Genomic DNA, 72,089 nt, shown 5'->3' on the forward strand with positions numbered 1-72,089 from the left:
ATGCCTCGCAATCAGTAGATTGATGTCCAAGTGATTATGGAAGCTTTGAAATTGTTTGGAAGGGTGGCTGGTCTTAAAGTCAAAATTCATAATTCAAAGCTTCTGCCACTTTGTCCTTGCGATTGGCATAGTCTATTGTGGCCAGGTGAGATTGTTCCTCCGATTGTGATCACAAGCATTTGGCGTGTCCAATTGGATGGAATGTCACTCACACTCAAAAAGTGGATTGGACTATGCAACACATGAATGTCAAATTGCATTACTGGAAGCTAACCGCTTGGCCATTGCATGTTTGCCTGTGAATTGTTCAGAGTATCTTGATGCAATATATTCAAAAAAATTTGCCAGTGATGCATTGGCCTCGCCATTGTCTCGATTCTCTTATGTCAAGCGTTTTGTTTTATTTGTGGCGAACTCATGCTCACAAAAAAGGCTTGTGTTTGATGTCGATGGAGAAGCTTTAAACTCTTGAAGGTTTTGGTGGTCTCAAAAGCTTGGACTTGCGTAGGCATGTTCTTGCTAGGAAAGCTATGCTATTGCCTACACTCGCACAGCAAATTCAGTCTTGGACTCTTACGTTTGCATACAGGAGTAAGCATCTTGTTACGTCCTCATTTGGCCACTGGCAATCATCTATTTGGGAGGTTGTATTTGGTAAGATGGAAGGGCATATTCCTGGATGTCCTCTTGCTTCCACTTGCTCTTTGCTTGGAAAGAGGTTACAATTCATCTATCATGGAATGCTCGGTGGGAACGAAATTTGCTTCCTTTGGAGAGTCTCAAGTGGAGCCGGACGTTCTCTCATACTTTAGTTGACCGCTCGCCTCACCAGGCATACTTCCTCTCTTGCCGTGGCATTTGTGTGGTTGAGGATGTGGTGGATGCAGCCAGATACACCTTTGAGTTTCATCTATCATGGAATGCTCCGTGGGAAGAAAATTTGCTTCCTTTGGAGAGTCTTGAGTGGAGCCAGGCATTCTCTCATACTTTGGTTGACCGCTCGCCTCACCAAGCATACTTCCTCTCTTGTCGTGTCATTCGTGTGGTTGAGGATGTGGTAGATGCGGCCAGTTACACCTTTGAGTTTCCCTTTGCCGCTCGTCGTTTTGGATTGGGCATGCATTACCAGCAATTCTAGAGAGAACTTCAGCTCACGCTAGTTGATTTTTTGTCGATTTCACCTTTGCTCGATGGTGATCACATGTCTAATGGGAGTCTTTTGGAAACACGTTTTCGGAATATTTTCGCCAGTAGAGTTTATGCTCTTCTTTTACCGCAACTTTGGCTTGCTGATCATTGTAATGCTCTTTGGCACATGCACAAATATGATATCTTGTGGAGGAAGCTTCTCTCCACCCTATGGAAAAGTCATTTGCCTTTGAAGGAACGGTTGTTTCTTTGGCGCTGTTTGCTTGGAGGGCTCCCGATGGGAACTATTCTTAGGGCACGTCAGTATCCGCCCTTCGTCTTGTGTCCGTTGCTCAACTGTGGAAGAAAATGTTTGCCACTTGTTGTGGGATTGTTGCATTACTAGAGATTACCTTCATTACGTATTGACATGTATGTGCCTCCGTTTTCCAGCAACGATTTTTCATAAATGGTTTTTGGGCGTTTTGCATTTTCTCACTGACATCACAACGATTCGCAGTCCTCTCCATGTGGGTCAAATATTGGGCTTACGATACCCTATGGCGTCAGCGTGATGGCTATATGTTCCATCGCATTCATGCACATCCCCTCTTCTTCAAGCTCTCTTAGGAAATCTTTTGCATTGGAAGTTGGTGATATCACCGTAGAGATACATCAACTCTCCTATGAATGCTTTTAGCCAAATTGTACAAGCGGAAAAATCTGTCTTCTCTGCCTTGTATATGATCTTTTTGGTGGATTGTCCTCGCCTTGAGGTTTCCCACTAGTAAATTTATCAAATTGATTTACAAAAAGTGTGTGTGTGTGTATGTGTGTGTGAGAGAGAGAGAGAGAGAGAGAGAGAGAGAGACTTGTCCACTAGCCGTGTTTATGCCTTCTTACAAGCAGATGCTTGGATAGTGCAGCATGGCAACCAATTATGGTCTATTCATGAATCCAAATTGTGGTGGAAACGCACTTTGTTTTGTGTATGGAAGAATCATTTGCCTCTTAAAGAGCGCATCTTCCTATGGCATGTGTGGTGGGTGCTCTTCCAGTTGATCGCTTCCAATATCACGCCCTCTTCATGTTCCCGATGTGGTGGTGCTAAGGAATCAATGTCACACATGTTGTGGCAGTGTAGACACTCCATCTTTTCTATCGTAGGCTCTCGGCTGCCCTTCCATCTTCATTTCCCCTCAAGCACCTTTCATAGACGATTTTGGCTTTTTGGTGTGATACAACCTCAATATTCTCAGTTTAAGGTATTCTTTAGCTGGGTCAAATTTTGGGCTTTACGGGCCATATGCAACCAGCGCAACGTTCAAAAGTTTCATGGATTTGTGACTGATCCTTTTCACCACTTTAAATTGTCCCTTGGGCAATCGTTACACTATGCCTTGGAGGCTGGAGATATCTCCCTTGATGCCTACAGGATTTTCTGACTGTTTTCAACTTCCTTTCCATAAGAACATTAGTGTTCTCTTATATTGTATATGATCTTCTAGTGGGTTTTCCTCGTGTTGAGGTTTCCCACTTGAAATTAATACCAATGATTTACAACAAAAAAAAGTGTGTGTGTGTGTGTGGGTGTGTGAGAGAGAGAGAGAGAAATGAAATGTTATATTAACGTCTTCAAAAGGCCAAAATGACCTATGAGACCATAGCGTTACAATGTGGTGGATCTGATACAAAGTCACAGAGAGAGAGAGAGAGACCCCTATGTGTACCTTAGTGCAATGAGGGAGAGAGACAACTTGGTAAGCCAGTTGGATCCTAGATAGGGCTCATAATGGTAAAATACACACATTAGTAAGCATTTTTATACAAATAATGCCTTTTCATGCCATGAAAAGGCATGTCTACAATGATGAAGACATTTAGTGTGCACGGATACTTGTGTCCTTGATTCTTTGTCCCTTTATAAACAAGACAAAATACAAGAATTGCTCATTCCCTAAACCATTGCAACAAGTATGAGGGGAAAGCACAAAATGAATTATGTACAAGAGAAAGGGTGTACAGGAGACACAGACCAGCAAAGAATGCTCATATACATTGAGGGGCTACTTGAGGCATATTGATGTTCCAAATCCTTACATTGTAGATGAAAATCAACATCCACCACGGGAAGGCATAGAACTGCCTTGGTTAGGACGATCAAGAGTCGTCGTGGCCTCAGTCATCTTGTCTCTCTTATGCAGAGGTGGAAAAGACGGGGCAAAAGCTCTGCAAGTTAATTGCAGAAGTTGATGAGGATATTTGGTCCTGTATAGCTTTGTTGTTGCCGACACGCCTTTACTGCAAAGCCGGACCAGCTGGCAGAAGCTTTCCAAATTGCAATGAACTAGTCCATGCACATATCAAACCTTCGTTTGTAGCTTGCTTTTACGAGGTTTCCCGACAGTTTATTGCCATTCAAGAAGCAGCACATGTTCCAAGTATCCTCAGAGCAAGAAAGCCACTCCTAAGTTGTCATCGTACACAGCACACCAGCAATACAAACTGTCCAGATCAGCCGTGGTTCACTACAGGAATTTTGACCTGCTGAGAGCCTTTTCTTCCTGTAACCTCCGGAAGCGGAGTCAACAAGTGCCCACTTTCTGATACATAGTAGAAGTTATAGTTGATCCTTGTGACAAGCTCTGCTAGATGAGGAAAGTGGCCTACATTTAGCTTGAATGATAGTACCTGCATCAGTGTGACACACTCAGGCGTTGAAATATGTAAATTATTAAAATTGAAAACCTGGTCAGCAAAATGTGGTAACTTACACGAAGCAAAAATACAATGCACTCTTCAAACTGACGTCCAACACGCTCTATCTCCAGCTGGCATCTTGCTTTGATGGCGGGGGCGGCCCCTCCACTGAACAAGGTACGCTGAATGGAGTAGAAGTCCAATGCTAGGCTAAGGATTGTTTTCACTCTACTGGAAATAAGAGCCCACTGCAACAGACAACCTAGATTGTTTAGGAGACGAAAGAAAACCTTGCATAGAATTTCAAATACCGCTGAGAAATTCAAATACCGATGAGAGAGAAAGAAAGAAAGATCTTTTAAGTTTTTACGTCTATTAGAGGCCAAAGTGGTCTATGAGACAAATCAAATATACGTGTCTGCCATTGGGAAAGGGCAAAAGTACAAAGTAACCAAATGTGGCCCTGTGATGAGGGGGAAGGGGGTGATCCATGGGAGGCTAGGATATATGTGAGAGAGAGAGAGAGAGAGAGAGAGAGAGAGAGAGAGAGAGAGAGAGAGGGATGAAATGAAATGTTATATTAACGTCTTCAAAAGGCCAAAATGACCTATGAGACCAATCTGTTACAAAATGGTGAATCTAATACCATGTCTGCATACAAAAGAACTAGATACTACTACTAGAATCCATTCTCATCTGCACTTTGGATATCGAGCGAGTATGGCTCGAATCCTTTGCTGTAGTCTATGTCAATGCTGTGTAGCCCTTCTCCTCAATCGTGGTCGTCTGGATCTCCGTAGCTCCAGTGCCCGGTTGATGAGAGTGCCAGTAGTGGTCGAATGAGTGTGGGCCAAGCTCTGCAATGATGATTGCTCCTCTGGCTGTCCCATATCTAGTGAAAAGAAACCTGTAATCTGTCTCTGGGACTGTCTCTCTCTATCTCTCCCCAGTAAAGTGTCTCTATATCTGTCTCACTCAAGTAGATATAGCCCAAGACATCTTTGATCCTCATAACTCATGACCCTAGAGAAAGGACCGAAACCTTCTCTCAATAAGCAATGAAACGGCCCGGTATCTCATAGTACATTGTGCAATGACATATGTAATGTAGCTCTGTCTCTGGCTCTAACTAGCATAAGCGGCATATCCTGCTATCTGCTGGTATCCCTCTAAATCTACCAGTCTCAATCTCCAGCTAATGTGAGGATGTGCGTATCTGACCAATGGCACAACGCAAACCATGAGACATATGTGTGTCCATGTAGCTGGGTCGAATCACAAATCCATCTCCTCTGAGGTGGAGAAGATGCTCTCTATAGAAAGCCATCTTCGTGCCCAACTCCTGTGGTGGCTCTATCCATGTCCTCCTAGTATCTAGCTGGATCAAGTCCTGACAAATGAGTCTAGTAATCTCCACCCGTGTAAGAGACATCGAGGGTGCCTGAAGAGAGTACTGAAAAGGGGGCAGCCTGTCCATGATGTGATCTATGCATACCAGCATGAAGTGTCCCCCTGAAGAGCTAACTGTCTAGAAGACTCAAGGGTCAGTCTAGCATATCTGTCTCTAGTAGTATGATGTATCCCACAAGTTGTGCACAAAGGAGACTGATCTGGTAAGCGCCTCAATCTCCATAGGAGGGGCAGCTAGCTCTGCTCAAATGATAGCGTGGGGTACGGAGGCCTTGGCTTTGATCAGTCGAGAGATCATAGATATCAAGGGCCTCTCCATACGTCTCCAACCATCCTGACCTAAAGAAGATCCCCATGTCTACACCCTATACAACAAATCTGAGGCTACTAAGGTATCAAAGAGCCATAACTTTGTCCGAGGTTCCTAGAACTGAACCTGCGAGCACATCCTCTCCAAGCCTCCCAAGGCCGCAAAAGCTCTAGTCAATCTAGTCTCTACTGCTCTCCCCAAAGAAAATCTCGGACCAGTGAAGACAACCCCAAGGTAAGTGTATGCATCTGTATACTCTACAATCTCTTGACCATATGTGAAAGTTGGTGATAATCTCCCGATCCACTATAGTGTGGTGTTAAACACCATAACCTTGATTTTACCTAGGTTAACAGACAATCCACTATCCTCTGCAAACTTGTGTAATGCATCCAACTGTCGCTGCATACCCTCTGATGAGTCAGAGATCAACACAATATCATCGCATATAACAACAATGGGATCCACGTCCTGGCCAGCTGGGCACCTCTATCACCCTCTCTGTCAATGTAATCAGACACCTCATCAGCATACATACCAAATAGAACAGGAGACAATGGGCAACCTTGTTTCACCCCAATGGTGGAGTGAACTAAATCAGATATCCCCTCCAGAGTGCGTACATGTCCCATCACTGATCTATATAGAGCCATAATCCCCCAAATCAACACTATGGGCACCCCCATCTCCTGCAGTCTGCGCATCAATCAAGCTCTCGGTACCATGTCAAATGCTTTGCGGAAATCCACAAAGCTACAATAAATACGTCTCCCATGTGACCTGCCCTCCTCAATGATGGCTCTGAGTGTCATAATATGATCAAGAGTGGAGAAACCCCTCCTGAAACCGGCCTAGCCCTTTGCTCGTACACCCTCACCCTCTATCCAATTACTCAACTGCTACTCAAGAATGGATGCATACAACCATGCCAATGTGTGCCCAACCATAATAGTGCGGTAATTCCCAAGCTCTGTAGGATCACCTGCTTTGAAGATAGTCACAATAGTAGACAACCTCCAAGTCTCTGGTAACCCCTCACACATGGCACGATTGAACAACACTGCAAGAACCTCTACCAACATATCTCTAGCATGTGTAAAGTGCTCTGCTACTAGACCATCATGATCATATGCCCTGTTGGTCCTCATCTTGTCAATGGCTCTCTTTACCATCTCAATGGAAGGTGCTGGTAGGTGGGCATGGCTCTGTAGGATCTGGAAGGGGGTCCTATCCAAGAACCGTATATAACAATGAGGCATACTGGCCCCACACATCATGAGAACTAATCACTGGGGGAGGGGAGTGCTCCTGAAAGAATCGCCATGCCTCTCCTAAGTCTCTACTCAAGAACAGCCGATACAAGTCTCGCTCCATCTGGGCCAAGTAAGCTCGTTTCTTCCGTCGCACAAGGCGTCGAGAAGCAATTCGAGATTGTCTATAAGTGATACTCCTAAAAGAAGATCCCTCTGGAGTTGGGCTCTCATCTCTCTGCACTCCTCATCATACCAATTATTCTGGGGCATGCTCCCAGAATATTGCCTCCGACCCGGCTGAGTGTGTAGGTATGCCTCTGACGTTGCACCATGCAATGTCTCAGTCAGTAACGTGGTGCACTCCTCCACTGAGAGGCCAAGACCAGCTGTGCATAGACGGCTATAGATCTCTGTATAAACTGAGTCAGTCTCTGGTGTAAATGTATAACCGGTATGTGACCTACCTCCTGATGTCTGGGCTGTACTATACTGAAATGAGACAGAAAATGTCAAAAGTGCATGATCCACTACTAGGCCCACTGGTCTGGCTCCCACTATGAAATCTTGAATACAAGGAATAAAGCTCGGTTGTGCCATGACATAGTCCACTATACTGGCCCTGTGTTTGTGTGGAAAGCATGTGAAACCGGCTGCTCCAGGAAATCGCTGTAAGCCATTAAGTATGGCTAACCCATGTGCAGTCGTCATCTCCGTGAGGTATCTCCCATACTCCGTCTGCTCTCTGTCATGTGAGCATCTGTCAAGCCCCAACTCACCCACATCCAGCTCTCTAAGCATCTCATCTGAAGTGTCGTAGAAGATTGTCTCGCAGTTGCCCGTTCGGGCATTGAAGTCTCCTAAGAGGATGATATCACCATCCCTAGAAAACTCCCATATATCATCATCTAGTGTAGAGAAAGGCGACTCTCCTCTAGGGATGATATCACCATCCCTAGAAAACTCCCATATATCACCATATATCATCTAGGGATGATATCACCATCCCTAGAAAACTCCCATATATCATCATCTAGTGTAGAGAAAGGCGACTCTCCTCTGGACACAGCATATACTAACGTACTCGGGGGGAAGTAACATATGGATATGGCAATGTATAGAAATCGGCATGTGTCGGCTCTCAGCCTCACCCACATGTATCTAGCATGATCATCTCTCCGTAGAATATGTAGTAGTGGTTGTAACTCCTCCCTAAATAGCATTGCTACTCCTCCTGAACCTCTACTCCCATGCTCAGATCTCGCGACTGTCCTGTGGGCTGTCTCCAATCTGTATCCCACCACATGTGGCACAAGCTATCCGGGGGCCTGATGCGTCTCTGAGAAATGAAATGAAATGAAATGTTATATTAACGTCTTCAAAAGGCCAAAGTGACCTATGAGACCAAAAAGTTACAATGTGATGGATCTGATACAAAGTCAGATAAACAAAATAAAAATACTCTACTATGGAATCCTAAACTGCTAGGTGTGAACTAAGCAGCTAGCTGGGATAGCTAAATCACAAGAGATCCAACATTGGTCGCTGGCGGATCTCATCAATTTTCTCCATGGTCAATAGTCTGACCGGGCGTCGTGCATATCGGGCCAAAGTCATCCGAATCCTCTGATGCAGCCTCTGTCAATGCTGCGTAGTCCTCCGCAGACGTGGGTGTCTGGATCTCCCCAGCTCGATCGCTCGGTCGATCAGTGTGCCTCTGTGTGAGGTGACGAGCTCTACTGTGGTAGTAGCTCCTCCGGGTGTCCAATGTCTGCTCTAAAGAAATCTGTGATCTATCTCTAAGACTGGCTAGCCTCTCCTCTCATCAGGCTCTCTTTGTGTCTGCGCACCTCAAGCAAAAACAAAACCCAGGCACCTCTGATCCTCATACCGCATGACTCTGGAGAGTGTTCCAAAGCCCTCTCCGAACAAGCAGTGGAAGCAGCTCGTATCTCGTAGTAGACTGGGCAGTGGCACGTGTAGTGCAACTCTGTCTCAGGCTCTATGTCACACAAGGGGCATGTCCTGGATTCTGTTGGTACTCCGTTGTATCTCCCAGTCTCGATCCACAGCTAGTGTGAAGATGTGCGTATCCGGCCAATAGCACATCGCATCCCATGAGACAAGTGGGTGTCCATGTATTTGGGCCTCGTCACAAAACCGTCCTCTGTAAGCTGGAGAAGATGCTCTCTGTAGAAAGCCATCTTCGTGCCTAGCTCCTGTGCTGGCTGTAACCATGTCCTCCTGGTGTCTAGCTGAGTCAGGTCCTGGCGAATGAGCCTGGTGATCTCGAACTATGTAAGAGTCAGAGAGGGTGCATCCAATGAGTACTAGGAGGGCAATCTGTCTATGATGAATCCATGCGCCTGAAACCATGATGTCATCTCCCCATACCAGCATGTTGTATCTCCCTGCATGGCTAACTGTCGAGAGGACTCAAGTGCAAGGCGGGCATATCTGTTGTCTCTAGGAAGTTCCCACATGCTCTCCTCAAAGAAAATGTTGGTCCACTAAAAACCACTCCAAGGTAAGTGTAAGCATCTCTATACTCCACCATCTCCTGGCCGTATGTGAATGCGGGTGGTGTTGACCTCCTGATCCATTGTGGAGTGGTATTAAATACCATGACCTTGGTTTTACCAAGGTTGACAGACAAACCACTTTCATAGGCAAACCTATGCAAAGCATCTTAAGTGAAGTTGCATTCCCTCCAGAGAGTTGGAGATCAACACAATATCGTCAGCATATAACAATAGTGGAATCCATGTCCCTGCTAGCTGTGCATCTCTATCACCATCTCTCTCAATGTAGTCAAAAACCTCATCCACATACATACCAAATAGAGTAGGAAAGAGCGGGCAGCCCTGTTTCACCCCAATAGTGGAGTGAACCTGTGTAGATAGATCCTCTGAGGTGCGTACATGCCCCACTACTAACCTGTATAATGCCATGATCCCCCAAATGAGTTCTGTCGATACTCCCATATCCTGTAATCTGCGCATTAATCTCGCTCTAGGTACTGTGTCAAATGCTCTGCGGAAGTCCACAAAGCTACAGTAGATCCGTCTCCCATGTGATCTGCCCTCCTCAAGGATGGCTCTGAGTGTCAAGATATGGTCAAGAGTAGAAAAACCTCTCCTGAACCCTGCCTGGGGGCTGCGCGTATCCCCTCCCTCTCTGCCAATCTACTCAGCTGCTGCTGCTCAAGAATGGATGCATACAACTATGTCAATGTGTGTCCAATCATGATAGTGCGATAATTCCCAGGCTCCATAGGGTCTCCTGACTTGAAGATAGGTACAATAGTAGATAGGCTCCAAGGATCAGGCAAGCCCTCACACATAGCACGGTTGAACATAACTTGTAAGGTGCACCGGAATGAATGTTGTATTTTCTCAAGATTAGTGATCCTTATTGCTCAAGGTTCCTTTTAGTTCTTTAGAGAAAGAGAGAGCTTTCCGTCTTATAGAGTGTTGTGGTCAAGAACAAAGTGAGTGGATATTGTGCGTGCAAGTGAATGAGACTGAGAGAAGGAGAGAGAAGAGATACGACACCCGAGAGTTTGTAAAACCCTCCTCCAAAGGCCCCACTCTCGTCGGCCAGAGTGGTCTATTCTTTGATTGCACAAAGGTGTACAGTGCGTATGCAATGGACTGATGCCATGGGACTATGCCGATGACGACGACCGTGATGACAATGACTCGATGGCTGAAATCTGAGGTCTTCTAATCGCTGATTTCGGGGGCTGTTTCGGTGGCTGAAAATGACTGTTTTGGATGAGTTTTTATGGCTGAAAATGGGGGAACATCTGCAACCAACTTGGGCTTATCTTCTACTGTGTCATAGGCTGAAAACTGAGAGCATCTGCTGCGGTGAGGACTAATAATCAAAAACGCTGATGAGGCTGAGTCTTGCTGGCGTTTAGGTGCTGAAACCAAAAACGCTGGCTGGATGTGTCTTCTCACAAAAACGCTAGGCTGATTTATATCTGCAAATCAAAACGCTGAATGGCAGCAATGCAAAAACGCTAAAAGGCTGATCTGGTTTGCTGGCGTTTTTGTTGATGGCTGCTATCCAAAAACGCTAAGCCTTTGGGATGATCTGCAGAGAACTGTCACCAGAGAGAGGGGGGACTTCAAGGCGAGGTGTAATGCTGTGAAAAACGCCAAGGGAGGGATGGGGATGGCGAGGGTCTACTGCTGGGGGGGGGGGGGGGGGGGGGGGGGGGGGGGGGGGGGGGGCTGAGAAGTTGCCTGTTGAGCGGGAAGCTCCTGCTGCCTCTTCTACCAGAAAGTGCTAACTTGGGTTTGCTTATATATTAACTTAGCAAAATTGCCCTACCTACTTTTGTTGGAAAGTCACTTAAAATAATAAGTGAAAATCCCAATAAATAGGAAAATAGGCTAAATGCACTGAAAAATTCCCCTAAGTGATGCTAATGGATTCTGATGGGAATTCCGATGATCATGCTGTGTGCAACCGGAGGATATGCATCTATGCTAAGTGACTGGGCATGCACGGTCAACGAATAGACTCGCAAAAGTGCCAGATCACTGCTAATCTAACTTGATCGGACTGACTGAACCCTGCTGTGGTGTAGCTTGTCCACGGACACATAGGGTTGGGATGTGTCACGTGACATAACTGCTAGAAGCTCTGCTAGTAGATCTCTGGCATGCATGAAATGCTGAGCCAATAAGCCCTCATGATCATATGCTCTACCAGTCCTCATCCTGTCAATGGCCTTCTTCACCATCTCAGCGGTGAAAAAAGCACATGTGTGTGGGCATGGATCGGGGGGGGTCGGGAAGGGGTGACTGTCCAGGACTGTGTATAGAGATGATGCATATTGGCCCCATGCCTCTGTAGAGGTAATGGCAAGGGGGAGGGGAGTGCTCATGAAAGAGCCGCCATGCCTCACGTGAGTCCTGGTTCAAGAATAGCTGGTATAAGTCCTACTCTAGTCGGAAGCCCTCTTCTTCCATCGCACTAGGCGTCGGAAGTCAATCTGTGCAGTGTGACTATGTATGAGTGATGTCCTTCAAAAGCAGCTCCCTCTGAAGTCTGGCTCTAGTCTCGCGGCATTCCTCATCATACCAACTGTTCTGGGGCATGCTCCCAAAAGAGCATCTCTGCTCAAACTCGGTGTGTGGGTATGCCTCTGCCGCTACATCATGTAATGTTTGTGTCAATATAATAGTAAGCTCCTCTAGAGGACACCCTGGCTCCTCAGTGCATAGACGTCTGTAGATCCCATCTATGTATACAGAGTCTGTCTCCCGCGTGAAGGTGTAGCGAGTAGGGGCTGTTGCCCGTGGCCTGTGTGCTACACTAAACTGAAAAGAGATGGTCAACGACACAAGAGCATGATCCACAGCCACACCAACAGGTCTGCATCCAACCGTGAGATCCTGGATACCAGAGATGAGGCTCGGCTGTGCCATGACATAATCCACTATGTTGGCTCCATGTCTGTGTGGAAAGCATGTAAAACCCCCGACAGCGGGAAATCTCTGTAGGCCATTCAAGATGGCTAATCCATGTGCACTCCCCATGTCTATCAAGTGTCGTCCATACTCAGTGTGTTCCCCATCCTGTGATAGTCTGGATAGGCCCGTCTCTGCAACATCCAGCTCTCTCAACATCTCCTGTGAAGTATCATAAAATATTGTCTGATGATGGGCAGTCCTAGCATTGAAATCCCCTAGAATGATGATGTCACCATCTCTAGAGAACTCGCATATGTCATCATCCAAAATAGAAAAGGGGAATTGTTCTCTAGGTGGTGCATAAACTGACGTACTTGGGGGAAAGTAGCAGATGGCAATGTAAAGATATCTACCTGTCTCTGCTCTCAATCTCACCCACATGTACCTAGCTTGCTCATCCCTACAGGCTATATGTATCAATGGCTGCAACTCCTCCCTGAATAACACTGCCACTCCTCCTGAGCCCCGCCCTCTGTGCTCTGATCGTGTCTCCTGTCTACAGGCTGTCTCCCATCTGTATCCACTAATGTGAGGCATAGACTGCCCACGGGCCTGATGTGTCTCAGAGTAGAAGATGATGTCTCTCCCAGTGAAACTCTCCTCAAAAGCACCCACATCAAGGCGCATAGATCCATTAGAAACTTTGAGTGTGAGAGAGAGAGACCATTTTACATAGAATTAGATTCAGACATGCAAAAGTTCTTCAAATGATCACAAGGAACCCCATCCCACCAAAAAAGAAGTAAAAAGGATACCTACAATTATCCCCCTCCATTGCACAACAAGATACCGTACCATGCAGTCATGAGCTTTGAGAGAAGAAAGAGAACTATTTTCTCTTATTTTGGGTAGAGTACACAATTGGAGTTCTTTGCAACATGCCAAGCTCTGAATCAAAAAATCGTGCAGAGTACCAATTTGTCCGGAGCAACTAGACATTGTCTTTGGATTGAGACAAGGTATGCATCATGGCAAGCTATGACTTCATCGAGGGAGCATGCCATCGCCATCCCTTGACAGAGCTCCTCCCATGCACTATACAACACCTGTTAGAGAAGGCTAATAAATCAGCAGTTAAGCAGAGCTACCTCAGAGGTCCACTGGTTTATGTAAACTTTGCTTACCCGGTCCATAACATATTGATGCAATGTGTTGACAAAATGCATGAGTTTTTGTTGAAGCAAAAGCTGCTGCTTGATATCTGTCATCCTTCCAACTCCATCCTGTGCCACATGTAGAATAAACAAGGTATCTTCAATAATGCAAATATAAGGCAGAATGGACTGTGGATCAATCAAAGAACAAAACAAGCCTAATTGCATCCACTAATTAAATGACAGCTCGAAGTAACACATGTCCAAATAACAAAGAGAAACAAAACAAATTGATCCTCTGTCTTCCAATAATGAGACACAAACCTAAGACAATACATCATACACAGTCTAAATTTGCCATTCCCTGCAAAGGCATTTCTTTCTTTTAGGAACCCAGTGAAGCCGAAAGCTCTAATAAAATCCAAATCAACTTTATTTCTTTCAAAAACTCAATCAGGATTTTTTCTTCAAAGCAGCAAGAAATATCCTTGCACAAGCGCACGCAGGCTTTCATGAGGCCAAGAGGAGCATCCATTTTAATAAACTTACCTTCCACATCCATCTACAAGCTTTGTCGAGAGCAAATTTAGCGCGCTTGACTTTGAACAAGAATGTCATGACCTAAGAGCAAAATAGACACTGTCAACAACAACTTGTTAGAAGTTCTCACAACCATAAATCTGGCAACACATACCTGGTTGTATTTCTTAATAGCATTTTTATTGATGATTAGCTCCAGTGGCCAGGAAACCTATAACACAAATGTTTACTTCTCTCTCTTAAGCACACAGGAAATAGACTTAGACAAAAAAAGATATCCAGCATTTGCAGACCTTGACTGTTAGATTAACTGTCAGCATTTGAGAGACGCAATACATCCTAAATAACCCTCTCAATGTAACACACACATATTGCTACTTCAAACCTAAGAGGTGATATACTCCCAATCTGTGAAACTAAAAACCCAGGCAGAAGAACTGCATGCAGTCTGCCTAGCCTCTACAGACAATGCAGAATCTTTAACTGCAATTGTATCCACGACTGTGGACTGTCAGTACGACATGAACCTGTCAATCACAAATCAAGCCAAGTCATCCTCTTGAATATGCATGCCTAGGAGTTGCTACATCCATCGCACAGCTGGTAGCCACAGCCTTTCCTCTCACTACAATCACTCCCACCCACTCAATAGAAACACAGTCTGAAATGGCATGACCCCTACCTTAATGAAAGGGATAGATGACTGCAATGAAGAGAACAGAAGCACCGGAGGCGCCCTTAACTTTGGAGGATAACCCTAAAAAACAAAAAAAATCACAGAGCGTGGGCACATGGTGATCTCTGTCCTCAAAGCCAGCAATCTCGAAACCCAAGCACCCTAGAACCAAAACACCAGTAAATCAGGAATGAGTCCGCTCTCAAAGAGGAATCACATTGCTTTGGCGGATAAAGCCATCACAAAAGTGTGTCATCCCAATCGAGTAATCTCTTCAATATGGCAACTATTGGCCACAGAGGTAGCCTATCCCAATTCAAACTGCAAGAAAGAGAGCATCCAATCAAACAACCGATAAGAGCTCTATGAGAACTTGGGTTGGCTTGTAAAGATATCGCGCTCGCTGCTGCCCTCGCTCACCCCCCCCCCCCCCCCCCCCCCCCGGCACACGCTCAGCACCCCCCCAACCCCCCCTCTCTCGCGCCATCGCCCCCCCCCCCCCCCCCCCCCCCCCCCCCCCCCCAGGGCACGCTGCCCAGCTGCCTGCCCGCTGCCTGTACTTCGGACCAGCGCCTGCCCGCTCGCCTCAGCGCGCAGCCTCAGCCCGCCCACTCGCTCGCCTCAGCCCACGCCGCCTGGGCTGAGGCCCCCGCTTTGCACTCCCAATTCTTCCGCCTCACTACCCCCACCCCCTCCCCCCGGGTCTTGCTCAGCTGAAGTAAACACTTTCGGCGTTCTCGGCATGCTCGTCCAATCGAGGGCCACATCTCATCATCGCCATTTCGCCCTTCTCCACGGCAGCAGACACAAATGGAGGCTCATGCTCCACCCCAGAGGGACTCCTCAGAAGCCCCCTCGCCCGACCTTGCAGAGCCCACCATCCGACTTGCTCCTTCACAGACAGAGCAAGCGAGCCTCGCAGCAGAGGTGGAGCGCCTCCAGGCGACCTCCGTCATCTACAAGATTCTTGGCACCAGACCTAGCAGAGGAGAGCTGCGAGACCTTCTCCAGGCCCGCCTTCTTGCAGAGGTGGGCAAGATCTTGGACGTCCAGTTCCTCGGACGAGGCTACTATCAGAGCGAGTTTGAGACCTCCGAGATGGCGTCCAAGGTCATCGCCATGAGCCCTTTGACCATCCGAGCAGTTCGAGCCCACTTTCGACAGTGGAGACATGGTTTTGACCTTGCTTCATATGTTTTGTTAGAGGAGGCAGACCTTCCCATCTCTGTCTGCTTTCCTGGTTTGCGAAGGGAGTACCTACCACTTTTATCCAGGATAGGCTCAGCGATTGGGACTGTCTTGGAGACACCTCGCACGGCAGCCTCAGTAGCTGCCAAGGCGGTCGGCATTCCCTCAGTTCGCGTTCTGGTTAGGGACACCCACACTCTCCCGAAGGTCATCCTTCTTCCTCGGGTGAGTGGGGGTTGGTTTAGACAGAGTGGAGTATTCGAGCCTCCCGAATCAGTGCTTCATTTGTCAACAGATGGGCCATCTTGCGAAGGCCTATCCAGATGGGCCATCTTGCGAAGGCCTATCCACGGAGGAGGCCCCGACCTACACCTCACGCCCAGCCCCGGCCTTCAAGGGCTAGCCAGCAGCACCAGGCAGAGACACACAACACACAGGTAGAGCCACCCTCCGAGCCTGGGGCTCCAGCGGAGGAGGGTTGGCAACAGGTTCGTGGTCGACGACGACAGGGGCCACAGCGACAGCCTGGCACTCAGAGTGGTCCTCATGCGCCTGCCCCGCAGCAGTGGGTTCCCACGGGGAACCGATTCGGTCCTCTTCAGCAGGACGAGGTCTCTACCCCAGCCTCCACCCCAGCTTCACGGTTCATGTTCTGTTTCTTGCAACTAGGGGGATAGAGGCCTTGGACTCATCGGTTGGCTTCTCGTTTCCCCTTTGCGGCAGGGACCAGACTGAGTGGATGCTCGACTCAGTTTTGGAGTGGCTTCAAACACAGACCCTAGAGTTCTCTCATCACATGGGAGACCTAGGAGTTGCAGACATGCTTCACACTCTTTGACCATTGGCCAAGTTTACTGTGACACCTCCAGATGCTGCAGGATGTAGACACATTGTGGTTCACCTCTTTGCTAATACGCAATGCCCGCCATGCTATGTACACATTCATGAGGATTCCTGGACAGAGGAGGTAGCTTTACGCACGGCTCGGTCTACTTGGGCTTGGGCCAGGCACTCTTTGCAGTCACGCCTATCTAGAGGACATTCGGATGCGGATTACTCCCCATCCAAGCCAGCCTCGAAGCACGTTTAGCTGCCGCGGCAGCATCTGTTCTCTCTCGCTCCCCATGAGGATCGTCTCATGGAACGTGCAGGGATTAGGTGGGCCCCAGTTTCAACGTCAGAGGGGCCGACTGCATCAGGAGCTTCAGCATTGCCTTGTGGGAGGAGAGATTGATCTCCTTATGCTACAGGAGCATCACCTGTGTGAGAGCCGCATTAGACGATGTGGTCATCTCTTGCGTGGACGATATGATACTTTTTGGTCAGCTGTTTTTGGACCTGGTGGCATTCACGGTGGGGTATGTATGACTATTGCGGATTCCTTGCAGCAGGCCATTGTGGACAGAGGGATTATTGTGCCAGGCAGGGCCCAGTGGATCACTATGCAGGTTCACGGTTGCCTTGTGGGCTTTCTGAACATATATGCGCCCAATGTGGCGAGTGCACAAGCGAAGTTTTGGTCACAGATTGTTGAGTCTCTGCTGCAGGCAGAGCAGTGGTGCATAGGGGGTGACTTCAACATGTTGGAGGACCCTTTTGACAGATTGGTGGTAGCCATGCTCCTGTGCATGGAGTTGAGCTGGCAGCTTGGGAGCGGTTTTGTATGACTCTGAGGGTTTCGGATGTGTGGCAGCACTCTAGCTTCGTGAGGCCCCCAGACAGCAGAGTGGGAGGACCATTTCTGTGATTTGGGTGGGACAGTTGGCATTCTAGCAGGGACTTCCTTCTCGGACCATGCACCAGTGATCCTCACAGTGGCAGATAGGCAGAGGAGGGGGAGCACGATGCTTCGCATCCCTGAGAGGGTCTTGCTGGACTCTACACTCAAAGAGCGAGTGGAGGCTCTTTGGACAGAGAGCTTGGACACGCAGGATTCTCTTGCTGATAGAGCGGTCTCAAGACTAGCTCAGCTTAGTCGCTTCTTTCTCCAGGAGTCTTTGGCTCACCTGGCTACAGCGAGAGAGGAGCAGCAGCGTCTCAGACGGGGCGTTGCTTCCTTGCAGAGGATGCAGGAGTAGCATCCAGACAGTCCTTGGCTGGAGGAGCAGTTACAGCAGGCTCACTACGAGCTTGTTAGTACAGAGGAGCGGGCGCCATGAGTTAGCTTTCCATCGACAGGCATCTCAGTGGACGCACGTGGGCGACAAAGTGACTGGAGCTTTCTTCGAGGCAGTGGGACCTCGACATACGCATGCCAAGGTCAATCAGTTGAGGAGGCCCAACGGGTCAGTTGCGTCTGAGCCAGAGGACATGCGTGCAGTTGCTACTGACTTTTACCGTGAGTTACTGTCTGCAGAGCCTCAGTCAGAGCGCCAAGATGCATGCAGGGAGCAGGTGTGGACACTGATGCCTTGCCTTGTGACTGAGGAGATGCGTCAGAGGCTTGAGCTTCCACTTCAGCTTGAGGACTTGCACACGGCTCTTAGTGCACTCCCCTATGGTAGCTGTCCAAGTGAGGATGGCTTGACTCCCAGTTTTTTCTTGGAGTACTGGGACTTGCTTGGCCCAAATCTCTGTAGTGCTTTCTAGTACATCTTGCACACAGGAGAGATGCCTGACAGCATGAGTGAGGGTCTGATCTACCTCATTCCCAAGGAGGGTGGCTCCTTGGATGAGATTCGACAGTGGCGCCCCATCACCATCCTCAACTCAGTCCACAAAATTCTTGCCAAGGCTCTGAGTTTGAGGATCCAGCCACTTCTAGAGAGCCTTATACAAGGGACTCAGACAGGTTTTGTCAAGGAGCGCAGTATCCTTGACAACATCTCTACTTTTTCGGAGGCTTCTGCCCTAGCGCCGGCTCCGTGGTGAGGACCTGGTGATTCTTCTTCTCGATTTTGAGGAGGCCTACGACAAAGTTGATTGGGACTTTCTAGAGGGCACTCTACGCAGGATGGGATTCTCAGATGCTTGGATCAGAGGCGTGACAGCTTTGTACAGACGGACACACAGTCAAGTACTTTTGTCAGGAGGTAGAGGTGATCACTTCATGCTCACATTCAGTCAGACAAGGCTGCCCTCTTGACCCCTTCCTCTTTCTATTCTATGCTGAGGTGATGAGCAGGTTTTTGGTGTCGCAGCAAGTTGGTCTATGGGGCTTAGCACTCCCTATTTGGGGAGATGAGCTATTGGACGCTGAGTTTGCTGACGACTCAGCCTTGTACTTGGATGGTCAGGAGGCCAACCTTCACAGGTGCGAGCAAGCTCTAGAGAGCTTCTGTTGTGCATCTGGCGCACTGATCAACTGGGGAAAGACAACCGCTTTCTCAGTTGGTAGAGCTCTTGCATCCGATTGGATGCCAAGTGAGGATTTCAAGTGGATTCCCCCAAGGACTGCAGTTCGATACTTGGGCTGTCAGGTTGGTCTTGACTTGTCTCCCGAGTAACAGATTGCTCCCCTCCTCCTGTCTATCAAGAGGAAGTTGTTACATTGAAGCTCCGCACGACTTTCTTTGGCTAGCAGAGTTGTAGTGGCCAACCAGGTGTTGTTGGCGTCTATGTGGTACATCACTTCTTGCTGGATCTTCTCGAGTTCTTGTATCAGCCAGGTAGAGAGGCTGATCAGAAACTTCCTTTGGTCAGGGCGTGACACTCAGATAGCACGGGCCAAAGTGGCTTGGCAGGTCATCACTCTTCCTTATTCACAGGGAGAGCTTGGGATCATAGACCCAGCACAGCACAGCAGAGCCCTTCTTGGGAAGTTCATCGTCACAGGATTTCTTCCAGGTGAGAAGCCCTAGAGGGAGTTCTTGCTACAGCGGCTTCGTGCTAGGGTGCCTCAGGCAGGAGGCCCCTGGCGACCTTCGACCAAGTGCATCTTCACAAAGATGCGCAGAGTTGGTTTGAGCAGGAGACTGGAGGACCGCTTCGCTGTGAGTTTGCTTCAATCTTGGGAGCATTTGCGGTGAGGCTTGGAGCAGCGGCAACCTACTTGCACGGAGGAGCGCCTACGACAGCCCCTTGTTTGGAACCCCATGGTTAGCACTCAGAGAGGCCACTTGGTGGGTCGTTGGCCTCATGTCTCCTGGGGTCCCATGGCAACGGGTCCAACACGCTCTTTAGGTGACTGGTTCCAGTTTTCAGGCTTGTTAGAGGAGCTGTAGGGCTTTCAGCTACAGGGTATGAGAGGGGTGCAGAGCATGTGCCAGGACATGTCAGAGGCAGTACCAACTGAGTGGCTCACACCTCTCGAGCCAGCAGCGGCCAGATGGATGGGAGCCTTCACGCGACTGGAGGTTCTCATCTCAGTTCGAGCTTGCTCAGAGACTGCTCCCTCCCTGTTTTTCGAGTTACAGGGTGGGGGATGCTTACAGCGAGTTGCAGTAGAGGCCCCGCAGGTGGCAGAGTGCTGTTTTCAAAGGATCTGAGTGGTGGGCATCTATGAGAGGACTTGTGTCATCGATCCTGACCCAGCAGCTCTTGAGACTGGACATTGGAGGCTGTGGGCCTGGGAGTGTTGTCCACTAGCACGAGTACAGTGGGACCCTGGAGAGTGGCTTTCGAGGGACCCTTTCTCTTCTGCAGACCACCCAGGTGTCCCCTTCTTTCAGTACACTGTTCGATTGGGACGTCACATACTGGCAGCACAGAGAGAGGCTCGCCCTGCTACAGCACCTCATTGGCAGGAGGAGGGTCTCACAGCTGAGTTCTTGGCAGCTTTTTGTAAAGGTTGTGGGACTCCAGACAGCCGAGGCGAGTCACTTTGTTTCAGTGGACTTTGTTTCAGTGGCTGGTCGCACACAGAGCTACAACAGTTGGGAGTTGGCTTGTGCATAGTGGTCTCTCGGTCGCATGTGCAACTTGTGACCACCTTGTGGAGAGTCAGCGTCACTGTCTTTGGGACTGTCCTTTGGCACAGCAGGTGTGGCATTCGTGTTCTTCGGCTGATGCCTGCTCATTCCACGGCTCGGCAATCCACTTGGGGGGCAATGGCTTGGTCCACTCTCACGGGCCCGGCACTTCAGTTTGAGCTATCTTTCACCAGCAGGATGATAGTGAAGCAAGGGGGGCGACCTACACTCCAGCCTGCCACAGAGCTTACTCCCAGGAGTGGTGCAATGAGAGAGAGTGGTGCAATGAGAGAGAGGAGTGCTGGGAGCTCATCAGTGGCCTGACACTCTAGTTCATATGGCGGGCCCGTTGCTTCCGCATCTTTGAGGCTCGCCCTGTACCACCAGCAGAGACTGTTCGCGATCTTTGGCTAGAACTGATCCACACTCTCAGAAGACAGCTCAAGAGACTCCAGGGCAGCTCCGACCGCATGCGGAAGCGCAGAGAGGCGTTCCTTCGACTCTGGCGTCCTGGACCTTTTTTCACCATGGTCCAGGGTGTACTCAGATGGCACTACCGTCCACCTGTGTGGCTTTTCCCTCCTCCCATTTCTTGATTTAGCCTCATTGTACATATGGTCTTTTTTCATTGGGAGAGTCTCCCCATCATGGTTGTTGTAGCCCTCTCTCGAAGAGGTGGTTGTAGCTTTATGGGCAGTTTCATTAACTAATAGGAGGATCTTTTTCTCGGAAAAAAAAAAGAGGTCTATGAGAGTGTTGATCTGACTCCATGTCTGGACTGCAAGGAGCTTTTTCACAAATTAACTCGGGACCATGTTGCCTGTAGTCCGCGCGGGCCCACGGGCCCCTTTTCCACCCCCAGTTGCTTTTTTGTTCACCTATATGTTCTTTGGGTTTTGATTGCCTGCGTTTTGTTGCACTGGGCTGCACCAAAAAGGCTTTTACAGAGCTAGCGGGCTACAGGCTGCAAATTGCAGCAGCACCAATGGGAAGGACAAGGCAAGGGGGAGGAGCTTGAATGCATTTCAGGCCGCCAGGAGTGACAAGGTGAATAAGGGAGCATTTTTACTCCGAGTGCGCGGAGTTTGGGTGAAATGTATCAAACTTGAAGAGATTCTAAAGAATTCTCTCTATATCTATCCTCTTTGTTAAGAGCAGACAATAGCTCAAGTGAGGTTAGGTGTGCCAGACAGTCAGTATGGTCATGTGCGGAGTAGCTTTCATGACACATTGATAATACCCTTCATGAAGACACAAATGGCAGATGCCTTTGCTGCTTTGAGCAAGGGGAAAAGCTATCAATGCTTATTTGCCAAGGGTTCATTTTATACGCTTTGCAGGTCAAACTACAGCAAGCCTACATTTACACTTTAAAGTACCAATTGAAATAACCTTGCCTTGTAAACGAACGACAAGCTGTCTAAAATATCAATCCCAAAAGTGAGGTTGCGGCCAGGAATGTGAAGAGGTACTGGTCCTGATCCTGTGTCAGTTCCAATGGAAGGTTTATTCTGTACAGTGACAACCAATGCATCAAGGGCAGGTAGAAGTACACCATCTGCAGAACTGCGGACCGACTCCTGGGAATGAAAATTCAAAAGTTATGGTACTTTCATAAACCAAAGTACAACCACCAAACAACAATATATGATCACATCTTAACCTGCAGCATCGTGTTGAGCTCATAAAAGTCATCCCAAGGCTCTCCACGGTCCAATTTATTGAACAGTACAGAAGAAAATTGCTGCAAAAGGTCACCTGGTGGAATAAAAAAAGAAGAAATGGATCTCAAAAGAACTATCAGGCATTTAGAAATTTCTTATGTAAACTGTGGATGCTCTTTCTGCAGGAGACACTCACAAATACCTGAACCAATCAGATAAACTGCACGCAAGATAGACAATTCCTCCATTAGTCTCCATTCATTCATAAGCTTATTCAGCACTTGCTTGCCAACACTTTCAACCTGTAGCAACAGAAATTGGATGAATGATTACCATATCTTTGCTTAAAAATTCCAATACACAAATTTGATTACTATACGAAGGTGACAATGAAACAAACAAACGGTGGCAGAGGAACGAGCTGTGAACAAAGGAAAAATGAAAGTAGGACTGGTAGCAGATTTCATGGGGGCACCCAAGGACCACGAGGATGAGAGGGCTGAACTCTCAAGAGCATGGGGTAAGATACAAGATCAGAAAGCCTTGGCCGCACCAAGGCATGAAGTTGCAATAAAGGCTATCATTGGCAACTTTGCCTGCATTGTGAGGGTTACATAGGACATGAGAACTTCCACATCATGCCACTTGAGGGGTGTGATGTGCTCTTGGGGATGCCTTGGCACCATAAGAATAGTGTGTTCGTTGATTCTAGGGCTAGGAAACTCCAGTTAAAGAATAGACATGGCAAAGATATTTTCACAGATGTTCAACTTATGGGCGAGTCAATCCCGATTGTATCGGTTTTGGCCATTTCAAAACTAATGAGCTTGAATCTTTTTGCTTACTTGATCTTTGTCAAACCTATAAGTGAATCCGAGGATTCAAATTTGAGTCAGAGCATCTCAGTTACCTTTAGACTCATGCCGACTGTTTCTCAAAGGGCTTACCTAACGAGTTACCCCCAGAGCGACCAAAGGAGCACACTATTGAGTTGATACCAGGGAGTACCCCTCCGCACCGACCACCTTACAAAGAGAGTAGAGCTCAACAGAAAGAAATCATGAGCCAAGTCAATGACCTAACAGAAAAGGACTTTATCCAGCATAGTTCTTCACTTTTTTGTTCACCAGTGCTACTTGTGCAAAAGAAAGATGGTTCTTGCCGAATGAGTATAGACTACAAGGCACTCAATAAGATCAACATCAAGAATAGGTTTCCAATACCTAGGATCAATGATATACTTGATAAGTTAGAGAATCCTATATATTTCAATAGAATCAATCTTAAAAGTGGTTATCATCAACAGTTTGAATAAGCTACAAGAAATAGGCATGCTGAAAATACTAAGCAAGTATGCCATTTATGCTGCTGAATTTGAAGCTTTCAGTATCAAAATTAGAGATGCATATTTCAGCTTCAGATCATGAGCTTTCTGGATTTCTCTGTTTCTTGCTCTTAGACAGCGGTCAAATTTGCCAAGAAAAAGCAGGCTAAAGCAGTATCAGATAAAAGGATTGGCAACATTAACATTACCTGTTTTTGAATGGGTTTAATTAAACACTCTTGAACCAGCATCTGGGGCAACGGTGTCACTTTAAGCTCAGCCTTTTCGAGACAATGGAATATCTTCTCTGCAAATCTATTTTTTAACTGCATTGGATGCAACCCGAAAAAGCTCCACCCTTCCTACAGAGTAGGTACAAAGTTCTATAGTATTTTATCCAAAGCAGGATAAAATAAAAAGTACTTAACAATCAAGGCTTAGTTGCCTTACATTTGAAGATGGCAGCATGGTTGAAGCAGGAAAGAGTTGCCCCATTGCAGTTGTGTCGATCTTTGCATGATGTACAAGCAGACTTCCACAGCCAAAACCAGTACCATAGTCGGTGCCTACCAACAAATCGCCTTTGACCATTTTGCTATTGACTGCATCTGTTGAGTGAACCACCACAGTGCAAGCACGTTCTTTCAGTGAATCATCAACGTCAGAGGCTACAAATATAGCCTCATAGATGTCGTCGTCATCAAGAGGAGGTAGGGCGACAGATTGGCTTAAAGAGAAGCTATTTCGAGCACTTTCAGATACCAAAGAAGGGACAATGTGTCTATCTGACACACATGAGGCAGAAACAGTCCCAGAAATTTCATTATTCTCGAGTGAAGCAGTCATTTCAGGTCTCACTAGCAATGATAATGATTTTTCTGCACTCTTAGCTGTCTGCATCCTCCACTGATTCCATGAATTTTTGAAGTAAGAGGCTTCATCGAAACCTTGTGAGCCAGCACTAGGAATACTAACCTCTTTCATTGATTCCATTCTCTCATTATCTGATAAACAATACGAAGAACCAAGGCCCTTCAAGGAAGGTAACAAGGAAGACGTCTTCAGTGCCAAATCACTGCTGCTAAACTCACCAGCAGTCTCACTATGGACATGCTGTAGGAGCTGAAGTGACTTGCCTGCAGACAGTATTGATTTGGCCACATGCTGAAGAAAATTGGGGCAGGCAAGCTTGTCTGAGTAGCTGTTCAGATCTGTAGACTTCACAGTTCGCGTGTAAGATGACTTCTGTTGCATGTTCAGACCCTCCTTGCTTTGCAAATACATGTCTGAAGCTGAGAGGTGTTCTGGATCTTGTGACTCATCAAAACCAATGCTTTTCTGAGGCTTGAAATAGCGCAAATGAAAACCATTTTGCCAAAATGCTGCATCTTCAATTGCCACAGACTTGTTCGCATTAAAAAATAGCTGAAGGTCAAAAAGTGCAATTAGTCTAAAAATACTAGACCTTGAAGACATCCTTCATCAATACAACAAAATAAGACTGTACCTCACCGAAAGGATCATCCAAAAATCCCTCATGCAACCAAGAATTTAACGCATCTGTCAAAGGTTGTAAGGTGCCAGCAAAGAGCATGAGCAGAGTACCATAAGCTTCTTCCTGCAATAAGGATAAGCAGCAATTCTAAGCTGTTGATATTGATCGAGTATGAGCATATTGCAGCTTAATTAAACCATGAATCACTCTCACTTCTCCATCTTGCAGCAAACAATATTCAGACATCTTGTCATGGAGGAATGAAAGTAATTGAGCCCCCAATTCTGCTGCTGATAATGCTTTTTCATGCAGAATCTTTGCATGTGGGACCCCTTCATTGACAATCTGTTCCAAGAACTCTGAACCTGCACAAACCCTGCCTATTGACACCCGGTAAGCAAACACTCAAGAGGCTCATGCGTACAGTTGTACAAGAATGCAATGAAATAGAGAATACTATGGGTCCTTTGAAATCTTGTGTGATGTTCATAAAACAGCTGCTTTAGTCTTTACATAAACAATATCTCCTAACAACACTGGAAAGTCCACTGAGGAACATATATTACAGGGTTGGCAATTGAGTCCAAACAGAAGTGTCATGCTGCTAAAACAGAAAAAACACTGCAAACATAAACTATAGAAGCGAAAACAAAGACTTGATTGATAGCCTATCCAAATGAAAATGGCCGACACCAAAATGTGCACTATGAGAGAGCAGCAGAAGTTGATAGCCTCTAAGTGCAGCAGAGAGGGAGAGATCTTAGATGAAAGAGACAACGCCAATGAGGAGATATACAAAGAGAGTGACAGATGGAGCCAAGATCGGTTCTTCGTGTTGATCGAATCTGCAATGAGGTTAGCTTCACTAGACAAAGTATCAACTAAACCATCATCCTTGTGAACAATCACATCATTATCCTGCAAATCATCATGCTCGTGAATAATCACATCTTGATCATACAAACCATGTGTGTCGTGCTTTGGAGAAGACAAGACTGAGAGAGTCTCCTTCTCCTGATTCTTTTCAATCTTCGCCTGCACATTAGAAATGAGAGATGAAGAATGAACAACTTGCTCCCCACGAATGACAATGGGAGAGTCACTTTTAGCATTGAAAGTGAACGTATTAGTTGCCCAATCAATGAGAGGGTTATGCTCACGAAACCATCGAATGCCTAAAAGCATATCACACCCTGAGAGAGGAGATACTACAAATTTCTTACGCAAGGACAATTGTTGAACACCAAACAAAACATCAAAGCACTCTTGCGTGATGAGAGAGTCCATACTGGGAGCGAAGCCAGACACCTCGAAAGGAGATGTCTTGCTAACCTCCAAGCGGGCTCTTTCGACAAGAGAGTCACTAATCACATCATGCATACTGCCTGGGTCAAACAATATGACAAAATGTTGACCCTTCACATGACCAAAACACTTAATGAGAGACTCATCAATGGGATGATCATGAGAAACTTGGGTCACACTCGTATTCTCATTTATTGCATTGACAGAGGAAGTGGGTTCTGTGGGTTCTTTAGATTCATTAGATTCAAGCTTAGGACATGTTCTTTTTATGTGACCCTTGATGTGACAATGATAACATCGACCTTCCTTAGAATAAATACGTTGTTCTTCCGACGTGATGTATCCTCCTACAATTCCTTTTTCTGTCTTTTCATCTGAAGTGAGCTTAGGTTTAGCAATTGTGTTAGCCTTACCCTTAGGTTCTTTTTTGAGAGACTAGAGGAAGATTGGTTAGAAGAGTTACCATTCTTACCGTTCTTACCGCTCTGCGGGGTCAGAGAAGTCTGAGTGGTACTTGAAGAGGTCTTGTTTTCCTTAGGCTTTCCCTTATTGTGCTTCATCTCTTGGGAGGGAGCAATGGCTACCGCCTTGTTGAGATCCACGAGGTCGAAGACTTCTACATTAAACTTAATATATTCGTTCAACCCAAAAAGGAAGGCCTCTTTGCGCTCATCATCAGATTTGCATACTTGGGTGCCAAGCTGCTGTAACAAACTGCTCACGTGTCAAAGCCCTGAAGAAGGGAGCCAACTTGCAGATGGCGGTCGAGGGGCCTAAACCCTAAGAAGAACAAGTAACAGAAGAACAAGTCCTATCAACTTATGGGGACCCTGTCCGATGGGGCCCCAAGTAACATAAAGAATTAAAATAAAGCAGGACCCACACACACAGGCAAAAAAATTGATGACGTGGCAGATTTCCAAAAATTGCGCTCGCATGATATGATGTGGCAAGCAGTACGCATTTCCGCGTTTTGCGCTGGTTGATGACGTGGCAATTGTACGGATTTCCGTAAAAGCTTTTTGCCTTTGCTTTTGGACCAGATGCTTTTGAGTTTGAAGGCTTTTTACTATAAACTGCTTTTGGGGCCTAGGGCCTTTAAATATGAGGTTACGGCTCATTCTCTGGCATGCTTCCTGGCAAAGGTGCAAAGTCTGGAGTACCGGCTTGTACTGTGCTGATTGAATATAAAGAAATACCGAAAGGGGCGCCAAGGTTTGGGGCCAATACTCTCTGGGGTGGAATTCCACCACTCCGTGTCACGTGTCGTCTCTCTCTCAGTTCAGTTGTTATTGAAGTGTTAAAAGTCTGTTCAGTCTCTTCTTTTCTATTGACACGTGGTGCCCGTCTTGTGACAGCTGCAAACACGGTTAAAAAAGGACATGACTAGCATACCATTCTGCTTGAGGTTGCGTCAATCTTCTTTCAACCGTGCTAGGTACTGTGGAGGCATAAACCACGCCTTGAGCTTGTCTTGACAGTCGGCCCAATTGAAGGAAAGGGGCGCGCCCTTATCGGCTGCCTCTAGGTGCGCGGCCAACTGTGCCTCTTGCCATGTGTGGTACCAATTAATGGCATCACCAGCAAGGTACATGACTGCCTGCTAATCCCTGTCTTCTTAGTTGTCGCAAAATAAGCATTAAATTGATGCAACCAAGAATGAATAACACTAGCATCCATCTTACCGTCATACTTACTGAAAGTCAAGTTCTCGATGACGGGTTGTTGGAGTCCGAATCTCGGCTTGCGCCACTTGATGCACCACCAACATCTTTGGTCGGCTTGGGTTTCGAGGTGAGAACCTGTCTAACCAACTCGTGCAAGCACAGGTCTCTCTGCGCCTCACGCTCTGCCTCCAAGGCCGCTCGACTTTCTTCGGCCGCCTCCTTTCGTTCTTCGGCCGCCAAGCGCGCTTGCTCTCGCTCACGCTCAATAGCTGCGTTTCTTTCTGCTTTTCTTTCTTTTCGTTCCCCCGCCGCCAAGGGCGCTTCGCGATCCAAGGTAACGCGTTGCGCTTCTTGGTTTAACATCATGTCCATCATTGACTTGACCAAAGCCTCCATAGGATTTGGTGCAATCCTTGGCGTAGATGGGGAAGGGGGAGAGTCAGAAAAACCTCCTGGTGGGGAAAACTCTTCTTCGCCACTGCCATGCTCATCACCTCCATGCAAAGTATCCATGCCGCTTAGGGTAATGACCATACACTGAAGTCTTGGGTTCTTAAGTTCACGAGGAACTTGGGTTCGTGTGGGTCTTGGATTCTTGGGTCCTTGAGTCTTAAGGTTCTGGAGTCTTGAGGTTCTTGAGGTTCTTCTTTCGCTTGCAATCTGTGTTAGAGAAGGATCTTCTCTTACCCGAGCTCTACTCTTTTCCGCGGGCACACCCCTTGGCGGCCTTGCGCTCACACCAAGGTTGCTTTTTCCAAGCTCACGTCGATTGGTCAGCCGCTAAGTGCACGGTCCGCTCTCAATGAGCGAAAAGAGGCACAGGGGGAGGTTGGGTTTCCTGTCACTCTTCAAAAACACGATTAGGAATTGACACGCCCAAGAGGACTTGGGTTACGTGCGACCACAACAAGCAAAGAAAATTATTGTGATTCTTTCCTTGAGTGACACAGAACACTCCCAAAGCTCTGATACCAATGTAAGGTGCAAAGGAAGTGAATGTTGAACTTTGCTCAAGATGAGTGCTCCGAACTGTGCTCGAGGATTCCCTTTACTTACGGAAGGGAGAGCCTTCCGCTCGTTTGGTGAGAGAGTGTAAATGATCACAAACAAAGTGGGTGAACTTTGTGCATGAAAGTACTGAGACTAAGAGATAGAGAGAGAAGAATACGACAGCAGACAAGTTGTCAAACCCTCCTCCGAAGGCCCCTCTCTATGGTGAGAGCGGTCTACTATTGATTGCACAAATCTCTACAACGCAATGGACTTGCCGACGATGTCGACGACGACGAGACGGCTGAAATCTGAAAACGCTAATGGCTGAAATTTGCAAATCTTTATCTGCTGAATTCTGACTCTATGTCGATGATGACGGCGATGATGGCATGGTGACGACGACACGCTGAATACGCAGATGTTGAAATCTGAGTTTTCTGGGCTGAATCTGCAAACTTCGGTGGATCCGACCGTGCGGCGAGGATCTGCTGCAAGAAGGTGAGATCTGCGAGGTTTGGGACTTGCGGTGCGGACTCTGACTGCTGCAAATGCAAAACGCTGATGCAAGGGATGTTCTACCGCCGGGAATCTGCAAAAATGCTAAGGGTTCTGCCGCTTCCCAAAATGCTAGGGCTGATTCTGTTGTTCTGCTAGCGCTAGGGTTGATCTATGATCTGATGTCGTCAGCTGCTGCAAATGCAAAACGCTGGGCTGAATCTGCACTCGAAGAAACGCTAGGCTTGTTCTTTGGCTGAAAACGCTAGGTGATCATGCTGGGGAGGGTCTTGCTGAGAAGGCGCCTGTTGAACATGCGGTTCCTACTGCCTCTTCTGCCAGAAAGTGCTAGCGACATCTTTTCTTATATAGATCCTTGGCCAATTTGCCCTACCCAATTTCCCAACAAAGTCACTTAAAAGTAATAAGTGAAAAATGGCTAAAATAGGGAAAATAGGTTTTCTGCACTGTAAAATGCTTCTGATAGAATCTGATGGTAATGCTGATGATCATGCTGTGCAACCAGAGGATATGCATCTACTCTAAGTGTCTGGACATGCACGGTCTGCGAACACTCACAGAAGTGCCAGAACACTTCTTAAGCTAGGCTAGTTGAACTGAATTGAACCCTAGTCATGAAGTACCTTGTTCACGTACACATAGGGTTAGATGTGCACGTGACACCGAGGCCCGTATCTATGTACTTGGACTCAGTCTAAGTGGGATTAGAAGTTGTCCAACGAGTATTATCTTCATAAATTTGTGCAAATTTGATTGCTTCTTCGAAAGTTTTTCATGCACTTCTTTTTACCTCTCACTTGAAATGTCTATCTAACCCCCGTATAAGCCCTCTTGTTTTGTGAAAGTCGTCTATCCTCTGTAGCCTAAGGATTATTTCTATGTACTCTGCAATGTAAGTAACCAAAGGCCTACCCCGTTGTATAGCTTTGTCCCAATCCTCCCCATTTCTTTCTCGTTCTTTTTCAGGGAGAAATTCTTTCACAAAAATGCTCTCAAATTGAGCCCAATTCCCGTTGAATCTTTTCCGATGCCTTAAGACTCATCCACCATTTATAGGCTTTTAGCCCCAATGACAGACTCGCCTCAAGCGGTTGATACTCAGGTGGTGTATTTTTTAATCTACGTAAGTCTTGCCATTTCTGGAGGAAGGTATAGATAGCATCTTTGTTTCATGTCTTTGAGGACAAGGTTGTCTTTAGGTCTTGATTGGGTATCAAGAGAAGATATAGCAATGTCTTTATACGAGGTTCCATCCTCCCTGGAGGTGAAGGCCCGAGGGTATTTTCGGATCAGGTGACTCAGTCAACTTGGTCATTTGATATTTGAGACCATCTAGAGCAGCCAAAAAGGTCTATAATTGTAATTCTATGTTTTGCTCACACGACGGCACATTTCACTCTCCCCCCATGTCCTCAATCCATACATATTTAAGTCTTGATTAGTGTCGATCTCATATGTTTTTTGATTTTGGTCCTTTTCCATTCTGTAAGTTTTTAAAGCAAAACTACTTTAAAGTCTTTGAAAAAGATAGGAAAGTTATGCACAAATGTACAGAATACTTTTGAAGTGTGTCAAAAACAACTCTAATGAAGGGTGTGTCAGTGACGGCCAAGATCTCCCGACAATTGCATAAACTGCCCCAAAATTGCCAATCTCGTATAGGTGGGTGAGGTTTGAACTTTGCTCTTGCCTCGGATAATTACATCCCTTCGCTAGAAGACTTCTCCCTATTCAATTACACTTGGCTGTGTACTACTTGTCTAATTTGTTGCAACCAGGTGTGCCTTCAGAGTGAGTAAGCAGGCACACTCTTGTCACATGCACATGGCTCTGTGTGCCACGTGGACATGCTTCGTCGACTTCCAGAGCCAGCTTTCCCCTTCTTCCTAGATAGGGGTGTCTAGACTAGGAGAATTAGTATCAACGATTTTGTGAGCCTGTTCGCAGGACCTGCATGTTCGGACGAGTCCATTAGATTAGGTTTTCCAGTTTTGGAACCCTCTTGCATAAATGGTTTGTACACACATTTTAACAAATGCTATTACACTACGGTGGGCATCTAACATGACGCGCATATAGTTTTAGGTTAGAGAAATCCAACAAGCCATTCCCCACATTGATCGGATTCCTGGGCGGACAGATGTGCGATTGTCACGTGCACATTGCACTTGCACCACGTGGACAAGCTTCTACTATAGTCTAGCGTCAGTCTTAGTTTAGCTTAGAATCTAGCCTGGCACCCTTGTGAACCTCTAGCAGGACATGCATGTCCAGGCAGGTCATAGTCACAGTTGGATACCCTCTCTTGCACAGTACATTCATTTAAGCATTCAAGCATGTGAATAGTCCCTTAAGCCTCATTAGCAATAAGTGACATTTTCAGCATTTTATTCTCAAGGTTGTGAGGGCTAGATTTATGTCACGTGACACATCCAACCCTGTGTGTCCGTGGACAAGCTACAGCATGATCAGGGTTCAGTCAGTCCAGTCAATCTAGATTAGAAGTGATCTGGCACTTTTGTGAGTCTATTCGTAGACCGTGCATGCCCAGTCACTTGGTATAGATGCATATCCTCTGGTTGCACACAGCATGATCATCGGAATTCCCATCAGAATCCATTAGAATCAGTTAGGGGAATTTTCCAGTGCATTTAGCCTATTTTACCTATTTTTGACATTTTTCACTTATTATTTTTAAGTGACTTTTGTTGCAAAGTAGGTAGGGCAAATTGAGTAAGTTTGTATATAAGCAAACCCATGTTAGCACTAAATGGCAAAAGAGGCAAAAGGAGCTCCCCGCTCAACAGGCATCTTCTCAGCAAGAACCCGCAATAACCCCCCAACCTTGGCGTTTCCCTCTCCCTGCAGCTAGCGTTTTTGGTCTCCAACAGTACCTCCCCCAGCCTTGGAGTTTTTCAACTTTCAACTTTGCAGACATCACCAACCTCCCTAGACTCCTAGCGTTTTTGCTAGCGCTACCAAATCTGCCAACGTCTCCAATTTCAGCCTCATTTGCAGCAGTTGGTTCAGCGTTTTCAGCATGCATGAAAAGCAGCAGATTCAGCCCTAGACCTTGCAAAGTATCGTCATTTTCAGCCCTCAAAAACGCAGCCAAAACAGTCATTTTCAGCCACCGAAAACAGTCCCAGATTTTCAGCCATAGCGTGTTTATGGACAGCAGATAGAAGACCGCAGATTTCAGCCCTAAAGTCGTCGTCGTCATCCCCGTCGTCGTCATCGGCATAGTCCCAAGTTGCATCAGTCCATTGCATCCGCATTGTACCACTTTGTGCAATCATAAGTAGACCACTCTCGCCGACGAGAGTGGGGCCTTCGGAGGAGGGGTTTACAACGTCTCTGGTGTCGTATCTCTCTTCTCTCTCTAGCTCTCAATCTCATACACTTGCACGCATTGTGTCCATTCACTTTGTTTGTGATCGTAGCATTCTCTCATTAAGAACGGAAGGCTCTACCTTCCATAAGAACAAAAGGAACCTTGAGCACAGTTCGGAGCACTCATCTTGAGCAAGCGCAAACAATCATTCCGCTGCACCTAACAATTTATGCTGCTCGACCCAACTTTTCCTTGATATATATGTGACCTGGGGTTTCTCCTCAGAAAGCAAGAAGCAAGGAGCAATACCAGCACCAATAACACCTGCAGTACAAGTACCCACAACCCATTAGTGTTTCTCAGCCTCAGCCAGCACTATCATTTCAGCCTCAAGCACCAAATCCCCCATCAGCGTTTTTCAGCCATAGCAGATTTCAGCCCTTATCACCAATCAGCTATCAAATTTCCCTAGCGTTTTCAGCAACCGATCCTTAGCCTCGCAGCACCACGTATCTACAGCAAGTACCCATTAGTATCTCAACGGTACCAAGCATCTCTAGCAAGTACCCATCAACATCTCAGCATCTAGGATCATTGTAACAACATTGTGCAAGTCAATAAAGCAAGGACTTGCTCTGGCAACAAAAAAGGGGGCCCTTGAGGGTGGTTGGGACCCGACATGCCATGTCGTCTCTCATTTCTCTCTCTGGCTCTCTCTCCTTCATTGTGTTCAGTTCAATTTCTCATTTCAAGTGAAGTAAAGTAACCTTGTGTTTGTGCGGAGTACTAGATCCGAGCTAAATCCTTAAGCTCTTTCGCTGCACCTGATAGCGACAATTTCACCCAAAAACTGCACCATGGTCCAATTTATTAAATCATTTTATGATTTATTTTGTTGGGTCTGGTGGACAGTTTGCCCTACCTAAGCCTTAGTAAATTTATAAGCCAAAACCCTTGCCTATAAAGGAAGCCTGGCAGCCCATCAGTTATCATCAAATTCCTAGCACTAGACGCAAAAGCATCTCAGCCCAGAGTTTTGCTCCCATTAGCCCTAGCATATTTGGAGATCCAGATCAGCCCTGGCATTTTTGGCAATAACAAGCCAGCATTAGTAGATTTCAGCCCTAGCGCCATCATTTCTCAACATTTTCAGATTTCAGCCCATCTCCCTCACGGAACCGGCTCAGATCCGGCCTCACAAGTCTTCCCGTTGTGGTCCGGTACTTCGGCAGCCCATCAAGCCTCACCTCGGCCATCTCCTCGCCCTCATCAAGTGCTCACATTGCTGTCCATCATCGACATCGTCGAGATCTAAGTTTTCAGCCTTGCTTTAAGCAAGAGATCTACTACATTTTACGCTTCAGATCTGCGTTTTTGCAGCCCTTCATTCCTCTCACATCGGGAGTGCAATTCAGCCCCAAATCTACCCCTTGGTGGCCATCCGCAATCCCACATCGACAAGGATCCAAAGGTGCATCAAATCAGCCCCGGAGGTGCCTCGTCTTGAGAGTTACCGCGGCGACGGTCATCATTCGAGTCGTAAGAGTCTGCACTTGAGGTATTGCATGTGTATACATTCCATTTACGCAATCAAAAGCAAATACCACATCGGCAATGGTGTGGGGGGCCCTTGAGAGGGTTGGTTGGGACCCCATCGGGTGTCATTCTTCTTCTCTCCCTCTACACATCTCTACCGCACTTTCCCATTCCTTCTCTTCAGGGAAAGGTAAAAGGAACAATCATTCAAGCAAAAGGGAATCATTAACGCAAGAAAAGAAAGGAAAGGATTTGTGGAAGTGTAAAACCTAGATCTTCACCATTTCAATCCTGTTGCACCTGACAACTCTTTGCCATCGAGATTCAAAACATGTCCTTTGATTATTATGCATTTGATTGAAAGAAAAACGTCAGGCCGCTTCGTAGCAACTAGTAGGGAGTGCTTGAGCAATTGATTGTGATGGCTTAGCTTATGACAAAAGGCTTTGTGTAAAGGCCAGGGTTGCAAGGTCGACCCGGTGTGAAACACACACACAAGCGCTACAATTGCTGAAAAATATCAACAACTATGGTGAATGTAGCTTGGGCTTATCGACGAGTTGGAGTCGATATGTTTCACAAGCTGTCATCTATGCAGTATAGCATCGAGGTGGAGCTAGCAAAGCAATGGTCATTGGCAACTATGGCGTAGCATTACGAGTTGGCTATTGTCAGCTATGGCACACTCAACAACTGGCTATGATACCAGTGTAGAGTATTGCGAAACAGGAAGCAAGGCTCAACCCACACACACGCACATGGCACCTCCGCTCCCTTTCTCGTGGCTCGTCGCCGCCCCCGTGCATGGCAAATCCTCACCATCTTTTGCCAACCCTAAACAATAATTAGGGGTCGTTCCTACAGTTGGCCACGACCCCTAGCCACCTCATAGTGTGCGCATGCCCCTAGGTTATAGGATACTTCACAAAGAAGGTGAAGACGCTTGATGCTATGGTAAAACCCATTGTCCACCTATTGCCAGTCATTGATGGCATACAACCAGGCATTGCCAATCATTGATGGCATACAACCAGGCATATGCAAAGTCTATGAAGCAAAGGCTCAAATGATCGAGAAGCGAGGAGCTTGTGGATGATTGACCGCGAAGAAATAAAGTCCTTGTGTTTTTCCAAGTGGAATGTGACACTCTTCCCTCCATGCAGCGGCCTATATGGTCGACCCTGAATTTCAAGGGAAGAAGCAAGAGAGTGACAAGGAGATGGGCAATGCATTTTATATTGTCTTGAGCCGCCATTTTCTGACAAAGACCTCAAACGCAAGGTTAGGGATCAGCTCTCTCTCTCTCTCTCTCTCTCTCTCTCTCTCTCTCTCTCTCTCTCTCTCTCTCTCTCTCTCTCTCTCTCTCTCTCTCTCTCTCTTCGGATAGATCTTTGAGGTCTCTTCGGATAGTTTCCTACCACGTTAACATCCTCTTCTTCTCGGGTATGTGTGTGTGGGTGTGTGAATGTGTTAATCAAAAGAGGAAAACAGTATAACCTTTCTATCACCCAAGTGTGGTAGATTGGTTATGCCATTTCCCTCTTCAATAACAAGTCTTAGAGTTCAACTCTCGTTGGATAGATCTTTGAGGTCTCTTGGGATAGTTTCCTACGACATTAAAATCCTCTTCTTCTCGAGTGTGTGTGAATGTGTTAATCAAAGGAGGAAACGGTATAACCTTTCTATCACCCAAGTGTGGTAGATTGGTTATGCCATTTCCCTCTTCAATAATAAGTCTTGAGTTCAACTCTAATCGGAGGGATCTTTGAGGTCTCTTGGGATAGTTTTCTACGATGTTAAAATCCTCTTCTTCTTCTCTCTCTCTCTCTCTCTCTCTCTCTCTCTCTCTCTCTCTCTCTCTCTCTCTCTCTCTCTCTCTCTCTCCGCAAAGGAAAGGCTCTTATGGTTCTCTAGATGCACAGTTTGATCACACCAAGATTGGGGTGGTATTATGGTGGGAAGACAATGGATCACATAGGCCTAAGTTGCAGCACTTGGCTATTCGTGTTATGAGCTAGGCCATGAGCTCTAATTGCTTGGAGCAACCTTGGAGCATGTGCAGCCACATCAATCTACCTCTAGGAAGAGAAACATTCTTTGGGTCCAGAGGGCCAATGATCGAAAAGAATCACCAAGTTGGGCATAGTCAATGCAAACAATTGCCGCAAAATGTTCAAAACGGAAACATCAAAGCTTTTTCTCCTTTCGCTTGTCCCCAATGTCTGCAAAGTTCTCGGTATTCATTGTTTAAAGAGTACCAAACATATCAACAATCAAGCCCATTGAGGCTTTAACACGTTTGGAGATTGAGTATTAGAGGAAAAGGTAGATTGTCATAAGAAAGGACAAGCACGAAAAATATTGTCCATCTTAGAAGCATTGAAAGCATTGTTGGTCTTCATCAAAGCTTCCCATTGCATGGCATTCAAATTTAGAATTTGAAAAGCTTGTTGGTTTGTGCGGTTAGGCATACAAGAAGTATTAGACGATGCAAGAGAAGTGAGCATAGTTACCAGGAACGGGAAACCGGAACGGGGAATGCGCAACGGAAACTGCCACAAAATGCCATTCCCTGTTACGAGTACTCACGTTTGAAACACGGAACAGGGATTCGGAACAGGAACTTAGAATGGGAACGGGGAACGGAGACCTGAAAACGGCCATTCCCTGTTACTATGGAAGTGAGAATAGATAGTAGAGGAGCATTGCTAGATGAAGGCTTTCATTTGTGAAAGTAAGCTTGGCAACCATCGTCTTGTAGCCGACTACCGCATGATCCACAAGCTCTTGCAAGGTAGAAACTTTGATTTGAAACAATTCTCCCACAGTGGAGAAGGGAACCCACAACGGCCAAGGCGGAGGAAAAAAGGGGGATTGCCCAAGGCAGGCGGGCTGCAAGGAGGGGGCAGCACACACACACACATATATGTGCATGTGTGTGAGTGTGCGTGTGTGCACACATGTACATATATGGATATGTACCAAACACGAAGTGTCCAACCCTATAAAACCATTGAAGGACCATAAAGTCAATGGTGTTGAGACTCTTCATGGAAAAAAAAAACATTGCACAGAATCTCTTATAGGATTTCTTGAGCTCCATATAAACTACCCAGGACATGAACCTTGAGCACAATAATTTACACACAAAACATTACTCCTTGCTGAAACTTACCATGATAAACTTGAGAGAAGCCCCAACAAAGTAATAGATGTCCCAGCACTACCACTGACAGCAAGCATCTCCTTTTCCACAGCTCCCTTCCGAAGATGCTGTGAAGCTCAAAGTATTTATCTAAGGGGGAAATACATGATCAAGAAAAAAAGGAAAAGTAAGATATGAAATGTGCATACCTGAAGCTTGAGGGAAACTGCACTTGCAAAAGCTTGTAAAGTGGGAGAAGCATGTGAAGGTCCAGAACTGCAGGAGCTCTCTCTGACTCTTTGAACAAAGGAGTCTATCCGTCGCAAACTTGAGGCGGCATTGATGAAACGGTTCAACAACGACCTGAGGCTTGACCCTGAAAGGTGCGAGAGGTGGAGGCCACTCTTGCATAAAAAGATTCTAGAAGACTCGTCCCAGGCGAAAGAATTGCTGGGGTGGCCCTGCACCATTTGCAGGACATCTCTAACCTGCGCATTCCAGTTGGGTCAAGGAAGGGCCCTGTTGAGATGATCGTCGCAAAGAAAGAGCGCGACTTACCAAGTCACCTTCTGTGCTCCGGAGAGCTTGTTTTGGAAGAGCGAATGGGACCCCAGAGAAGCGCGCTCGGCTCAGCCTTTCTATCACACAGCTGCCTTCCTCCATTTGTGCTCGATCTAGCTTGCATTCAACGAGCTCAAGTATTCGAATTTCGCATTGAAGGAACTTGGGAGTATTCGTAAAGGTTAAGAAAAGGAAGCTTCAAGACAACATAATTGTAATGGTGGAAAACAAAGTTAACAAGGTAAAGGGCAGGGCCCTTCACCAAAATGAAACCATGCATGTTTGCATTCGGTCAAGGGCTCCTATGTGATGGATGACGTAGGCAAAGGGGGGCAAGGCCAAAAAGCTCTCTATTGTTTCCGCATGAGGGAATCTTTCCAACAAAGTGACCTACTCTTCCCACAATGTTGTCTCTTGGAGTACTTTGATTGCAAGATCTGCGAAACAAAAAGCAAGGTCAACAAGCTCTGATGTGACCAAATAGCTAAGCAAGAGGGATCTAATCACCCAGAGCCGATCCGTGAGTTAGGCCATCGAACCTCCTAGTGTTCACTCGCCCAAGCCCTTCTTCACATCACAAACTACCTCGTCGACTCGTTGTATCGTGAACCCCATCATGAACCGCTTTGTGACAAGCTCCTCAAATGTTGATGTTATGTCTCTGTCCGGCGGGCTCAACCTACACTCGCCAACCTTTTCCTTCCTCGGTTGGCTAATGCCATCCTCATTTGGAGCCTGCGTCCTCATCCACTACACCACCCATCCCATCTCACCTTAACCATCCATTAGCATTACGACTGCAAATGCGAAAGCCATCTTTGTTGTCTGCCTTGTGCCCACTTGGGCTGCTCCTTGAGTGCCATTATGTGAGGCCACCCTACCACCTACTTTTTGGCATAGCATTTCATCACCATCACAACTTATATCCCTGTCGCCACCATGTTCACTAGATTATCTGTTCTCACACCGTCATCCGCTCAATTATCTCATAGCTGGACTAGTAAGGAAAACGTTACCAATCATGATGCAACATGCTATTATTTAACACCTGCAAAGCACGCTATGATTTAACAACAAGGCGGTATGAACTCTAGGATAATTCTCAAAGGATTCATAGAGCAGGACAGCATAGGACCATGACAAAGAGGATGAATATATAAGGGATCATAGCCAGCTCATGGATAATGAGTGAAGGACTCACAGAAAGAATGATGCTTGTAGGGATAGATACAATGAAGTCGTGGAAGAGATAATGATGGAGATTGCAATAGACATGATCGACATGATGATGGAGACTATGGTAGACATGATCAACATGAGAGAAGGTATGAAAGACAAAGAGACCATGACAGAGAAGCTGAAATAGAAGGGATCGTTAGCGACAGGGATAATAATCAAAGGACTCACAGAGAACATGATGATTGTAGGGATAGATACAAAGGGTATGCCGACAGTGATGACAAAACAAGTCATAAAGTGCTTTCAAGGATTATCATTATAGAGGAGGATCCAAATGGAACTTCTAGGCAACCAATAAAGAGAACGAGTACACAAACTTAGAAATGGGAAGTTAAATAGCTAATATGGGCAAGGGTCTTGGACGTTGAGGGATTACCCAAGTATGATGTTGATGGATATAGACTCTTGTATGAAGACGAAGTCACTGAAGAGAGGACCTTGAAATTGAGCTAAATGAAGATAAACCAGCCTTCTCAAGAGGGCAAACAAGGTACTCCCTTGATGTGTCACCTTTGAAAATCGTTAAGAGGCCCTTGGTCGACATGCCTTATAGTCATCTTTGCTACACTTGACGCTGAGAAGTTTTTTGGATACTTCTTTCATTGTAGCATTTTTATTATTCTAGGAAGAACAAAATTTGTTGAGATTTCCTTTGCAAAGAAACACAAGAGTGGCTATCTAGATACTACACTTAGTATTGTTATGCGAATACATTCAAATCAATCATAAGCTTATATCCTTCTCTTTTTAATAGGACATAAAGGAATTGATACTGTGTGCCACATCTTCTAGAAGGGGTTAGGTCCTAGTGTTCTAGAGCTAATTATACTTCTAGTTTATAGTGCCCTTCCTAATGAAATAAAGACAAGAAATTTCAACCCAACACACAAGTGAACAAGTGTGCAAGTTTGTGTTGGGAAAATAGGAAGTTGAGTGCAAATGGGCACAAGAGGCATTACAAGTATTTGGCCACACTTGTGGGTGCTCGTGAGGTGTATGTTTTGCAGTAGGATCATCATGACACCACTGTTAAGTATGGAGCCTGATTTACCCTTGTAATTTTTTGTGGTAAAAGCGCACATTTGTAAGGCCCCCATTATGAGGAGAAGCCATCATGCGTGAAGGAAAATCACTCGCCGAAAACCAAAATTTTCACGGCTAAAGGGGCAACTTTAGGGACCTCAGGGGTGGAAGTCCCCCGAGACTTTTTTTTTCCCTCGTCGGAATATTCCTTTTCGCCGGAATATTATGGCCGGACGGCGGTCGGAAAGTGGTCAAAAAACAACCGTCGGTTGGCCGGTGGCCGGTAGTCAATGGCCGGTGGCCGGTGGTCAGAAGTCAATGGCCGATGGCCGGTGGCCGAATTCAAAAGCGGACTTGTCTTCTCAAGGGCGGCCACACATGGGCGGATTGGAGGGTCCGATTTGGACTTATTCACACAAGGGCGGCTACACATGGCTGCCTCTCATGAGAGAGGGCAACCCTTTTGGCCTATAAAAGGAGGCCATTTCTACACACATTTCATATAGTGTGAAGTTGATGCAACAAGGTGAGTGTGAGGTGGTGAGAGTAAAGCAAGGCGCGAGCTCCATTAAGGGTATAATCCCTTTGTAAACTACTTCTTGTTTTGAAGTACTAAAGCTCTTGAGTGGCTGCTTTCCCGTGGACGTAGCCCACATTGGGTGAACCACGTATATCGTGTGTACTCTCTCTCTCTCTCTCTCTCTCTCTCTCTCTCTCTCTCTCTCTCTCTCTCTCTAATCTCGTGTATGTAAACCTGTCTCTCTCCATTAAGTAATCTACTCAATTCTCTATTTAGCTACGTCTTATTTCCTAACAACTGGTATCAGAGCAAGGTTTGCTCCTAGCTAAATTATCCCAAGGAAAGGATTCCTTGAATTGAGTGGGAGTTATGGCGGAGGAAGGGAAGCTCAAGATTGAGAAGTTCAACGGAAAAAACTACCAACATTGGAAGATGCAAATTGAAGACTATCTCTACCAAAAGGACCTCTATTTGCCACTAGGCGGTCTTGCGAAGAAGCCCGCAACAATGGCAGATGAAGCATGGATTATCCTTGATCGAAAGGCACTGGGAACAATCCGGTAAAGCTTGGAGTCAACGGTGGCCTTCAATGTTTCGGAGATGAAGACCATGGAGGACTTGATGAAGTCACTTGACGACTTCTACAAGAAACCATCGACATCCAATAAGGTATTTCTTATGAAACGCTTGTTCAATCTAAAGATGGCAGAGAATGGTTCAGTTGCAGAACACCTAAATGTCTTTAACACAAACATAAGTCAACTTCGATCGGTGAAAATCAATTTCGATGACGAAGTGCGAGCTCTCCTTATACTATCATCTCTACCGGATAGTTGGGACAGCCTTGTGATGGTTGTAAGTAATTCTATTTCTAGCACAAATACTCTTAAGTTTGATGATGTTGTGGGTGTTCTCATAAGCGAGGAAATACGAAGGAGAAGCACAGGAGAATCATCAAGTGCTGCACTGTCAGTAGAAACAAGAGGAAGGCCTAAGGAGAGCTTCAAAAACCAAAAGGGTCGTGATCGCTCAAGGCGGAGCAAGTCACGCACAAAGTCAGTTCTTGAATGTTGGAATTGCGGCAAGAAGGGCCACGTCAAGAAGGATTGCTGGTCCAAGAAGAAGAAGGAGACAGAGTCTCAAGACAACAAGCCAACATCGGAGGCCAATGTGGCAGGTAAAGTAGAGCAAGATGCTCTAATTCTCACATTAGACAATGTGTCTAATTCCTGGATAGTAGATTCCGGGGCTTCATTCCATGCGACACCACACAAGCAACATTTCCAAGACTACACCAAAGGTAATTTTGGGTATGTATACTTGGGAGATGATGAAGCTTGTGAGATTGTCGGCAAAGGTACAGTTTCTGTCAAAACTGCTAACGGAAATGAATGGAAGCTTAAAGATGTTAGGCATGTTCCTTCTCTTCGCAAAAATTTGATCTCTACAGGACAATTGGACGATGAAGGTCACAACATTGCATTCGGAAACAAACGGTGGAAGATCTCAAAGGGATCTTTGGTGGTTGCCAAGGGTGAAAAAGTCGGTAGACTTTACTTGTGTACTGTTAGCACGCAACCTTCAGCTTGTGCAGCAACTACAGAAGTTGACAGTGCGGTGTGGCACTACCGACTTGGGCATATGAGTGCCAAAGGAATGCAAATCCTTCAAACAAAGAAGCTTCTACCAGGTTTGAAAGAAGTGGACTTAGAGTTCTGTGAAGATTGTGTTTATGGTAAACAAAAAAGGGTAAAATTTCAAAAATCAGGAAATGAAAGAAAAAATAAAAAACTTGAGTTGGTTCATTCTGATGTTTGGGGTCCTGCAAGTACACCATCACTTGGTGGCTCATTGTACTATGTAACATTCATAGACGATGAGACTAGAAAAACATGGGTTTATATCATGAAGAATAAATCCGATGTATTTTCCATATTTCAAAGGTGGAAAGCCTTTGTGGAGAATGAAACAGGTACCAAGGTTAAATGCCTTAGATCCGACAATGGAGGCGAATATTGCAGCCAAGCTTTTGAAAGCTTTTGTGCTAGCAATGGCATTCGGAGGCAAAGGCCAACCCCAAGGACACCCCAACAAAATGGGATTTCGGAAAGGATGAACAGGACAATCATGGAACGAGCACGAAGCATGCGGCTACATGAAGGCCTATCGCTTGAGCTTTGGGCGGAAGCTGTAAGTACGTCTGTGTACTTAATCAATCGGTCACCCTCAACGGCTTTGGATGGAGGAGTTCCAGAAGAGGCATGGACAGGTAAACCGGTGAATTATGCATTTCTCAAAGTGTTTGGGTGTGAGGCTTTCATGCACATAGATAGAAGCCTAAGATCAAAGCTAGATGCAAAGTCCAAAAAGTGTTTCTTCATTGGCTATGGAGAAGGAGACTTTGGGTATCGCCTATGGAATCCTGAAGATGGTAAAATCTTAAGGAGTAGGGATGTAATTTTTAACGAACAAAATATGTACAAAGATTACTTGGAAAGAAAACAAACAAAAGAAACAGGTGATGAGTACATGGAGCTTGAGGACGGTGAAGACTCAAGGACTGCAAACGGTGACAATGTGCAACAACGTCAACCAAATGAGGAGCCTCAACCTATTCCCCGAAGATCTACAAGAGCAAGTAGACCTCCAGAAAGGTTTGTTCCTTCCTTCAACCATCTCTTGATCTCAGATTCTGGAGAGCCGGAATCATACGAAGAAGCTATGCAACATAAATCCAAAGAAGAATGGACGAAGAGCATGCAAGTGGAGATGGACTCACTACATCGCAACCAAACATGGGAGTTGGTTGAGTTGCCTAAAGGTAAGCGGGCACTTCAAAACAAATGGGTGTACAAGCTAAAGGAAGAAGAAGGTGGGAAGAAAAGGTACAAGTCTAGGCTTGTGGTAAAAGGTTTTTCTCAAAAGAAAGGTATTGACTTCAATGAAATATTTTCTCCTGTTGTAAAAATGAACTCAATTAGGCTTGTCTTAAGCCTTGTGGCTGCTCATGATCTAAATCTCGAGCAAATGGATGTAAATACGGCATTCGCTCACGGTGACTTAGAGGAGGATATCTACATGCTTCAACCAAAGGGTTATGAAGTAAAAGGTAAGGAGAAAATGGTTTGCAGATTAAAGAAGAGCTTGTATGGTTTAAAGCAAGCATCAAGACAATGGTACTTGAAGTTTGATCGATGGATGTTGGATCATGGATTCACAAGATGCAACTCGGATCACTGCGTCTACACGAAGAATTTGGGAGATGGGAAATTCATCATCCTAATGTTGTATGTTGATGACATGTTGATTGCAAGTGCTAACATGCAGGACATCAAAGACCTAAAAGAGGAGCTGTCTAAATCTTTTCCAATGAAAGATTTAGGTGCTGCAAAGAGGATACTTGGTATGAAAATATCAAGGGACAGGACGAAGAAGACAATAAAGCTATCTCAAGAAGATTACATCAAGAAGGTACTAGAAAGGTTTGCAATGCAAAATGCAAAACCAGTTTCTACACCTTTGGCTGGTCATTTTAAACTAACAAAGGATATGTGTCCAAAGACACAAGAGGAGATAGCCTATATGTCTAACGTTCCATATGCTGCAGCGGTAGGTTCTCTAATGTATGCTATGGTCTGGACAAGGCCAGACATTGCACATGCAGTGGGAGTTGTGAGTAGGTTCATGGACAACCCAGGTAAAGAGCATTGGCAAGCTGTGAAGTGGATACTTAGGTATCTAAAAGGGACAACAACAAATGCTTTGTATTTTGGAGGAACTGATATTTTTCTAGAAGGGTATGCTGATGCAGATATGGCAGGTGACAAAGAGAGCACTACTAGCTATGTGTTCACGGTTGGAGGCACAGCAGTAAGCTGAGCTTCAAAGCTGCAGAAAGTGGTTTCACTTTCTACCACGGAAGTAGAGTATGTAGCAATGACGGAGGCAAGCAAAGAAATTCTGTGGCTTCACAGATTCTTAGAAGAGCTTGGATTCAAACAAGACAATTGTGTCTTGTACAGTGATAGCCAAAGCGCTATCCATCTTGCGAAGAACTCGGCCTTTCATTCAAGGACAAAGCACATTGAGGTGAGATATCACTTCATACGCACTCTTTTGGAAGAGGGACAGCTAAAGCTAGGAAAGGTGCATACAAGTGAAAATCCTGCAGACATGTTTACAAAGGTGGTCAACAAGGAGAAGTTGATCTTTTGCTCATCTTCAATCGGCATTCAAGGATAAGAAGCCAGAATGGAAGGCAGTCACAGGTTTGGTTTGGAGATCAGTCTCCAAGTGGGAGATTGTTAAGTATGGAGTTTAATTTACCCTTGTAATTTTCTGTGGTAAAAGCGCACATTTGTAAGGCCCCCATTATGAGGAGAAGCCATCGTGCGTGAAGGAAATCACTCGCCGAAAACCAAATTTTTCACGGCTAAGAATCAGGGGCCCCTTTCCGCCCCCGAGACTTTTTTTTCCCCCTCGCCGGAATATTATGGCCGGACGGCGGCCGGAAAGTGGTCGGAAAACAACCGTCGGTTGGCCGGTGGCCAGTAGTCAATGGCCGGTGGTCGGAAGTCAATGGCCGGTGGCCGGTGGCTGAATTCAAAAGCAGACTTGTCTTCTCAAGGGCGGCCACACATGGGCGGATTGGAGGGTCCGATTTGGACTTATTCACACAAGGGCGGCTACACATGGCTGCCTCTCATGAGAGAGGGCTATAAAAGGAGGCCATTTCTACACACATTTCATATAGTGTGAAGTTGATGCAACAAGGTGAGTGTGAGGTGGTGAAAGTGAAGCAAGGCGGGAGCTCCATTAAGGGTATAATCCCTTTGTAAACTACTTCTTGTCTTGAAGTACTAAAGCCATTGAGTGGCTGCTTTCCCGTGGACGTAGCCCACATTGGGTGAACCACGTATATCGTGTGTACTGTCTCTCTCTCTCTCTCTCTCTACTCTATAATCTCGTGTATGTAAACCTGTCTCTCTCCATTAAGTAATCTACTCAATTATCTATTTAGCTACGTCTTATTTCCTAACAACCACTATAATGGAAAACTTGAAGGTAATGAATTCTTCATGATGCATTGAAAATCCCAAAAGAAAAATGTGACTCTCCTACACGATAGGAGAAGAAAACATGACCCTTCAACACCAGACAACATTGGGGGAGGAAACAAGTATACAAGGGAAGGCATTTTTCCTATGGTTTATAATAAATTGGTGAGGATGATGCCATCTCCCCACCATATGTACGTATGGTTTTTCTTTTCTTTAATAGCACAAGCATACGAACACATATTGCATTTTCATTGTCTTTTGAACCCATGTTTGTAAAACTTTTATTGCTATCAACATTCGTTGACTACTTTTCCATTCTTGCGAGGTTTGAATGATTGATGTGTATACACATGCTTTGGGATCAATTTTTGACACAAATTACATGTAAAATACTATGCTTCGAGTGGAGCATGTTTGATGGTGATCTACTTCATGAATGTAGCTTGAATTGAACTGTTCCCTCCGAATTGATAGAGAGAAAATGTGTTTCGTATTTATGTAATGTATTGGATAAATCTTTGAGGTCTTATGGATTATTGCATCTCAATCAAAGCATGGCATGGAGGTGTTTTAAATAAGTGTAAGGATGCGAAAGGGAGTGTTTCTCAGTAATGCTTTGGTTAACATGTATGCCAAATGCAAGGCTTAGCCGAGGAATCTTAGTGGTAGTTACAAAGTGAGTGTTTTTTGGTAGTGCTTAGGTGTGAGGAGTATGCAAAAAAAACAACAAAAACTATTAGCTTGGTGTGTCTCTTCGAATGCAATCATTATAAGATATGCCCAGCAAGGGGCAGCAGGTCGGGAAGATTTTGGTTGTTCTTTGTTTAAATTTAGTCTCTTGGATGGTAATGATTGCAAGATATGCCAAATATGGAAGTGTCAAAAAGTAGTGGGATGTTTTATCAAATGCAAGGTGAGTATTTATCTTTGAGTTAGTCTCATAGATGGCATATATAAGAGGATATGCTTGCAAGGGTTGGTCAAAAAAGCTATGGAGTATTATTGGTTGATACAAAGAGAGGACACCTCACAAGTGATGGGGATCATGCTAATGTTGAAGATTGCCTTCGTGCTTATGCTTTGGCCAATCTAAGTGATGGGGACTATTTGACCTTTGCGACCATTTTCCAAAGTGTGTGCTATTGGCCATTGATAAGGGGAAGCAAATCCATGATGGGATTTGAAGGCAACGGTCTGCTTCTCTATGTGCACTAAAAATGAAAGAGTTTTGAGTTGCCTCGGTGTAGCTATAAAGATTGAGTCCAGGAGACTTATGCACTTGTATTCGATAATTTTACATCTCACCAAAATCGCCCTTTTTTGTTTGTATTTACTGCACATCAAAATCCCCTTTTCTTGGCAAGAAAACAAATGCAAAAGCTCACAAGCATAAATGGTTTTGCAGAAAGCATACTTAAAGCAAAGTGATGGTCAACCAAGGATGTCACGGAGTGTATCTTGTTGTTATCCTTAGGAATTTGTTCTTGTCTTTCAATTGCTTCAATCTTCATAGAGATGTCTCTATAAAAAAATTTGCTCTTGAGCAATTGCATGTGCATTCAAGTTAGAAATTCATCAGCATGACCCCTTGGTGTAGATCCTTATCCCAATGAATACCACACATCATTGAGTGGAAGATTTTTTGACGAGTTCTCAAGCATATGATTTGGTAATACATCACATGGTGCAAACATATCATCTGCACCAATCTCTCCAAAATAATGCAACTTGCAGTTATTTGTGGCGAGCCATGTCTCAACAACATCAACTTGAGTGTCGAGGAATTGTAGCTTGTGCTCGAGGGCTTCTTGTTCCCTCTACTACGTATCAACAACCAACAGATTTTATTGTGTCTTGTGTTGAGTTGTTTTTCTATTGTAATAAGTTTCTATATATCAACATCATGCATCTGTTGATGCTCCTCAAGTACCAACTTCATATGCTCAAGTAATGCGGTGATGGCATTTTGATGCACTCAAATAATCCTTGGATGGTATTCTAAAGTAAAACTTTGGAGTGGTCAATATATTGGTGATGTGACATTTCAGAATTCTATGTTGATGATGAGGAGTGGGTGTAATTTATTTTGATTCATACTCTCATTTTAAAAAAGATTCTCCTCCTCATAAAGTCAAGTTTATATTCTATGTCTTTTGTATGTATTTTAATGCTTGCCATGTATGCCATCAAAAGCACACAAGGATTTCGTTAACGTGATCATGAACACCCGAACATGTTAATAACGTTAAGTGATCACATTTTAAAACACGCGATCACATTGTATGTTCATCTAACTTTTCTCTTAGCCTACAAGAACCGTCCAAACCGGTAAGGTCATCGGGATTTTTCCAATTCCAAAGAGGCCTGCCAAGAAATGAAAAAGCCCGACAAGTTTTTATTATAAAACAAAATGTTGTCATATTCAATCTTTTGGCTAGGCAAATCCTTATGTCGGGTATGATTAATTCTCCTTGTGAACTGACCTCAGGTTTCTGAGTCCCAGATCCCAATATGGGGCTAGAGATGATTCTTGATATGGTAACCACATCCTAAAAGATTAAAAACCTTGGCCTAAGACAAGGTAGGGTCGTGCCCATTGCAACGAAGCCATTGGTCCATAAAGGGGCTGAAGTTGGTTTTAGAAGAATCTTCATATTTAGGAATTTTGGGAATTATTCAAGTCCCATTTCTTATAACGCTATTGAAAAACTTAGTATTTATGTGTAGTTTGAGCTATCATCTATTGATGGTTACACTCTATGTCCCATATACCCCTTAACACATATCTATAGGGACATGTGTATTTAAATACATAGTTATATGCATCCACCATAGTGACATCAAAAGCGTGAAGGAAGCATGGCACTAAACTCAATTTGCATTATACAACATTCTTCATGTGAAAATTTTTCTTAGAATCGGTAGTTCAAATTTGAGACATCAACGTTAAAGAATTGGCTGTATAACACTAAAAAGAATCTAAAATAATCAAAAACAAATTTTAAAATTGAAGGGACCTCAAAATAGTGTGGTGTTTGGAAACACCAAGATAGAAAAGAAAATCCAATTCACATATTTACATGGTTCCAAGTATTTTACAACTCATCCTTGGAAAAGATACTATGTCAAAAGGCTCAATGATTATAAATACATCCTTAAACATTTTGTTTTCTCATGTGTTGCTCCAATACGTACAAGGTTTCTCTATCACAAGCTACTTCATTTACCGATGTATTGCAAGTATACTCTTGTTTGTCCCTTGCGTAGATCCAACCAAGTAACCATGCAGTGATTGTTCTCTCCAAAAAGCTTTCAAGCTCTTCTATTGATTGATTCCACATTTTTGGAAAAATCAAGTAGATTCGGGGCATATTCCACATTACACTGTAAAGGGCTTCGTAAAAAATTAAGGTATTATTCCCATCCAAATCATGTAAAATTCTCCATGCTACATCCAAGTTCTTGTGGTATAGAAATCAATCCAATTAGAATTTTTGGCGTGCTATGACATTAAATTTTTGAGGGTGTTGTGGAAAGCATAACGATGAGTCCTTTGCAATCTACTAGTGCTCCAAATCCACACCTCAAACCATTGCATGCAAAAAAAAAAAAAAAAGTGAATGCGTTTTTGCGAATAAAATGCCAGACATTTGTACTCTCTTCAACAAGATGCATATTTTTTTCCCAATCTGGACATACATCACCGTGTTGCATTTCTTCTAGGCCTATGAGTCCTCAATGACATGTGCCACCTCAATAGTAAATGCTTTGTACATTTGAAGTCAAAATTATATGCTTCAAAATTTCCTATTCAAAACAAAAGGCATGATGGTCAATGGAAGAGAAAATATTTTCAATTAACACACTCTGCACCAACAACATTTATTTCATCCATGATATATATAGACTTAAACCTTGAGAAGACAATTTTTTCAATACAAAAGAAAATATTTTTCTTCAATACAGAAGAAATCTTGTACAAAGAGCTCCAACAACAAAGATAAAAGAGATACTTCTTTTGCAAGCTTGAATAACATCTAATTGATGAAGTATAAAAGAGTACATATTTGGTTCATGTCCAAATAATTGAATCCAACACATTGTTTTGGCCAAAATCTTCTTAATACATTTCCACCACTCTTGATGTATGTGAACTTTCCATGTGATTGAGTTAGTGCGCACGCCAAGCCCTTACTGATTTTTTTCTTCCACCTGCAATTAAATATATGCTAGATTAGATAACAATTTGATTATAGTTTTTATATTGCTTGATAAATCTAAAGTGAGTCCTACCCATAAGCTTAAGTAGGCCTTTTGTAGCTTTGATATGTATGCTTTTGTTGCAACTCCGCTAATGAAATGACCATGATCATACCCCAAGCTAGTAGCATAACCAATAGCATGTTGATCACACAAATTTTTTGTTTTTGTGAAACAATTTTAACAAGTTCATTTGGTTTGAAGATAGTAGTGGCACACCAAACTTGGATGCCAACATAGCTGGATCCTTGCTTAAGGAGTTTACTACTTTCTTGCCCCTACTTTCTTGAACATAACTTGTTATTGTACAATGGTAGCTGTGAAGATGCACAAGATGAGCTTTCCACTTTGACTGAATTGTTGTCAAGTTCTTCCCTTAGAACTTGGGCATTGAACATGCCCCATTCTTCCATTATGTCTTGAAACTGTGTAAATAGGTCATGAACCTCTATGATTGGAGATTGTCCTAGCCAATTGAGTGAAATAACAGATCAAATGTCATCTGTATTATTTAGACTTAAAAGGTATGGTAGAAGCTCATTGCAAAGAAGATAGCCAAGCCTCCCCTGAAAACTTTCAGGATATAAGCAATTATCTTTTGGGGTTAATACATCCCTTGAAAAGGCTATCATCAATGAGCAATGTATTCTTTGTACTGCATAAATTCTTGCACTGATACCAAACCCTCAACAAAGGCTTAAACATAGCCTCGACATTAGGCCTATCCGGTCTATACACTTTTCGTAGATTATGGATGTACCAATCTTCTTGTCCCCATACCATAAAGAAATGATATTTTTTATGTGCATGCTTTTCAAGAGTGTTCACATAACTACAAACATTATTTTCTAGCATGGTGAACCAAATACCAACATGAAAGTATTGGCATATCTCATCCAAAAATTCAAAACAACACGGGCACACAACAATTGTGGTGTGACCAAGGTCAATTTCGACACAATATGTACATGGATGCCTCTTGTCTTCTTTGCTGAGTAAAACTCCACTAAGAACAAGAATGAATGCATGTTTCTTCATGTTGATTGCATGAGCAATATTTTCTGCATACGATACAAAAGAATGATAACAATTTAAGGTTTTGCACTTATAAATCTCAGAACAAGGGATCATATATTTGCAGCACATAATTGAAAATTGCACACATTTATTCATATCTCATACTCTGTCTCCTAAAAGTGATTGCATTTCTCTATTGATGTGGGAAGATTCAAAGAGTAGTTTATCTCCATATCTCTCAAAAGAATATAAGCTTTCAAGTGGCCTACGTTTTCGTGCATCTGGACGTAACTCCTTGATGTGGATGTCTACTTGTGGAACACTTGATCCTTGATTTTGAATGTCAATTTCACTTGCAAAGACAACATAATAAAACTTTGTATTAGCTTCCAAAACAGGCCATATCTATACTAATCACATTGGAAAATATGTTCCTTTGTTTTTCTCACCACCTTCAATCCCTTGCTCCCTTTCTTGAATGCTTTGGACTTTGTTTGTATTTTATGTAGCATTTCCTGTCCCTTTGTCAACTTTGTCTTGTACCTCCTTAGTTGCAAGAGTAACTTGGAGCTCTTCATTGGATTCTTCTTCTCAGTACCCTCTGCATCCTCATCTCTTTGAGGCATGTTGTTAGTGTCGTGTGAAGGTTTTGGAGAATTTTCACAAAACCAATTTGATGCTCTACCACCACCATCTCCTAGGACTTCACTATTCTTGGTGTTGCTTTCATGAGTCTGGGTCTCTCTAGCGGTGGGAGTATGTTCTCACTCCCTTTAGTCATATCATTTGAAGGTTTTTGAGAGGTTTGTTCTACAAGATCACTTTTGTGCTCTATAATATCTTGAGTAGATATATCATCACCTTTATGAAGCTGGGTCTCTCCAACAATGGTGGGTAGCACTTGTTCTGCTTGATTCAAGTTATCTTCGTCTTTTATTTTTTTGTCTTCATTTGAAAGATGAAAAAATCCAGTCATGTTACCTATTTAGAAAATAGTCTAGTGGATTTTTAATAACCATAGAATCCATTTCATTTCCATATAACCCAAAAGTTTTATGCTAGAAAGGCTCCATTGAACACATTAAAAAAAACGCTCACGTAGCATGATACATAAAGCACATTTGAAAGTGAGGCTCAGTGTTAAGCTCCAGCCTAAGGCTTAAGTCTCAAAGTTTAGGCTTTTGTTTTAAGCCTTAAACTTAATTCTCAAAGTTTAGGCTTGTGTTTCAAGCTTAAAACGTAAGCCATAAGCCCCTTTTAGTCTTTATCATTCACTATGTGAAAAACTTTTATATTATGTGCACTCAAGACCTATTTGTAAAACCCCTTAACTATTATTTTTTCGGGGTATGATCCATTTTTGTTCATAATCTATAAGTATATTTTGTTATTTGTAACATTCTTTTGCTACAACGCTCATGAGGTTGGACTCACATATGGTAGCGCTACAGTAACATACAAAGGCAAGGCTCAAACTTAAGTTCGATCCTACAAAATAAATTCAAATTTCTTCTTAGAGATTATGACTCTTTATCAACATATGTAATTGCCACAATAGGATATGAAAGTTTGAGCCTCACTTGGAACTGTTGAGGTAGGATTCTATGACAAGGACTTTTGTCGTTGAAACTCATACACACGATAATGTGATGCTCACCTAGCATGCTACCTATTTCACATTTGGAGGTGAGACTCAACCTTAAGTTTATGCTTAAGGCTTAGGTCTTAACCTTAGGATTATGTTTCAAGTGTAAGACTTAAGTTTCAACCCCTTTCTAGTCTCAACATATTCACTATGTATAAAACTATTATATTGTGCACATCCAAGGCCTATTTAAAAAACCTCTCAACTATTAATTTTTTGAGGTATGATCCCTTTTACTTCATAATCCATAAGTTATTTTGTTATTTGGAAGACTCTATTGCTACAATGCTCATGAGATTGGCCTAACATGGTAGTGTTCATGAGCCTAGCCTAACATGGTAGTCTCATGAGCCTAGGCTCACATGGTAGTGCTACACTAACATGTGGACGCAAGGCTCAACCTTTTCGAGCCTACAAACTAAATTTCAATGCCTTGTTAGGTACAAAGACATTTTGAGTTTCATGTAGCATATGCAAGTGCTACACTAGGATATGGAATTTTAAGCTTCACTTAGAACAACTCAACTAGGACTTTGTGATTGAAGTTCATACACTAGTGCTTCACTAGCTCTCCTGGTTAGGCTTGAACTTAAGTTTGAGCCTCATCAATGTTTTGTAATGTTATTATTGTCCTAAAAAAGGTGGCAGACTTTAAAGGGTTGTAAAGGGGTTCTTACATGATGGAGTTGATAGCTTAGTGGGTCATTCAAAGCCATTGCAATTTAGATCCTATATGAGTGATGGAATATCTTTGATGCAGTACAAAGTACACCCTAAAAATGTTGATTGGTTACGTGAAAATGGTATAGAGTTATGGAAGAGAAATGACCAAGGAGGAGCCAAGCTTCTTGAAGGTGTTCCAAAAGTATTACCACCCTTTGAGTATGTTAAAGATAGTGAGAAAGTTATGGAAGGATTTAAGAAGTATGTTAGTTGGTAAAAAGAGCACTTGCAAGAGAAAGGAGACAAAAATGGGTATGCTAGGTGGATCAACCCAGTTCTCATGTACTAGGAGAATCTCATGCAAGCTATGAAAAACCCTGGTGCAAGTGAGAACACTTTATTTGATGACTTCTAGCCAAGGATTATATGTGAACAAGATCATCCTCTTGAAGTTCCATTGGAAGATAGTCTAGATGAAGTACTTGATGTAATTGAGGGCCACTATTGTGGTCCAATGTGCAACAAACCTGCTGAGGAGCTCAACCCAACTCTTGATGTGGCAAAGGGAGACTTTGTCCTTGTGCAACCTTGTGATGAAAATTACCTAGTTTGGTTAGGAGTGACAATGACAGATATTGACCAGAACAATGAGTCAGCAATCTACCTTCAAGTCAAGATACAATATTGGGCACCAATTTCAAAGAAGAAGAATGGAAGTGATGTGGAGGTTTACAAGGATTGTTTGAACAAGTATTGGAGAGAGAACATCAATGATCCTAAACGCTGGAAAGACACTAGTTGCATCATTTGGGCATGGAAGCCCAAGGGTGGATGAATTCCTGAAAAAAATAAGATTCCAAAGGCAATGATCATCAAGGCCAAAGAGAGTCAGTTGAAACTTGATGAACATGAGGCACCATAAAATGTCAATGCAAACGAGGAGGAATGATTGCTTAGCATTGGCCTTTCACCTTTGTAATCTTCTAGCAATGGTTCAAATTAGTCGACCCATAGCTAAAGTCATTATCAACATTGATATTGGCATCCCACCTTTGCAATCTTCAAGGAATCTCATTCACTATGAATGGTGTTCTTTTCAATTTAGTCACCCAAGTTTGTCTTGCAGCTTACATTTTAATTGTTTTGTCAATGAAGCATGTGTGGGAAGAAAATTTTCTTTTGGGTGTGTGTGTGTGTGTGTTTGTAAAGTATCATGTGCAAACACACTCTAATGTATAGTATGGTTGTTGAAAATGCACAATATTGGATCTTGCAGTTTCATAAGCGTCCACTAAACATTATATCACGGTTTTCTTATGTGCAACAACCTAACACAATACAACCTTACCTCAAGTCCATGAGACACAAAGAATCGCCCCAAAATTTGTGAAATTTTTTATATTTTCCTAAATATGTGTTCCAATGATGAGTATATACTAAAAATGAGTCATTAGTCAAGGGTTAGATGTCTTGTACTAGTGTACTACTTATATAAAGGTCCTTGAAGTCTTGCATTTCATGTATGTTGTTTGTCACTACACAATATAAGAGCTACAATCCTTGATTGGGTGAAAGTGGTTCTTATATATGTAGTCAATGTTAAGTATGGAGCCTGATTTACCCTTGTAATCTTCTGTGGTAAAAGCGCACATTTGTAAGGCCCCCATTATGAGGAGAAGCCATCGTGTGTGAAGGAAAATCACTCACTGGAAACCAAAATTTTCACGGACAAGAATCAGGGGCAACTTTAAAGGCCTCGGGGGCGGAGGCCTCCGAGACTTTTTTTTGCCGGAATGTTTTTTTTGCCGGAATATTATGGCCGGACGGCGGCCGAAAAGTGGTCGGAAAACAACCGGTCGATTGGCCGGTGGCCGGTAGTCAATGGTCCATTGGCCGGTGGCCGGTAGTCAATGGCCGATGGCCGGTGGTCGGAAGTCAATGGCCGGTGGCCGGTGATCGGAAGTCAATGGCCGGCGGCCGGTGGCCGAATTCAAAAGCGGACTTGTCTTCTCAAGGGCCGCCACACATGGGCGGATTGGAGGGTCCGATTTGAACTTATTCGCACAAGGGCGGCTACACATGGCTGTCTCTCATAAGAGAGGGCAGCCCTTTTGGCCTATAAAAGGAGGCCATTTCTACACACATTTCATAGTGTGAAGTTGATGCAACAAGGTGAGTGTGAGGTGGTGAGAGTGAAGCAAGGCGGGAACTCCATTAAGCTTATAATCCCTTTGTAAACTACTTCTTGTTTTGAAGTACTAAAGCCATTGAGTGGCTGCTTTCCCGTGGACGTAGCCCACATTGGGTGAACCACGTATATCGTGTGTACTCTCTCTCTCTCTCTACTCTATAATCTCGTGTATATAAATCTGTCTCTCTCCATTAAGTAATCTACTCAATTATCTATTTAGCTACGTCTTATTTCCTAACAACTGGTATTAGAGCAAGGTTTGCTCGTAGCTAAATTATCTCAAGGAAAGGATTCCTTGAATTGAGTGGGAGTTATGGCGGAGGAAGGGAAGCTCAAGATTGAGAAGTTCAATGGCAAAAACTACCAACATTGGAAGATGCAGATTGAAGACTATCTCTACCAGAAGGACCTCTATTTGCCACTAGGCGGTCTTGCGAAGAAGCCCGCAACAATGGGAGATGAAGCATGGATTGTCCTTGATCGAAAGGCACTGGGAACAATCCGGTTAAGCTTGGCGTCAACGGTGGCCTTCAATGTTTCGGAGATGAAGACCACGGAGGACTTGATGAAGTCACTTGACGACTTCTACGAGAAACCATCGGCATCCAATAAGGTATTTCTTATGAAGCGCTTGTTCAATCTAAAGATGATAGAGAATGGTTCAGTTGCAGAACACCTAAATGACTTTAACACAAACATAAGTCAACTTTGATTAGTGAAAATCAATTTCGATGACGAAGTGCGAGCTCTCCTTATACTATCATCTCTACCGGATAGTTGGGACAGCCTTGTGATGGCTGTAAGTAATTCTATCTCTGGCACAAATACTCTTAAGTTTGATGATGTTGTGGGTGTTCTCCTAAGCGAGGAAATGCGAAGGAGAAGCACAGGAGAATCATCAAGTGCTGCACTATCAGTGGAAACAAGAGGAAGGCCTAAGGAGAGGTTCAAAAACCAAAAGGGTCGTGATCGCTCAAGACGGAGCAAATCACGAACAAAGTCAGTTCTTGAATGTTGGAACTCCGGCAAGAAGGGCCACGTCAAAAAGGATTGTTGGTCCAAGAAGAAGAAGGAGACAGAGTCTCAAGACAACAAGCCAACATCGGAGGCCAATGTGGCAGGTAAAGTAGAGCAAGATGCTCTAATTCTCTCATTAGACAATGTGTCTAATTCCTGGATAGTAGATTCCGGGGCTTCATTCCATGCGACACCACACAAGCAACATTTCCAAGACTACACCAAAGGTAATTTTGGGTATGTATACTTGGGAGATGATGAAGCTTGTGAGATTGTCGGCAAAGGTACAGTTTCTGTCAAAACTGCTAACGGAAATGAATGGAAGCTTAAAGATGTTAGGCATGTTCCTTCTCTTCGCAAAAATTTGATCTCTACAGGACAATTGGACGATGAAGGTCACAACATTGCATTCGGAAACAAACGGTGGAAGATCTCAAAGGGATCTTTGGTGGTTGCCAAGGGTGAAAAAGTCGGTAGACTTTACTTGTGTACTGTTAGCACGCAACCTTCAGCTTGTGCAGCAACTACAGAAGTTGACAGTGCGGTGTGGCACTACCGACTTGGGCATATGAGTGCCAAAGGAATGCAAATCCTTCAAACAAAGAAGCTTCTACCAGGTTTGAAAGAAGTGGACTTAGAGTTCTGTGAAGATTGTGTTTATGGTAAACAAAAAAGGGTAAAATTTCAAAAATCAGGAAATGAAAGAAAAAATAAAAAACTTGAGTTGGTTCATTCTGATGTTTGGGGTCCTGCAAGTACACCATCACTTGGTGGCTCATTGTACTATGTAACATTCATAGACGATGAGACTAGAAAAACATGGGTTTATATCATGAAGAATAAATCCGATGTATTTTCCATATTTCAAAGGTGGAAAGCCTTTGTGGAGAATGAAACAGGTACCAAGGTTAAATGCCTTAGATCCGACAATGGAGGCGAATATTGCAGCCAAGCTTTTGAAAGCTTTTGTGCTAGCAATGGCATTCGGAGGCAAAGGCCAACCCCAAGGACACCCCAACAAAATGGGATTTCGGAAAGGATGAACAGGACAATCATGGAACGAGCACGAAGCATGCGGCTACATGAAGGCCTATCGCTTGAGCTTTGGGCGGAAGCTGTAAGTACGTCTGTGTACTTAATCAATCGGTCACCCTCAACGGCTTTGGATGGAGGAGTTCCAGAAGAGGCATGGACAGGTAAACCGGTGAATTATGCATTTCTCAAAGTGTTTGGGTGTGAGGCTTTCATGCACATAGATAGAAGCCTAAGATCAAAGCTAGATGCAAAGTCCAAAAAGTGTTTCTTCATTGGCTATGGAGAAGGAGACTTTGGGTATCGCCTATGGAATCCTGAAGATGGTAAAATCTTAAGGAGTAGGGATGTAATTTTTAACGAACAAAATATGTACAAAGATTACTTGGAAAGAAAACAAACAAAAGAAACAGGTGATGAGTACATGGAGCTTGAGGACGGTGAAGACTCAAGGACTGCAAACGGTGACAATGTGCAACAACGTCAACCAAATGAGGAGCCTCAACCTATTCCCCGAAGATCTACAAGAGCAAGTAGACCTCCAGAAAGGTTTGTTCCTTCCTTCAACCATCTCTTGATCTCAGATTCTGGAGAGCCGGAATCATACGAAGAAGCTATGCAACATAAATCCAAAGAAGAATGGACGAAGAGCATGCAAGTGGAGATGGACTCACTACATCGCAACCAAACATGGGAGTTGGTTGAGTTGCCTAAAGGTAAGCGGGCACTTCAAAACAAATGGGTGTACAAGCTAAAGGAAGAAGAAGGTGGGAAGAAAAGGTACAAGTCTAGGCTTGTGGTAAAAGGTTTTTCTCAAAAGAAAGGTATTGACTTCAATGAAATATTTTCTCCTGTTGTAAAAATGAACTCAATTAGGCTTGTCTTAAGCCTTGTGGCTGCTCATGATCTAAATCTCGAGCAAATGGATGTAAATACGGCATTCGCTCACGGTGACTTAGAGGAGGATATCTACATGCTTCAACCAAAGGGTTATGAAGTAAAAGGTAAGGAGAAAATGGTTTGCAGATTAAAGAAGAGCTTGTATGGTTTAAAGCAAGCATCAAGACAATGGTACTTGAAGTTTGATCGATGGATGTTGGATCATGGATTCACAAGATGCAACTCGGATCACTGCGTCTACACGAAGAATTTGGGAGATGGGAAATTCATCATCCTAATGTTGTATGTTGATGACATGTTGATTGCAAGTGCTAACATGGAGGACATCAAAGACCTAAAAGAGGAGCTGTCCAAATCTTTTTCAATGAAAGATTTAGGTGCTGCAAAGAGGATACTTGGTATGAAAATATCAAGGGACAGGACGAAGAAGACAATAAAGCTATCTCAAGAAGATTACATCAAGAAGGTACTAGAAAGGTTTGCAATGCAAAATGCAAAACTAGTTGCTACACCTTTGGCTAGTCATTTTAAACTAACGAAGGATATGTGTCCAAAGACACAAGAGGAGATAGCCTATATGTCTAAAGTTCCATATGCTGCAGCGGTAGGTTCTCTAATGTATGCTATGGTCTGGACAAGGCCAGACATTGCACATGCAGTGGGAGTTGTGAGTAGGTTCATGGACAACCCAGGTAAAGAGCATTGGTAAGTTGTGAAGTGGATACTTAGGTATCTAAAAGGGACAACAACAAATGCTTTGTATTTTGGAGGAACTGATATTTTTCTAGAAGGGTATGCTGATGCAGATATGGCAGGTGACAAAGAGAGCACTACTAGCTATGTGTTCACGGTTGGAGGCACAGCAGTAAGCTGAGCTTCAAAGCTGCAGAAAGTGGTTTCACTTTCTACCACGGAAGTAGAGTATGTAGCAATGACGGAGGCAAGCAAAGAAATTTTGTGGCTTCACAGATTCTTAGAAGAGCTTGGATTCAAACAAGACAATTGTGTCTTGTAGAGTGATAGCCAAAGCGCTATCCATCTTGCAAAGAACTCAGCCTTTCATTTAAGGACAAAGCACATTGAGGTGAGATATCACTTCATACGCACTCTTTTGGAAGAGGGACAGCTAAAGCTAGGAAAGGTGCATACAAGTGAAAATCCTGCAGACATGTTTACAAAGGTGGTCAACAAGGAGAAGTTGAGTTTTTGCTCATCTTCAATCGGCATTCAAGGATAAGAAGCCAGAATGGAAAGCAGTCACAGGTTTGGTTTGGAGATCAGTCTCCAAGTGGGAGATTGTTAAGTATGGAGCCTGATTTACCCTTGTAATCTTCTGTGGTAAAAGCGCACATTTGTAAGGCTCCCATTATGAGGAGAAGCCATCGTGCGTGAAGGAAAATCACTCACCGGAAACCAAATTTTTCACGGAGAAGAATCAGGGGCAACTTTAAAGGCCTCGGGGGCGGCGGCCCCCGAGGCTTTTTTTTGCCGGAATATTCTTTTTCGCCGAAATATTATGGCCGGCGGACGGCGGCCGGAAAGTGGTCGGAAAACAACCGGTCGATTGGCCGGTGGCCGGTAGTCAATGGTCGATTGGCCGGTAGTCAATGGCCGATGGCCGGTGGTCGGAAGTCAATGGTCGGTGGCCGGTGGTCGGAAGTCAATGGCTGGTGGCCGGTGGCCGAATTCAAAAGCGGACTTGTCTTCTCAAGGGCCGCCACACATGGGCGGATTGGAGGGTCCGATTTGGACTTATTCGCACAAGGGCGGCTACACATGGCTGTCTCTCATAAGAGAGGGCATCCCTTTTGGCCTATAAAAGGAGGCCATTTCTACACACATTTCATAGTGTGAAGTTGATGCAACAAGGTGAGTGTGAGGTGGTGAGAGTGAAGCAAGGCGGGAGCTCCATTAAGGGTATAATCCCTTTGTAAACTACTTCTTGTTTTGAAGTACTAAAGCCATTGAGTGGCTGCTTTCCCGTGGACGTAGCCCACATTGGGTGAACCACGTATATCGTGTGTACTCTCTCTCTCTCTCTATACTCTATAATCTCGTGTATATAAATCTGTCTCTCTCCATTAAGTAATCTACTCAATTATCTATTTAGCTACGTCTTATTTCCTAACAGTCAAATGTGTCAGGGGGCTACAATCCTTGATAGGGTAAAGTTTTCCTCAAGTGTGTAATTGCATTGAAGATCTCTCAATGTTGTATATTTTTATTATACTAGTTGTGTGAACTTTATTAAATTGGTTAATTCATGATGTTGTATTGTCTTAACATTGATGCATCGAACTATATTCTTATATACACGTAGAGAGTTTTTATTCAAATTTGTATACATGCATAATACTTATTTTTTACACAATTTAGACATGGTAAGAGACTTTAGTGCAAATTTTTTATTCAAAGTTTTGTTTTATGCATAATGTTGGATATAAGTGCATCATGTATTGTGAAAGTTTATTGTTGCATGAGATTGAAATCATACATATTTTTGTTTATGTATTGCAAATAATTAACATCATTACTATGCCTAACTTGATTATTCTTTGCTTCGATATCTCTCTCTCTATCTATCTATCTATCTATCTATATATATATATATATATATAAAGTGACATTTTCTCATACACTAATGTCTGTATATTTTGATATTGTGATTGTTGCAAGTGAAAAAAATTGAATTTATCACCATTAGATAAAGCAACGTGATTTTAACATAAATAAATTATAGTTTTCAAACCGCCCAGTGTATAAATTTGATTGCTCTTTTACTTCTTACTTTTAATATATATTGAAAAGTAGAAAATTGTTTTTGCAATTGAATAGATAGTTCTTATGCCTTCAACCTTTAATTACAATCAGTGGAAGATAATGTTAGCACAAGTAATATGCAGTTAGGAAAGAAAAAAAAATGTCCCTGACAAAGTGAGAGTTTGCAAACAACATATGCAATCGATATGTAGTGTGGCAATGTAAACTATACATGCTCACAAAATCAAGTGGGGCTCCACATATTAGGGAATATTTTTGCAAATAACATATGCCGCTCAAAAAAGAGCTATTGTACATGCATACATCCTCAAGCATCCGTAGTTACAAAGCGTTTGAGAGAAGAGTTTGAGAAGAAGGGTGGAAAGAGACACCAAGTAGACAGGTTTGTTATGAATGCATACCAAGAGCAGACAAAGTTGAAGTCCAATCATGTCAATCATCTGGTAATGCTAATGAGCACTATAGAACAACATGCTCAAGGAGATGCAATGCCTAACAATGTTTCTTCTAAGCACAACTGCGAGGTTAGGCGCGGGTAAATGCAACAAAGATCTTTGCACCAAACATTTGGAACTCATATGTTAGAAGAGGCACATCTTACGCTTGCAAAAGCAATTTTCTTCATTAAAATTATGCTAGTCATGGTTGACAGCCATCATTGGAAACATGCATGGAAGAAAATCAATGAGTACGGTCTAGGATTCTCAACCCCTTATATCACATGATGTGGAATGATCTCTTGGACAAACGTTACGTCAATGTCAAAGAGTATGTTTCCAAAATCATTCTTAGCTATATATCGCTCTAAGGATACACAATTGTCAGTGATGGTTGGTCTAATGCTCAAAGAAGGCCATTGATTAATGTTATATTAGTGTCTCCAAGAAAAGAGACGTTCATAAAAGCTATTGACAATTCCGGTGCCATTAACAGTGGTTCTTATATTACTCGTGTGTTGACCATTGTAATCAAAGAAATAGGTATTAAACATGTCATTCAAGTAGTAATGGACGATGCATAGAATTGTAAAACTATTGGTAATATAATAAAAAGATGATTTTCAAACATTTATGCCAATGGTTACAGTACACACAATTTAAACTTGGTAGTGATATGCTAGTGAAGAAACCACATGGTTTTCCAAAATAATCAATGTCACGCATTAATTTGTAAAGTTTATCTTGAAACGGCAAAGAGTGCTAGATATATACACGATGTGCATGTCAGTTATGTTGAAATTGCCGATTGACACTCAATTTTGCACATAGTAATACACATTGGAGTCTATCCTATGTCATAAGTGCTCTATAATTGACAAGTTTGGTTGTACATTGTTTGACAAATGGTAGCTTGATTACTCTGAACAAGTGAAAGAGAAGGTTACAAGTTTGTGAGAATCCATAAACATGCCTACTTGGTGGAAGAGTGTAATGGATGCATACCACGTTGGTGCAGCTAAAGTTGGTTGGTGCTACCAAGTATGCAAGGCAAGGCTATTTTTGCTTATAGGTACATGCTAAAGTAGCAAAGCAGATATGAAAATCAAGGGCAAGCAGAAAGTAGCAAATGTGTATGCTTTATGTGGTTTTTTGGGCCAAAGTACTCTATTAGGGTGCCTATCGATGGTGATTGGTCAAATAGTGCAAAGTGTAAAAATGGAAATATCTAAGGTAGCTCTCAAAGTGTTCTCCAGCCAGACGGCTCCCCAATCAGAGCTACGGAGTGCAAGTTATGGCAGTTTTAAAGTGAGAGCGGTTTGAAGATCCCCGTCGGATTGGACAGTTGTAGATAGATTGTTAGAAGGGTTTGAATGAGTGGACCTGAAGTGCTCAATTTACGGTGCATGTTGGTCTTTTTAGATCGACAATCGGAGTTCAAACGGTCAAGTTATGAGCAGTTAAAGTTTTGCCAAGGACTACTTCTTTGCCAATTTGTTCGCCTCGGTAAGTGTGCCATCATGGATTTTTTGAAGCTTTCTACGGTTTTTCAGAGGTGATGTGCAGCATGTGAAGCCCACCAAAAGTGATGGTGCATCCATCGAAGTTGTGGATATCAAGTTACTCTCCGTCGAATTCAGTGTATAACCGCAGTGACGTGGTAGCAGATGGTTTTTTGCCATTTTGTAGCGCATTGTTCGAGGGCACGAGAGATCCAAATTGTGGCAAGGTTTGAGAGGCTTGAAGTTAGTAACATGAGCTTCTAGTAGGGCCTGACATCATGAGCATCAGGCTTGGGAGTAGAGAGTTATGCCCCTTCAAGTGGCCAAGAAAAGAAGATATTTTTTAGAAGTTTTGTGGTGGTTCTTCAAACCCTTGGGGAGGCTCAATAGGTGTGAGGATGCCATGTGGTAGGAAGGTTTAACCCACATGCACTAAAGGGTGCCAGGGATCTCACAATAATTATACAATGTGAGGTCCTCCCATAAGGCATCCAAGGAAGGAGGGAGACAAAGCTCCCTTGGGCCATGGCTATGGCATCCTTGTCTCTCGTAGGCATGAGTGATGTACATGGTGCTATTGGTCAGCATCTTTGGTGCACGTGGTGGTCGTGGACCATGTTGGTGTGGTAGGTGATGCCCATAAGGGCATGTTCACATGAGTTTGGCACCCACGAGCCCCCCCCCCTTTTAATTGAGGGTATGTTCCTTTGCTTGGGGCCCCCCAGGGACTGGGCGCCATTGCTATACATAGGAGGCCTCTCCCACATGGAATGGGGATCAAAAAAATTTGATTACATAGAAGGGCCCCAATTTGAGGGAGATTGGTTGGAGTTCTACAGAGGAGGAGAAAAAAAAAGAACGCCTTGTACACCTTTTACCTTGAAATCAAGCTCTTATTGCACTTTTGCTTCCAATTTCCCCAACCCCTTCTCTTCTCAACCATTCCCACTCTTTGGTGTCAGTGCTGACGTGCATGTGTGTTCCCCTGAGCCGTGTTTGGTGTGGTGCAAAGAGGGAGAAAGAGAGAAGTGTTGTGGGTCAGTGGTGTGTGTAATTGTGGGTCAGTTGATTCTCAGAGGAGTGTGTGCATTTGTTGGTGTGTTGTGGAAGGTGTACACTACTGTAGACCTTGTGAAGGAGTACGAGCGGAAGTGCGACGCGAGAGAGAGTGCGAGAAGAAGAGCACGACGATATGGTGAACTCCCTCTACTGTAATGTGTAGAGCATAGTGAGTTCTTATTAGGTTTTTACAAAAGAATATGTGTACATACCTGGCGGCCCGCCCACTTACCTGGGCGACCACATTGGGCTTTATACCCCAACAACCTCCCACTTAAAGTCCAATGTGGTACTTTAAGTGTGAGAGAAGCTACTATACAAGCTAATATACAAGAGATGTAGAGAAGTGATGTACTACCCTACACCTAATTGCTTGCGAAAATGCGCAAAGCTCTATGAGGGAAGTCCTTTTGTAAGTAGATCAGCAGGATTTTCTGTGGTGTGAACTTTGAAGAGCTGAAGTTGCTTATCCTCGAGCATTTCCCTGATGAAATGATACTTCACATCCACATGCTTTGTCTTTGAGTGATAAACTGGATTGCGAGCCAATTGTATAGCACTTTGACTATCACAATATAACACAGGCATCTCTTCTTTGATTCCCCAATCTGTTACTAGTCGATTAAGCCAAATTGATTCTTTGCATGCCTCTAATGCTGCAACATATTCAGCCTTTGTAGTAGACTCAGTAACACAATCTTGTAATCTAGAACGCCATGATACTGCTCCACCAGCCAATGTAAAGACATACCCTGACGTAGACCTTCGGTTGTCTAAGTCACCTGCATAATCTGAGTCTGTAAAACCCTTTACACTTAGCTCCTGACTCCCATAGCATATACGCATACTCTTCGTAGCTTTCAGGTATCTCAATATTCCTTTCACTGCCTCCCAATGTTTCTTGCCTGGGTTTGACATGTATCGACTTACTACTCCCACTGCAAATGCAATGTCTGGGCGAGTAGCAATCATTGCATACATCAAACTACCCATTGCAGACGCATATGGAATCTTATCCATTTCAGCCCGTTCTTCCTCAGACACAGGACAATCTTGTTTGCTAAGTTTCACATATGGTGGCAATGGAACACTCAATGCCTTTCCCTTCTCTATATTGAAACGTTGCAAAACCTTGTCAATATACTCTGTTTGAGATAACCAAATCAACTTCTTTGATCTTTCTCTCTCAATGCGCATACCAAGTATATGACTTGCCTCACCCATGTCTTTCATGTCAAACGATTTTGCCATCTTTGACTTCAAAGCTGAAATTTCTTCCAAGTGCTTGCCAACAATCAACATGTCATCCACATACAAAATAAGGATCAGCCAACTGCCATCCTTAGCCTTCTTTGTATATAGACAGTGATCGAACTCACTACGTTTGTAGCCTTGAGAAAGCATAAACTTGTGGAATTTATGGTACCATGCCCTCGGTGATTGTTTTAAGCCATAAAGACTCTTTAACAACTGGCATACCCAATCTTCCTTGCCTTTCTCAACAAACCCTTCTGGCTGCTGCATGTAAATTTCCACATCTAAATCACCATGCAAGAACGCTGTCTTGACATCCATTTGGTGCAGCACCAAATCTAATATGGCAACCAATGCAAGAAAGCATCTCAATGTAGTCATTTTGACCACCGGAGAGAAGACTTCATCAAAGTCAATGCCTTGTTCTTGCTTAAAGCCCTTGGCAACAAGCCTTGCTTTGTACTTTGGCTGACTATCATGAGCGGTGATCTTATACCTGTAAACCCATTTACAAGGTAGAGCCTTTTTGCCCCGTGGTAATTTAACTAGCTTCCATGTCTGGTTTTTATGCAGAGCTGTCATCTCTGACTGCATGGCCAATTGCCAATTCCCGGAGTCCTTCATTTGCATTGCTTCCTTGTAACATGAAGGCTCACTGCAATCAGTCAACATGACATAGTTCATAGATGGAACAAACCTATCAGGAGGTCGCATGACACGTCCAGATCTACGCACAATAGGTGGCTCAGGCTCAGCCACAACCTGTGGTTCCAATGTATCCTGTCCTTGCTCCTCTTGAGCCCTGACATTTTGTCTTGCACGTGCAGGTCCATCTTCTTGGAAGACAACTCTTCTAATCTCCTCAACCCTCTCTGGTTTAGAATGATATTTGGATTCATTAAAGTGAACATCATTGCTGCGGACAACCTTTCTGGATTCGGGATCCCAAAGTCTGTACCCCATCTCACGAGAATTACCATAGCCTAGAAAGATGCACTTTCTACTCTTTGGCTCAAGTTTGTTCCTAAATTCCTTTTGAACGTGAGTATATGCCTCACAGCCAAAGACTCTGAGATGCTTGTATGAGGGCACCTTGCCTGACCATACCATCTCTGGCACTGAATCCTTCTGCAAAACCTTGCTAGGAGATCTATTTACAAGATGAACAGTTGTTGATACAGCTTCAGCCCAAAACCCATTTGGCAGTTGTGCATTAGACAACATACTTCTGACCTTCTCTTGTATGGTCCTATTCATCCTCTCAGCAACACCATTTTGAGGAGGATTGTAAGGAGCAGTAAGTTCACGTTTTATACCTTTTGACTCACAAAAGTCCTGAAAGGCCTTTGAAACATACTCTCCACCATTGTCAGTGCGTAAGCATTTAAGCTTCTTGCCACTCTGATTCTCGACAAGGTTCACAAACGTTTTGAAAACACTAAACACTTCATCCTTGTGCTTGAGAAAGTAAACCCATACTTTCCTCGAGTAATCATCTATAAATGTCATAAAGTAAGAAGCTCCCCCTAGAGATAGGTTAGGCATAGGTCCACACAAATCACTATGAACAAGTGCCAATTGTGTATCTCTTCTACTGCTTCTATGCTTATGTGGCTGCTGTGTTTGCTTACCATACAGACAATGTTCACAAAATTCAAAATCATTAAATGAAAAGCCAGGCAAATAACCAGAACGAGACAAGATTTCCATTCCCTTCTTGGACATATGTCCTAACCGGCTATGCCACAAAGAAACGTTCGGCTGCTCGGTTACATTGATTACATTTTTAGAGACATTTGATACATAAATCATGTAAAGTCCTCCAGACTTTACTCCATTGCTACTGTCATAGAACCCTTGGATATCTTCCACATGTTCTGTCCAAAAGTGGTGATGTAGCCAGCATCATCAAGTAAACCTGTGCTGATCAAGCTCTTTGTAATTGCGGGAACATGTCTCACATTCTTCAGCGTGAAAGAAGAGCCATTCTGAAACTTCAATTGAACATCTCCAACACCTAAGATCTCACATGTCTGCCCATTGCCTAGCCAAACATGATCTTTAGTGGTCACATAAGAGGTAAACCACTCCTTGTTTGGAGACACATGAAGTGATGCCCCTAAGTCTATAATCCAGTCACTCAGTGCATTTCCATCAGATGCTGTAAGAAGAGCTGAGTCCATTGTATTCTTCAAGAAGTAGATGTCTCCTGACACTAGACTGTCATCCTCTGCAATAGTGTTTGTCACATTTATTTCTTGAATCTTCACTGAGGACTTGTTCTTCTCACCATGGTCTTCAGCTTTCTCTTTGCCTTTTTCTGCTTTCCATTCTCTGCAGTCTCTTTTCATGTGACCCTTCTTGCCACAATGGTAGCATTCTATGTCACTCTTGCCTTTAGCACTGCGGGACTTGCTACGAGACTGATTCCTCTTTCCACCTTTGTACTTTTCTTTGGTCCTTCCCCTGACAACTAAGGCTGTTCCTTTGCCTTTGTCCATTGTCTTTCTATTGGTTTCTTTAGTAAGCAGACTTCCTTCTACACCTGCTATGTTCAAACCATATGGAGGTGCAGAATTACTCAAAGCTGTGCGAAAAGTGTCCCAACTTTTCGGCAATGTGATCAACAGGAACATAGCTCTAACAGGTTCATCAAACTTGACACCTTGAGCTGACAACTGAGTATAGATTGTGTTGAATTCATTCAGATGATTGGACATAGGTGTCCCTTCTTTCATCTTCAAGTCAACAAGCTTCTTAATCCAGTATACCAGTGAAGCTGCACTCTGCTTCTCATAAAGATCACTCAGCTTTAACCATGCTTGATAAGCCGACATCTCGTCTGCTACATTGAAGTAAACGCTTTCTGCCAAAGTCAGCATAATGGTAGAAAGTGCCAATTCATCCATTTCGCTCCATTCATCTTCGTCCATATCTTCTAGTTTTATCCCCTTGAGCTTTATAGGTTTTATCTGCTTCTTTTGTACCAACACGTGCCAAATCTGCTTCTTCCACAATGGGAAATTGGTTCCATCCAGCTTCTTGATATTGTAAAGAGCAGTGTCCTGTGATCCAGCCATAGCTACGCTTCACAGTAGTTTACTTTTCTGGGAAAAATTCGGTAGAGTTTCCCCTGTAAACTGACATCTGAACCAATATCAACCTGTCAAATGAACCGAGAAAGCTTTAGATTCTGCAGAAATTTTGGCAGAGTCTCCTTTGTAAAATGGCTCTGGTGTACTAAAAACATACCAAAAAACACTATCTCTCTGACACTGTAAGCTGCAGGTAAACCTATCCTACACCTGTACTGTCTCTCACTGTCCTGTCACTGTCCTATAAGCATAGACTGCGACAATGCCTCAACGGCAGTAAAGCAAAGATGCAATCCCAACTGTCTAACTCACAGTCAATACATCCTAGCTGCCTATCTAAGGGTGCTTGAGGGATCGCTCCAAGACCTGTATCACCGAAAGGATCTCAACATTCGAGAATCCCCCAGCTCAATAAAACCTCACTCGAGCCTCAACAAAGGCTGCAGTAAATCTGACAGTACATAGACTTCCCACAAAGTCATACATCCACAAATTTCCCACTGTATGCTGTAACCGCTGCGGCGGTTGTTTGCTGCGTGACTCACAGCCAGCAAACCCTCAACAGACATACATCATCTCTGACAATACATCCCATGTGGAAGTACCTGCAATGTCAGGATGAAATCTGGAATATAAGGCAGCAAACACAAGCTACCTGATGAACTAGTGGATGTCGCCTACAGTCTGTGTGTAGATGCGCCCGTGTCGTATGTGACACGCCTCCAAGAACTGTGAGCCGTCCTTCGATGTGTAGACAGCCACAAATCAACACTCTGGGAGTGTCGATATCCTCAGCACCTGCAGTCGTAGGCGGATAACCCCAAATTTGCAAAGTCGGATCTGCACCCGCCGAGACCACGTAGTCAAAAATGGCCTGCGCAGACCTTTGTTTGAAGCCGAACGGTGGCCGAGATGACCTCAAAATGAAATTTTGAGAACACCAAGCCCGTCGGGCTGTCCCACAGGATTTGGGGCCGTGTCTTCGCCTGTCGAATTTCACTCCAATATGAGCTGGTGACTCTAGCCTCCTGCAGTGCTGCCCCGAGCCTCGATCTGAGCTCTGATACCAGTTGAAGGAGTACGAGCGGAAGTGCGATGCGAGAGAGAGTGCGAGAAGAAGAGCACGACGATATGGTGAACTCGCTCTACTGTAATGTGTAGAGCATAGTGAGTTCTTATTAGGTTTTTACAAAAGAATATGTGTACATACTTGGCGTCCCGCCCACTTACCTGGGCGACCACATTGGGCTTTATACCCCAACACCTTGCATTGTTGTGAAGAATTTTGAGAGTCCAAATAATTACAATGGCGCGGTTGCAATTTCACAAGCAAAGAGCAAAAAAATCAAGAAGAAGAACAAGGAAGGTGCATTGGGTATGAAGCGATAGCTCTCAGCCCGCTCCAGAGTCCGAAGGAAGGAGCCCAAGTGATAATCAAGGAAATTGGGGAGTCACAACCATTCCTCAACATTGGGTACGCCATTTTGGGAAGGCCATGGCTCCTTGCAAAGTGGAGCTAAGCAGGATTAGGAGAAGGGGATTTTCACATTGCCTGATTGAGAGAATGGCGGGCAAGTGGTGCTTGATTTGAAGACTAGGGAGATCCATATTCATCTTGTGTTGGCAAAAGGTGATAAAGGGGATTTGAGAAGGATTTGAGCACCAACTATGAGTACAAGACGGAGTCAACCTATGATTAGGGCTTTACCAAGAGGAGGAAGAGAGCAACAAGGATCTGTTGAAGTTGGATACAGATTTGTTTGAAGTTACAGTGTATTCCCACAATTCCAATGAAGGTTTGCAAGCTCCAATTTGTGGTCTGGATGCGATAGAAATAGAGGGCATGTTGGGTGAAGATCTGACCAAGCAAGAAAGGAGGGGCTATGTGGAGTTGTGTGCATCATATACCAATTTTTTGGCCACGGAGTACAAAGACTTGTGGGGAGCTAAAGGGGTGGAGCATTGGATTCTACTCAAAGAGGAATACAAGCCAAGAGCACAAAAGCTACGAAGAGTGGGAGAGATTCAGAAGGAGGCCTTGTGGCAGGAGATCAACAAGCTACTTGTAGAAAGTATTATATATCCAGTGAAAAAGTTGGAGTGGGTTTCACCTATTGTCATTACACCAAAAAAAAATGGAAAGTGGAGTGTGTGTGTGTGTGTAGATTATAAGCCATTGAATGCTGCTACAAAGCGGAATCACTACCCCTTGCTATTTCAAGATGAGATCTTGAACCAGGTGGTAGGGCATGAGAGACATTCAATTATGGATTGTTTTCAGGTTATTTCCAAAGTGGCATTTCTTTGGAGGACTAGTTGAAGAACACCTTCATTTTGCCTTGGGGGTGCTTTTCCTACCACAAGATAAATTTTAGTTTGGCGCATACTTATGCGATGTTTCAAGATTGGATGAACGAGGTGTTTGGGCCATACTTGGGTAAGTTCATTAGAGTTTATGGATGATTTGTGGTGTTATAACTCTAGGGTTGAGCATTTGTCAAAGTTAAACTTGTACTTTCAAAGGTTGGATGAAGAGGGTGGACAACTAAATCCCAAGAAGTGCAAATTGGCTCAACTGCGGGCTCTTTTATTGGGTCATGTGGTCTCACATAATGGGATAGAAGCCGATCCAAAAAAAATGAAGGCTTTAGTTTTTGATGGAAACCCCAACCAATGCGGATTTGGATTCATTTGTGCACAAGCTAAAGTATTTGTCAAGGTTCTTTTGGATGCTTTCACAATATGTATACCCTCTTCAGAAGTTGAGTCAAGAGGTTCATGGTTTCCAATGGACTAGAGATGCATAGGTGGCCTTTGACAAGGTAAAGGAGATTCTTTACCAGTTGTCAACGGTTTGTCCTCCTAACAAGGAAGATGAATTCTATGTTGCCATGATGGTAGGTCTGGTTTCCATTGGTGTTATGTTGATGCAAAAAGTGGGTAATTGCTACAAGCCAATCTATTTTGACTACCGTGTGATTAGCCCATGAGAAAGGTCCTACGCAAAGATTGAGCAGTGGGTGATGACCCTGGTGTTTGCATGTCGCAGTTTAAAGTGCACTTGATTATTAGTTGCATATGGATGGTCAGAGGGGGTTTGAGTGTGTGGACCTAAAGTGCTTGATTTATGGTGCATGTTGGTCTTTTTTGATCGACAATCGGAGTTCAAATGGTTAAGTTATGAGCGATAGTTAAAAGATTTGCTAAGGGCTAGTTCTT

The 72,089-nt window shown here is 44.0% G+C and overlaps 1 protein-coding gene across 3 annotated transcripts; it reads right to left on the bottom strand.

The window, feature by feature from the left end:
- Window positions 1–3,025: 3,025 nt before the first annotated feature.
- On the bottom strand, window positions 3,026–38,364 carry LOC147450602 (uncharacterized). 3 transcript variants are annotated; one of them, XM_086519769.1, is made up of 16 exons: window positions 38,173–38,364; window positions 37,824–38,102; window positions 37,645–37,742; window positions 25,332–25,494; window positions 25,131–25,241; window positions 24,074–25,048; window positions 23,833–23,985; window positions 22,502–22,601; window positions 22,299–22,393; window positions 22,033–22,215; window positions 14,076–14,132; window positions 13,931–14,002; window positions 13,412–13,510; window positions 13,202–13,333; window positions 3,903–4,076; window positions 3,026–3,819 (listed from the first exon to the last, which is right to left on the bottom strand). In XM_086519769.1, exons 1-16 carry the CDS (start codon window positions 38,275–38,277, stop codon window positions 3,643–3,645), a joined length of 2,973 nt encoding a protein of 990 aa, XP_086375895.1. In that variant the 5' UTR covers window positions 38,278–38,364; the 3' UTR covers window positions 3,026–3,642. The 3 variants fall into 3 exon arrangements, with proteins under 3 accessions (XP_086375895.1, XP_086375897.1, XP_086375896.1); XM_086519771.1 differs by lacking the exon at window positions 38,173–38,364 and having other exon boundaries at window positions 25,332–25,483; window positions 37,824–38,025; XM_086519770.1 differs by lacking the exon at window positions 38,173–38,364 and having other exon boundaries at window positions 25,332–25,498; window positions 37,824–38,025.
- Window positions 38,365–72,089: the final 33,725 nt, after the last annotated feature.

The sequence above is a fragment of the Adiantum capillus-veneris genome, chromosome 9, assembly GCF_014529385.1.
Source record: "Adiantum capillus-veneris isolate H3 chromosome 9, ASM1452938v2, whole genome shotgun sequence".
NCBI lineage: Eukaryota > Viridiplantae > Streptophyta > Polypodiopsida > Polypodiales > Pteridaceae > Adiantum > Adiantum capillus-veneris.

What these genes read in the sequence shown, in the direction of transcription:
- LOC147450602 (XM_086519769.1), bottom strand. Translation starts at nt 38,277, where the DNA reads ATGGAGGAAGGCAGCTGTGTGATAGAAAGGCTGAGCCGAGCGCGCTTC. An exon ending in TTAAACCCATTCAAAAACAG is followed by an intron (nt 22,602 to 23,832) that starts GTAATGTTAATG and finishes CTGTTGCTACAG; the next exon opens with GTTGAAAGTGTTGGCAAGCA. An exon ending in CTTGTAGATGGATGTGGAAG is followed by an intron (nt 13,511 to 13,930) that starts GTAAGTTTATTA and finishes CATGTGGCACAG; the next exon opens with GATGGAGTTGGAAGGATGAC.